This window comes from Amblyomma americanum, chromosome 2, assembly GCF_052857255.1.
Source record: "Amblyomma americanum isolate KBUSLIRL-KWMA chromosome 2, ASM5285725v1, whole genome shotgun sequence".
In the NCBI taxonomy this organism is placed as follows: Eukaryota; Metazoa; Arthropoda; class Arachnida; order Ixodida; family Ixodidae; genus Amblyomma; species Amblyomma americanum.
The window spans coordinates 93,047,043-93,119,131 of NC_135498.1; positions in this window are offsets into that span (position 1 = coordinate 93,047,043).

The following is a 72,089-nucleotide window of genomic DNA, read 5'->3' on the forward strand; positions in this document are numbered from 1 at the left end:
TTTGCGTCCATAATGGTGTTCATTCAGAGAGGTATAGACAAACGCGAGGTGTACCGCAAGGAGCTGTTCTTTCTCCTGTGCTCTTTAATATTCTGTTAAGCTCAATTCCTCTTCACCGCCATGTACGCACTTACGTCTATGCGGACGACATTGCGTTTTTTGCTGCTGCGCCGGATATACATTCTCTGTATGGTCTGTTGCAGTCATATTTGAATACACTTGAGCACTGGTTGAGCTCATTACACCTGAAGTTAAATGTTGGCAAGTGCGCTACTCTTGTTTTCCATCTATTCACTCCTGTAGTGGTCTCTCTCACTTGCCAGTTAAAACTAATACCGCAGGTTCAATCCCTAAAATACCTAGGGGTCATTTATGACAACAAACTCACCTGGCGACCTCACATTGACCATGTCGCGGCGAAAGGGGCTCGTGCCGTGGGCATGTTACGGAGATTATGTCATCACCGGTACGGCATGCGCAGAGATGCGCTATTAATGATCTACATAATGTATGTCAGGCCAATTTTAGAATTTGGATCAGTGCTGTTTTCAGGCTCGGCTACATATAAACTTCGCCCTCTCGTGCTTTTAGAGAGGGAAGCACTTCGCATGTGCCTCGGCCTTCCAAAATTTGTGGCTATCAATGTGCTGTACCTTGAAGCCCGCATTCCGTCTCTCTTAACATGACTTCAATTTTTAACTGTGCAAACTTACCTCAGGATCTATGAATCCCATTTCCACCGTTCCCAAAGCATTTTCTGTACTCAGCCGACCTCCTTTTTTGGTGTCCCCTGGTCTCGTTTCAATTCCCCTCAGGTAGTGTTTGTGCAAAGATTACTTCAGCATTTATGATATCCTTTCTGCGCTTCGGAATGGGCCCACTATCCACATTGTTTTCGACGACATATTCCCAAAGAATGCAAACCTTTTGCCACCGAGTATTCTAAATGGTCTTCTAGAAGATCATCTGAGGACCCTACCTACAGATATAGCAATAGCCACTGATGCATCGCAATGCAATGAAAAAGCAGGTGGGGGAATATTTTGCTCCCATTTAGACTGGTCCTTTTCTCTGCGCCTTCCAGATTTCACCCCTATGTTTCAAGCAGAGTTTCTAGCAGTTGTACTTGCTCTACGCAAGCTAGACCCCTCTATTACAGCAGTTGCAGTAGTTACTGATTCTTTATCTTTGTGTTCGTCCCTGGCTGCACAGGTTGACGGTCCCATTTTATCAACTTTCTTATCCCTACTTCCTCCGCATTTGAGCCTTGTTCATTTAGTATGGGTTCCCGGCCACAGCAGTGTGACAGTAAATGAGATTGCTGATAATCTCGCAAAGGCTTCCCTCAGCGGCCCCGTGTTGCCAATCATCCCGGCTACAGCCTACATTACAGCATCTAGATTTCGGCGACGTGCGTTTTTAAGCACGCAAGACACATCACTTTTAACATCGGCGTATTATGAGCACCTTAAATAATATTGGAACAGGAAAATTTGTTGCTCTCGGCAGCTTGAAGTATCACTGACGAGGCTACGCTGCCGCATCCCCCCTCTAAATTTCTATTTACACAAGTCGGGTTTGGCGCTCTCTCCCCTTTGTGCATTTTGCCGTGAGCCAGAATCTATTGAACATTTTTGGCTGTATTGTCGCCGATTCAACTCACTGAGAAAAAGGTTGCTGGAGGAGCCCTTGCAGCATCTTGGCCTTAGTTTGAGCAGCCCGCTCTTGCTATCATTTGGCGCCACCACGTTTGGGTTCAGCCACAGATCTGTTTGCACCGCTGTTCAAAATGTCCTGATAGAATCTCACCGACTGCCTTGCTAAGTGTTTCAACCTTTTCTTTTCTATCAATTATTACATTTTTGACTATATCATTAATATTTAATCACTCTATTATTATTCTTAAAATTTTAAAATCAAAACACTCATCCCTTTTCTGTTCATGACGAAAAATTCACCGGTGTAATGCTCCCACGTGCTTTTCCTTTTTGTTAACTGCGTTCAGGTGAATAGCCACCCGATTCTTGGCCGATCCCCCAGTGTGGGTATGTGCCATCTTTTGATAGGCTAATAATAATAATAATAATAATAATAATAATAATAATAATAATAATAATAATAATAATAATAATAATAATAATAATAATAATAATAATAATAAATCATCTCATTGCCATCGATCATCGTGTCTCTTTCTTCGGCTGGCCGCCACGTAACATTTGGTGGAGCTTGCGGGGTACCATCGACATCCTGGTCCGGGGAGCTTCGGCGTCCTGCGTCAGCCGTGGTCGTCAGCCGTGAGTTCTTGGCGTGCGTCGCTCGGCCGTGCCCCAGCCTTTCAGACCCGAACCGACCTCGCCGTTGTTCCCCCCGCCCCGCCCTCCGCCCCGACCACTCAACACGACGCACTGAACCCTACGCAAGGACCTGACCTATCGACCCCACCGACCCGAGATGGCGCTTACACCTGAAGACACCGATCCCCTGCCCAGGCCGTTCGGCGCGTCCTGGGAACTCGACCGTCAGCTTTTGGCGACCTGCGGCCCGGAAGCTTCAAGGCCAGGAATCATTCAGCCATCTTATTCATCGTGGCGGCCAGCACCTCACCCCTTTTTCGTTCCTGTCCAACCATCCTCTTAAGCCAGTAACCACTTCGCGCGTATCTTTGTCACCGATCGAGACGATCGCTCGGTGGCCCCGGGTAGTGTGGCGAAGAAGACGAACTGTGCAGTGGCGCGGGCAGGAACGCTCGCGCTAGGCTACCGGCCATTAAATCATCTCATTGCCATCGATCATCGTGTCTCTTTCTTCGGCTGGCCGCCACGTAACAATATATATATATATATATATATATATATATATATACGCTTCCACACAGTGGATTCTAGTCGTTATGAGGAGCATGAAAGAGAGGCAGCAATCAAAGAACGAAGCGATGAAGTGACAACGCGCTCAAGAGACGGCAGAAGAACGCGCCGCATGACTCGAGAAGCGTCGTAACGAAGATGCGGTTAGAGTTCGTGCCACGTCCCGGAGTGACTCAACTGCGGAAGAGACCGGTTTGAGCTCTCGCGCGCGTCGGAATAATACGCTGCGTAGACGACGTGCTGAGGAAACGAAGCTTTCGCAATTTAACTAGGGTTAACCATGCAGAGCTAAACCACAGTCATTTTTTTTACTGAACACCAACCCGACTACTCGCCGGCTGGAAGGCGCTTCGGCAAGATTAACAAGCCGTCCTGTAGTCGTTACAACTGGCCAAAATTTCTTGAGGATGTACTAGATGCACTGCGTATCAAGCACCAATCAACAGCTGACTCTCATGACCGTCTTCCTGTGCACTGCCGGAAAAGTGGATGTTCGCCAGACTTACCGAGCACCACTATTCTGTTCCGTCATAAGGACCAGGTGACTTGTGAAATAATGGAAGTATTTTAATAGGAAAAACTAGTGCCTCAGTTAGTCTTCGGAAGCCGTCAGATAAAGAACTCCGTTACTTAGGAAACCCACTACCATCTTCTCCTGGATAGTATGTTCTAACGCGACAGCGTTAAGGAGCTCGTGCCGCAGGAATACCGGTGTCGTCGGCGTCTGTGGTCATGAGCGAATAATGGCGCATCTGGGTGGACACCTGAACCGCGCCTGAAGGGAAGGGATCTTTCTTCTCTTAGGTTGCGGTACGTGTGCCCAGAGAGAATTGTGAGAAAGGCGTCATATCTCTTTTCCTTAAAACCAATTTTATTTCAATTTGCTTACCTTACGGCCCTGTTCTGGTGTCCACCTACATATGTGAGACAGGCGTCCTTTCCTTTCCCTACAAATTTTTTTTTTCATTTTCCTTGCCTTACGGCACGGTTCAGGTGTTCACCAAGATATGTTTCCTTCTCTTAAATTGTCTGGACAGCGGGTCGCACCGAAGGACGATGGCGTTCCGTGGATTCCTTGGCATCGCTGCAACACGCTGTCGCATCCTGCTCTAACAGGCGAAGCTTAAGCGTCCTCCATTTCTTTCCTTCGCTTTTTCATGCAACTTATAGACAGACAGACAGAAAAACTTTATTTTGCAAGTGAGTTTTAGACCCTGCTGGGTCCCTGGTCCACTGCGCGGTCCTGCACTGCATCAAGTAGGTCATGTCGGGAGATGACGTCGGCAGCCCGACTCAGCTGCAAAATGCAATGTCGGGTCTGCAGACGTGAGCAGCACTTGTGGTGCCTTCCTTCTCTTGTGCTTCCGTCTAGTTTTTGCTGTTTTTTTCGCCATCAACCTTCACTTTCATTCCGACATTGTGAACAAGGCCCTCGTAGCGGGGCCGAAACGTTCTCTCGTTTTAACCATTAGCCAGCGCTCGAAGAAGTCAAGAGGAACCAGCCCAGAACATCGGTGGCAGCGCCTCGGTACTTTCTTATTAGTGCGAAAGCGCTCGCACACTCACCAGCACCGACCTAGAATCTTGTCTCTCCGACCTTGCACCGACATTCCATTCCATTCCAAAAACCTTTATTTCCACCAGAGAAGAGGCTCCCCTACTCCCCATCTCTGGCACGCAGGCCTAGAGGTGGGGGCCGGGAGCCTCGCATCTAAAGGCAGGCATAGAGTTCTTGGTCTCTTGCGGCCTCCAGTGCCAGGTGAATGACTTTTTTCTGCACGGCGGGGTCCGCGCTTTGCAGAAGGGTTTCCCAGGCTTCCTTGCTATTTATTCCTTCTTTAATCCCTGGGGAGTGTGTACATTCCCAAATGATGTGATCTAGGGTCCCCCTATTCTCACATTTTTTGCATTTTTTCTCTATTTCCTTTTCCCTAAATACGTGTGATGCCCACACCGGGTTTATGAAGTTCCCAGCTTGTAGTCTACGCCATGTTGTAGCTTCTTTATTCCCTAGTGTTTTGTCCGGCGGAGGGAAAATCCTCCTTTGACTTCTATAGCTCTCTATTATTTCTGCATAGCTGATCAGTCGCTCATCCAGGTCCTTGCAGTCGGGCGGCTCTCCCCTGGCTCGGAAGTAGAGGTCTCGAGCCAGGGTGTTTGCCGCCTCGTTTCCAGGGATGGATGCGTGAGCTGGTACCCACACGAAATGTACGTCCCTCCCAATTTCCTTCTTTTTTAGAATTTGTGCTGCTTCTAAGGCAATCCTCCCTCTGCCATAATTGTAGACTGCAGTTTTGCTGTCACTAGCTATAATTTTGGCCTGCGTTCCTACGCATGCGAGCGCTATTGCGACTTCTTCCGCCGTTTCCGGGTTGCGGCTTCGAATGGATGCTGCTATCTCAGGTTCCCCCTTTCCGTTGACCACTGAGGCCACGGCTGCTCCTAGCTTCCCACTTGCTGCATCTGTGTATGCCACTGCTTTCTTATCTAGACTGTCCAGTCCTCTGGCCATGGCTTCTGCCCTCTTTTCCCTTCTTTCCTTGTTGAATTCTGGGTGCATATTTTTGGGCAATGGGTCTACTCTGATCTTTTCCCTAGCACATTTTGGAATGTCTTGTTTCTTTTGCATCCCCCTGTCGGTTTGCCTGTCGACCGCTTCTAGTATAGCTCTGCCGGTGCTCGTCCTGCTGAGCCTATCTAGCTGCGCTGATCTTACCGCTTCAGCTATCTCACTCCAGTTGTTGTGAAGCCCCATATTTAGTAGCCTTTCGTGTGAGGTGCTTATTGGCAAGCCCAGCGCCTTCTTATAGCTTTTCTTGATTATGGCATCAAGCTGCCTTTTTTCTGTTGCCCCTATCTTGAGGAAGGGGGTCGCGTAGCTGATCCTACTTAGTATATATGCCTGTACTAGTTTCATTAGGCTCTTCTCTTTGAGGCCTCTACCTCTAAGCGATATCCTTCTGAAAATTCCCGTGACTTGCGTCGCAAACTTGTCCAATCTTTTTAGGGTTTCATCATTGTAGCCGTTACTTTGTATGAATAGGCCCAGAATCCTGATCATATCTACCTTAGGCACCAGTTTTCCTTCCACAGTGATTTTAAAGTCCTCACCCTGCTTGAGCCAGCTGTTTCTTTTTGGGTTGTATACCAGAAGCTCAGATTTCTCTGGTGAACATGCCAGTCCTCTTTGTGCTGCATACTCTACCACAGTGTCTGCTGCCTTCTGGAGTTTCCTTTCTATTTGCCCGTCGTCTCCTTTGTTTATCCAGACATTGATGTCGTCTGCATACATACTGAACTTTAGACCCTCTATTCCTTGAAGTAATTTAGGTAACCCTCTTATTGGTATGTTGAAGAGGAGTGGGGATAGTACCGACCCTTGGGGGGTGCCCCTGCTGCCCAGTTCTATGTTCCCTGATTCTATGTCCTGATATTTGATCCTCGCTGTTCTCCCAGTTAGGAAGTCCTTGACATAATTATATGTTCTCGGACCTACCTCTAGACTATGTAGTTCCTCTAGTATAGCCTCGTGTTTGATGTTATCGAACGCCTTTTTGAGGTCGAGACCTAGGATTACTTTTGCATCTTTGGATTGGGATTCGATTATGTCGTGCTGCAGCCTCAGCATCACGTCTTGCGTACTCAGCCCCGGGCGGAAGCCAATCATCTCGCTTGGCCAGAGCTCGTTGTCTTCCATGTATCTGGTTAGCCTTGTCTGAATTACGTGTTCCATTAGCTTCCCTACGCAAGATGTGAGGGATATGGGTCTTAAGTTTTCGAGCTTCGGCGCTTTTCCCGGCTTTGGAATGAGTATGATGTTCGCCTCTTTCCATTGCGCGGGAAGCTTTCCGGTTTCCCACACCTTCTGCATATATGCAGTGATTGCTGTTATCGAGCCATCATCTAGGTTCCTCAGGGTTTTGTTGGTGATGCCGTCTGGGCCCGGGGCCGATTTTGACTTTAGCTTAATTATTTCCGCCCTTACCTCCGCTTCTGTTATTGGGCCGTCTAAAAGCTCCATCGGGGGACCCTGGTACTCTGGGAGTTCTACCCTCTTCGTGTCCCCTATATATGTTTGTATAATTTCTTTAACGAACTCCTCGTCCGTCCCCTCATAGATGTGCTTTGTCTTGGCTAGACTAATGCTCGCCTGCGTTTTAGAGTTGGTAGGGTCGAGTAGGTGCCTTAATAGGTTCCAGGTCTTTGTTAAGCTCATACCCCTTTCCATCTCGTCGCACCTGCTGCACCAGTTTTGCTCACACAACTGTCGTGCATATTTTTCTATGTCCCGATTTAGTCTTGCTATTCTTCTCCTGAGGTTCCTATTCCATCTCTGCTTCTTCCATCTGCGTTCGAGTCCATTTTTGGCCTCCCACATGTGCAGCAGTTTGTTGTCTGCTAGTTCTAGAACATATTGCCCCTTCAAAGTTACGGTCGCTTCCGACACGTGCTTCTTAAGGGTTTCTGTCCATTCCTCTATGTTTTGGATGGTTCCCCAATTTTGCTGGTCCCTTTGGGCCCTGAATTTGTCCCATTCCGTGATTTTGGGCAGTCTACCCGCTTTATCTTTGATGCCCGTGCGTACCGTCGTGGCGATAATGAGGTGGTCACTTCCTAGGTCCGTTCCTGTGTTCATCCAAGTGGCTGCCCTAACGTTTTTGGTTAGCGTGAGGTCAGGTGTGGTGTCCGCCATGACGCTATTCCCTCTCCTAGTTGGGCACCCCGGATCTGTTTGCAGGGTTAGGCCTAACTCCTGTATGTCCTCCCATAGGTGTCGTCCCTTCGTGTCCCTCGTACTGTATCCCCACTCCTCGTGATGGGCGTTGAAGTCCCCTACTATGATCAGTGGGCTAATGTTTGCCACTTTCATTGCTTTCCGAAATATTGCCCTGAACCTGACTTTTTGCTGCTTCGGTCTCGAGTACACGTTTAGTAGGAACAGGCTTGGTTCATTCTTTTTGCCCGTTATCATCTCTACTAGGACGACTTCTGCCTCTGCCGTGTTTAGCTCATGCTCAATTGTTGCTATGTTCCTTTTAACGTATGTGGTGACGTGAGATTTCTCCCCTCTATCACTGTGGAATGCTTGATACCCTGGTAGATTTAGCCGCTTACCAGTTTCTTGCAGGGCTATGGCCAGGGGCTTTTCCTCTAATGTATCGATGTAATGTTGCAATACCGCTCGCTTGCTTCGGAAGCCTCGGCAGTTCCACTGCCAAATGAGGGTCTTGTTTTTGGCCTTTCTATCCATGTTGGATTCGTGCTATTGCTTCCTCCGTTCGTTTATGTTGCTCCGCGTGGGCTATCAGCTCCGCTCTCTGGCTTTGTAATTCTGTTCTCTGAGCCTGGACTTCAGACTGCAGCAGTCCTATTGCCTGCGTTATCTGCATCATGAATTCCCTCATCTCGGCTTGTAGGGTGGAGATTGCTAGCCTATTCGCTTCGCTCTCTTTCCTGAGCGTTTCCCATATATCTACCTCCTCGTCCCCTTTGCGTTTGAGTGGGGGTCTCCTTGCTTTTTCCGCCTCCTCCGTTACCTGCCCTGTCGCCTGGGGTTTCTGCGTAAGAGGTCCGGTCTGCTTTGTACCTGTTTTGGGCTGTTCTGCTTGTTTCATCTCTAGTGGAGCTGCTTTTGCGCTCCCCTCTATGTGCTTTTTCAGGAGTCTCTGTAGCTCCTCTACCTGTTTTTTAAGTTTTTCTATCTCTCTGTCTTTATCATCTGTAGCCTGGGAGGCCCCTCTGTTAAGTTTTTCTATCTCCCTGTCGTTATCATCTTTAGCCTGGGAGGCCCCTCCTGCAAAGCTTACTGTTTTCGGCTCCTTGCTCGGCTCTCTGCTCCGGTCGCTGCGTCCTTTTCCCCAGGGGTCCTTTGGGTCCCTGGGCCTCGATCTCTCCGGGTCCCTGGACCGTGATCTGGATCTCGCCCTTCTTTGTTCCCCGAGTCCTCCCTGTCCTTTGGGGGCTCCCGGTTTTCCTGGGGGCGTCTGGTTCCTTGCCTCGCCTTCCCCCAATCTGGGGAAGCTGTCGTCTCGGCGATCCGTTCTTCCTGTAGGCTTCTGGTCCTTCCTGCGGGTCTCTTCTTCCTGCCTTTTTCCCAGATCTTCTTCTTGATCTCGTACGGTGTTCTGTATATTTCCTTGCATCTTCGGTCTCCTAGTGGGTGTTCCTTTGCGCATAGTTGGCATTTGGTCTTGCATTTGTGGCCTTCTGCCGGGTTCTCTTCTCCGCAGCTTCTGAACTTCTTGTTTTCTGGGTCCGGGCAGACGTCCTGTCGGTGTCCCATTCGTCCGCATGCGTAGCAGACTTCGTACCTTTTCTTGTAGAGGACGCACCTCGTCGGCGTTGGGGATAGGTACACGTGCCATGGCACCCTGTTGCTTTCGAACAGGATTAGGACGGCCTTGGATTCTTTCCCTAATCTTCTCACTCCCAGTATGGGTGGGTTCTTGGCTCCGTGTTGCTCTAGTCTTTCGAAAATTTCTTCCTCCGTCCAGAAGTCCGGGGCGTCGTAGATCACTCCCTTCCCGCAGTTTTCCGGCGGGGTCAGGTACGCGTTCAGCGTTGTCTCTACGTCGCCTATCTTCAGCTCTGTTAGCGACGCGTATTTCTCTCGTCTATTTCCATCTCCGGTGGCTATCATGATGGACTGCTGTTTCCTGTTGAAGGTGATTATGTCCTCTCTGCTGCCTTCGACCTCGGCCGCTTCGGCGATGGCGTTCGCCAGAAACGCTCCTCCGTGCACAAGTAGCTTCTCTATCCCACCTCTGGGACGCATGATTATTTTGTCGAAATCTTGCGGAATTCTCGTTATTTGTTTCTCCACCGATTTCGCAGCCAGTCTTCTTCCCTCCTGCCTTGCGGCCGTCCTGTCCTTAGCTTTTGTCTCGACCACGGGGTCGTCGGCTATTTCCTTTTCCGGAATTAGTCTTCCATTCTTTCTTGTCCTAAACCATTGCCCTGGGGCTTTTAGCTCCTCCGGGTCTATCTCTCTTCCCTCAACCACCTCCATGGCACTGGGAGGGCTCGGGCGTCGGCCGTTAGGCCTAGGCCTCTCCTTTGTCTTGGCTAAGCCTCGTTAGGCTTAGCCCGGTCTCCTTCCCGCTGGGGCCTTCTCGGCCCTATAATTCAGGAAAATCGGCCCACCTTGTTGGTTATTGGTGTTCCTAGCCTTCCGGTTCTCTTCCGACGCTGATTCCAGCCAGTTTGGGTCGTCCTCAGGCTCCTGAGCACGACTTCGTCCCCGATGTCGACGGAGCTCGCCGAACGTACGTCCGACCGCCTCGACAGCCGGCGGAAGAATCCACCTTGCACCGACAGGTAGCAACAGTGACGTCATGTTAAGTTAAAAAAAAGCATGAAACACAGATACCTCCAAGTTTGGTGTTGCCGAACCCGAATTTGACCGCGCCCAAAACTACCGGGACCTCCAAATTTGCTCTGAGCCACCCCAAAATTTGGCCCACCCACACTCGACTTGCCGCGGTGGCTTGGTGGTTAGAGCGCTTGGCTACTGAGCCGGATTACCGGCTCGAACACTACCGCGGCGGCCGCGTTTCGATCAAGGCGAAACACAAAAGGCGCCCGTGTGCTGTGCAATGTCAGTGCAAGTTAAATAACCCCAGGTGGTCGGAATTATTCTGGAGCCCTCCACCACGGCACCTCTGTCTTCCTTTATTCTTGCACATCCTTCTTTATCCCTTCCCTCACGGCCTGGTTCGGGTGTCAACCGTGATATGTGAGACTGTTACTACGCCATTTCCTTTCCTCAAAAACCAATTTTCAATTTTAACACCCCCGAAATTTGACCTCGGCCGCTTTGGACCGAAATCGATGTCAAGCTATAATTGATCGCGACGAACATGACGGTGACCTGCAACGTTGGTTCGGACCACCGCCAAAAATTCGTCCACACACACTCGAAATTCTACCTTGGTCGATTTGGACCAAAATCGATGTCTAGCCATAATTGACCGTTCCCAACACGATAGTAACCCCCAAATTTAGTCCGGGCCACCCCAAATATGACCCACCCAATCTCTAAATTTGACTTTAGCCGATTTGGAATAAATCAATGTCCAGCTGTAATTAACCCTGCCCAACACGATGGTGACCTCCAACATTCTCTCGGACAGCACCGAAAATTTCATCCACCCACCCCCGAAGTTTTACCTGGGCAAGTTTAGACCAATATCGATGTCCACCCGTAACTGATCATGCCCAACACTATGGTCACCTCCACACATGGCCCGAGCGATTTCCGAAACGGGCCCGCGATTGCAAAAAAGCCAGTGATTTCGCGCTGTAGTTTAACCAAGTTTAAACCCGAACAATTTTTTGGGCCCATTTGGCTCGACTCAGCCGCTGTTTTGAAAGGATACTGAGAGTCTGCGACCAGAGGCGCATGGCAGGGATGCTGTTCGCAAGGCGTCGTTTTGTATGCCACAAGCAGTGGCTTCACAACGCGACTGCAACGTTCCTTCATATTTGGCTGATAGCACGTGCTCTTCTGCTGTCGTGCACCCGCGCTGCTGCACATGTACCATAGAAAACTTTGGACTTGAAGTACTCTTCGCACAAGGCGTCGCCCGTCACCGCTCAGCAAAGACTGCATCCTGAACGATGGGACGTGCCGTATACACAGAAATCAATACAGCTGAGCCGTCCTCACATATTGCTTGGACGCAGGGGCCGCATCACCGCTCCCTCCTCGCCTCCATTAGATCGGTCCACTTTTTCTCCTTCATTTAAAACCCACCCACTCTTTTCTTTCTCTTTCCACCTTCGCGACTCCCCTTATGCCCCGAGGCAATAAATAACGTTAAAAAATCTCCAAATTCGGACCTGGATAGCCCCAGAATTTTACCTACCCATCCCCGAAAAATGACCTTCACAGATTTGGACCAAACCATAATTGAGCGTGTCCGCCACGGTGCCGAACTCTTGATTTGGCCCGGGCCATTGCCAGATTTTGACCTTGGGAATGATTTCATAGTATAATATGTTTAACCAAGATTGAACCCTGGCATTTCTTTTCTGCGCGTGGGAAGGTGGTGGTGGTGGTGGGGGTGGTGGTGGTGGTGGTAAACGTTTATTATGCACAAGGAGGTGTTTGGGCCAGGGCCCTATGGCCCAGGTCCTCACAAATCTAGGTGGAGCTCCTATTCCGGAGCCCCAATGGCGTCTAGCGCCGCTAGCGCCCTGGCGACCAAGGTCTGTTGGGACTGTACGTCATGGCAACTGAGCAGCGCCGCCTCCCAGGCCTCAATATAAGGGTGGGAGATGAAGGTATGGGAAGGGTGGGGATTGGAAAAGCCGGCCCAGACCATATGGAAAACGTCCGAGAACGTCGCTCCGCACAGCCAGCATGCAGCCACCATCCAATTTTGAATTGAAGTGTTTCAATACTGCCGGCCACAGCACTGTATATGCAAAAATTTTGAGAAGCCGTTCGTCTGCTCTCCATAGACCCTTACAGGGTCCCGGAAAGCGGCGCTTACGGTCTTTATAATATGTGTTGATGTCTTTGAATGTAATTAGAGATTAGGTAGGCTCGTAGTAGGCTTCCAGAGCAAGTGTGAGTCCCCGGGGAGAGCGCGCTCCGGCCGCCTGATCAGCTGATTGCCCTGAGTCCCTGGCGGCCGGGAGCCCAGATGAGGCTACAGTTTGGAGGGCGGCTGGACCGACAGCAAATTTGTAGGATGCGCCAGGCGAGAGGACTTATTTAACCCAGCTCATAGTTCCGCCAGGCCCCCTTCGAGTCGGTAATGATGTGTTTCACTTGTAGGAGGGAGAGTGCGAGCGCAATCCCCCCCCCCCCCGTGTGTTGTGCTGTAGGCGCGGAAAGTGAGCCCTGCCACAGTGGTGGTGTCGTGGACAACTTCTGCGGTGAACCACCCCCCACGGTGGGAACCGGCAATGTCCACGTAGTACACGTGTTGTTGTCGACCATAATGTCACTCCAGTGCTTCCGCACGCGCCTGGCGACGGCCATTCTGGTCAGAGTGTGACATGTTGCGGGGAATGGGTCGGACCCTGAGGGCTCGTCTCCAGGGTTCTGGCGCTCACACCCTTTCCTCAAGGGTGATGGTGTGTTGGATGTGGAGTCGGTCAAGAATGCGGCGACCGGATGGCGTTTGTGATAGGCGCGTATATTGGTTGACGGGACGGGCGTCTCGGAGTTCCCGATAGATGTTGACCTCCCCCAGGTCCAACAAACGCTGGTTGGATGTGATAATGGGAAGGTCAAGAGCCCGTTTGATGACTTTGTGGTGCCCGCCCTCGAGTTGGTCTCGTCGTGTGTGCACATGTGAATGTAGGGGCTGAGTAGAGCTTTCTACTCGTTACAAAGGCATGTGCCAGCAGCAAGGCATCTTTGCTTCGTAACCCTCCACGCTTATTGGAGACTCGACGGATCATACGGCCCACCTGATCACCATACATGCGGAGTTTTGCTAGTGTTGTGGGAAGGAGCGGTGCGGGTGGTCGGGCCTTTGACACGTGTATAGCTTCATTCACGCATTCAGCGGACAACGCGAATCATTTGCGGACATGTAATGCTGCTCATCGGGTGACTCTACCGGAGCACTGGAAGCGTCGTGAAGCGTCGGTTACACAATCGTGCTTCAGAACAGTTCCGGCCACGGCGCGCAGAAGTTTCCATCTCGACATCAAGATTTAGAGCCGAGAAATGGTTGGGCAGGTTCGAGGGCAAATGTTGCAGCACTGCGGATCGAATGGAATCTTAGCCGAAGACTGGAGAAACGTCAGATGACGAAAGGAACTCTGCTGGCATTGCGTAGGCATAGCTGGCATGGCTTATTTGCTGAGAATTTGAGAAGGAGGTATTCGTTCTGTTATGGACGTGGACAGGAACAATGATGATTTTCATGATTACTGCTGTGACCTGCAACCAATTTGTCCTACGCGATAGCGCAACACCTCTATATTGGCATGCAGAAAGGCAGCTAATTTGCTCTCACCGAGCACTACTGTGAAATTGGCTACCAAAAAAAACACCGCAGGCGTCAAACCATCACACCTAGGATGTTCAAACCCTCATCATCGCAGTTCATCCCCCAGCAGCCGTCAAGTGAGAGGCCGTGCGCTGAGAATTCCGAGAGCAAGCCACTCTTAGAGGAGAGTTGAGAGGACAACAGTAGTTTCCAATTCTCTCCACAGTGTTGACAGCGCCGCTGCCTCCTAGTTGCAAACGTCACAGAGGTGGAGTGGTAGCACAGGATCTTCTGTCCGTCCGCACAGGCAGCCTCGTCATAGAGGTGGAGTAGGGCACTACCAGCACCTTCCCGATTGGAGTCTTTCGGCTGGCGGAGCACCACACACACCACACGCATGATGCACCGCACGCGAACCGGACGCATTGTGCGCCATTGGTGAGCGGAACCCACTTCTTTCCCCCCCACTCCTTTCCTCCGCGGTGCGAGGAAGGAGAGCCCGAACTCTCACAACAGAAAGACCGACATGGGTCGCAATGGCGCCATGAAAGAACACCACGCGATAAAACTGTATAGTTTGTTTATTTGCAACATCATTATAGGCGGTCTGCGGTTTTTTTTCTGAAAATTGGGCGCAGGAGGGAACAATTGGAATAAAAAAGTAACTAGTAACGTGACACAGTGCTCCTACCATCACATCTTTGGCCCCCTGGTGACGGCTCTGGGACGGGTGTTTGCCGGTAGTGGAATTTTGTCCTCTGCGATGCTTCCTGCTGCATATGAACTCGATCAAGTACCAGCCAGCCCTTCGGCACGGTAGTGTTGTCGCGAAATGTTCCGGGCATGAAAGGTTTTGTACAATACAGGGTCTTCGTCATCACTCTCAGATCGTGTCGACTTGATGGACTCCGTTTCTTAGTCCCAATTTGAATATGGAGTGGAACACTGAGCCCGACGGTTGTCATCGCCCACAGAGATGAAAGGGCTATCTTGTTCGGTGAGGTTATTTCCCTGTTGGCTTTCTTCAATGCACGTAGCAGTGCGGGCACATTTAACACGATCAGTGAACTTCGGTTCAATATTACCCACGGTTATTTGGTAACTTCGGCACGTGGCAGTAATGAGCATACGTTAGTTTCTTTCAGCCAGTGTACTTGTCACGGATCTCCCCGGAGAACACTCGGGCTGAAAGAATGGACTAGGCTACAGGTGTACCCACACAGACGCACATCTAGTACACCCTACGTGTCACACACACTAGAACACAAAACTAACACAAAACACAAAGACTATAAATACTCACGACCCAGGCACACTGCTACCAGCGTCTACTACTAGCGTTCTACTATTAGCGGTAGGCGTTCGTGCTCGCGGTTGGTTCAGTGCGGCTGCGGCGTTGTATGGATCCAGTAGCCGGCGTCGAGGCGGCGTTCGATGTACTAGGCTGGCGTCGCTGGCGGCGTCGCTGGCTGCGTCGTATAAGCTCCCGGTCCAAGCGCCCGTGGAGGTGATGCCGGTGTTGGCGTTGGGGGCACCACCCGGATGGGTGGCAACAGCGCTGGAGACACCCCTGGCCGTAGCAGGTGGTAGCGTCCTCCGATGACTCCCCGCAACGGGCTCAGGCACGGCAGGAAGTCCACAATGCGAAGCCGTACAACGCAAGCTCACCGGAGCAGTAGCCGGCGTCGCTCTCTTCATGCCGATGCGTCCGTGACCCGCCGGAGCCTCCACTTCTCTGTTCTTCGCCCCTGTGCCTCGCCCTTTTATAGCCTCGGCGTTGCTCCACGTAAGCCTTGTCATCATCTTCTACTTCCTCTCTGCTCCACCAATCTCTCTCCACCTCACCGAATGCTTCTCCAACAATCATCTCTCTACACCACACCGAATGCTTCTTCTTTATCTTCTTTATTCTTCGATTAATCCACGTCGTCTTCTTCACCCGTCTTTCCTTTAAAATTTATTTTGGCTCCTTTGTGACAGTACTTGCGTTCTTAACAGTCTCTCTGAGATGACTTATCTTAAATTTCTCCACATGTGACCTTCTCCATTCAAATAGCGGTGGATCTTCAGGGATTTCATTGTAAGGAAGGATACTTACGGTTTAATCTTGCGTGGAACACTGCTCCTCGTTTTAGTTTCAACGGACTTGGTCCTAGCTGTCATATAGCTAGGAGTCTGCTTCTGCCTAGGGCAGATCCTGATTTTTTCCATCATTGCTAGCGCAACGCCTTGACGTGATGCGTGCTTGCCACTGGCCGTCTCGTTGAGGTCTGGATCACTAAAGTCTTTAAAAGATGCTCTGAAGGCTTCTGTATCTTCCGCCTTCAGCCGAATCGCGACCTGCAGAGGTGCGCGCTCACTTGCGTCCTAAATCATCGGTCTGCCCAACACTTTCCGGTGGCGTCGCTCCCCGAGTCTTTTGTGATGGCGAAGTAAAGCGGTTGAGCTCTCTTGACCTCCGGCAAAAAAGATCTCTGAGAAATCTCTGACCCACTGCGATTTTCTTGTGGGCTTCCGCCTGTGTTACCTTGCGCACGACGAAAGTCAAGCGGCCTGCCTCGGCGGCTGGAAAGCCGATGCCTGAGGTCCTCGCAGGAAGCTCGTTCATCCGGATACCCTGGCGGCGTAGGCGGCGTGAGCCAGCATCCACGAACACCCGGTGATGCGTTGGCGAACTGCGTCCCGGCCGCAAAGACCGGCCAGATGCCCTCCAAGTGGGTCCGTCACGGACAAGCGGCTGGCCGCATTCAGAGCTCATTCTTGGAGAAGGCGATCCCCTGGATACCTCAAAGAGCGTCTGCGGCGGTCCCCAGCAGGAGGATGCGTCAGTGCCGCGGTCGAATCTGAGGCCCGGGTTTACGCGGCCGCTGTCGATGCCGGTGTGGAGGTGCAGCTCACCCTGCAAACAAAAGGTGTATGTTCCAGGAGGCTGGCGGCCTTCGGAAACAGATTGAACGCATATGATGGGGTCCAGTCCAGTGTTCTCCGTCTTCGGCATCCTAAATTGTTGTTGTTGTTAGCCTATCAAAAGATGGCACCTACCCACACTCGCTTCTGAACGAACGCTTTCTCTTCTTCACCTCAGAACGCTTTCTCTTGTTCTATTCGTTTTCTTTTTCTTCACCTTACCTTGGTCTTCTTCGTCTTCTAGCACCGAATCGGAAGGAGTACACGGACACGGTTATTCTGTGCATTTTTTAATTATATGCGCAAGACATTAGTAAACATGGATCGTCACGAGTAATTAGCTTTCGCCCGGTAAATAATTTATAACCAAATACCCTCTCCAATGTTTTTGCTTCGGTTTAAGCCATTTAACGGCAGCTATGCCATCGTGAACGAAGCTGAAATCAGGTGAGGCGCGGGCAAAATGAACTATGACAGCTAATTGATTGTTTTAATTACAGAGAAACGCTCTTACTGTGAGAAGATCCTGGTTAGGGTTGCGTCACGCTTCCGAGGGCCTACTGAGCACCTAGCAGTCAACTGGGCGGCTATTACCGAGCTGTCTCGGTAAGATAAGATGCTTTATATACGTCTCAGCCAGCCCGAAGACAGTAATGTTTCTAAGTTGTCTTAACAAATTATCTTGCAGTCCGTTTCAAGAACATTTCGAAGCAATTGGACAGATCTTGTAGATCAGCTCAGCTAATGTGCCAGTTTTTTAAATCTACAAGACATCTTGCATGACACATTCTAGAAATCTCAAAAACAGAATCCCTTCCTCTACAAAAAGCCTTTTTCGACTGAACACCAACACGCCTACTCGACGGCTGGAAGGCGACTCGGCAACATTAACAAGCCGTCTTGTACTCGTTACAACTGGCCAAAACTTCTTGATGATGTACAAGATGCATTGCGTAGCAACTACCACCCCACAGCTGTCTCTCTTGACCGTCTTCCAGTGCACTGCCGGAAAAGTGGATGCTTGCCACATTTACCCAACACGGCTATTCTCTTCCGTCATAAGGACCAGGTGACTTGAGATAATGGAAGTATATTTTAGCACGAAAAACTAGTGCCTCAGTCAGCCTTCGGAGGCCGTCAGAGAAAGAACTCCGTTACTTAGAATACCCGCTACCATCTGCTCCTGGCTAGTACGTTTTTTGTGCAACCTTGTATACGTTTCGAGTTGTCTTCACGCGGTCGTGATGCACGCAGTTTCCGGTGGTTTCTCTGAATATATTCCTCCGCCTTTTCATACAACCTTTAGCACGTGTGGTGCCTTCCTTTTCTTGTGCGCCCGTCTAGTTTGTGCTCTCTTTTCGCCATCAATCTTCACTTTCATTCCTACCTTGTGGACAAGGCCATTGTAGAGGGGCCGAAATGCTTTAACCATTAGCCAGCGCTCGAAGAAGACAAGAGGAGCCAGTCCAGAACAAAAGTGGCAGCGCCTCGCTTACTTTCTTATTGGCGCGAAAGCGCTCGCACGCTCACCAACACCGACCTAGAATCCTGTCCGTCCGACGTTTCTTACGCCGACACCTAGTAACTGTGACGTCATGTTAAGTTAAAAAGACCTTGAAACACAGATACCTCCAAATTTGGTCATAATAATAATAACTGGATTTTGGGAAAGGAAATGGCGCTGTATCTGTCTCATATATCGTTGGACATCTGAACCGCGCCGTAAGCGAAGGGATAAAGGAGGGAATGAAAGAATTAAGGAAGAGGTGCCGTAGTGGAGGGCTCCGGAATAATTTCGACCACCTGGGTATCTTTAATGTGCACTGATCCCCAGGTGGTCAAATTGTGCACTGATCCCCAGGTGGTCGAAATTGGCCGCCCCCAAATTTTACCACGCCCAACACTATTGTGACCTCCAAATTTGCTCTGGGACACCCCAAAATTTGGCCCACCCACCCCCGACTCGCCCCAGTGGCTCACTGGTTAGAAAGCTCGGCTACTGAGCCGGATTACCGGGTTCGAACACGACCGCGGCGGCCGCATTTCCATGGCGACGAAACGCTAAAGGCGCCCATGTGCTGTGCGATGTCAATGCACGTTAAACAACCCCAGGTGGTCGGAATTTTCTTGAGGCCTCCACTACGGCACCTCTTTCTTGCTTTCTTCTTGCACTCCCTCCTTATTCCTTCCCTTAATGCTTGGTTCGGGTGTCCACTTTGATATGTGAGACTGTTACTGCGCCATTTCCATTCCTCAAAAACCAATTTTCAATTTTTCCGCCTCCGAAATTTAACTTGGCCGAATAGCACCAAAATCGATGTCCGGCCATGATTAACAGCGCCCATGACAATAGCGACCTTCACATTTGGCCGGGGCCGGCACCAAAATTTCGCCAACCCGCCCCCGAAAATTGACCTCGGCCGATTTCTACCAAAATCTATGTCCAGCCATAATTTACCACGCCCAACACTATGGCAACCTCCAAATTTGGCCCGGACCAACAAGAAAATTTGGTCCACCCACCCGCGAAATTTGACCTCGGCCGCTTTGGAACCAAATCGATGTCCATCCATAATTGACCACGACGACCACGATGGTGGCCTGCAACTTTGGTTCGGACCACGCCCAAATTTTCGTCCACCCACACTCGAAATTTGACCTTGGCCGATTTGCACGAAAATCGATGTCCAGCCATAATTGACCGTGCCCAACACGATAGTGACCCCCAAATTTGGTCCGGGCCACCCCCAAATATGGCCCATCCAACCTCGAAATTTGACTTCAGCCGATTTGGACTAAATCGATGTCCAGCTGTAATTAACCGTGCCCAACACGATGGTGACCTCCAAATTTCTTTCGGACAACCCCAAAAATTTCATCCACCCACCTGCGAAGTTTGACCTGGGCAATTTTTAGACCAATATCGATGTCCAACCGTAACTGATCATGCCCAACACTATGGTCACCTCCACACTTGGCCCGAGCCATTTCCAAAACTTGGCCCAGCGATTGCAAAAAAGCCATTGCTTTCGCGCTGTAGTTTAACCAAGTTAAAGCCCGAACAATTTTTGGGCCGATTTGGCTCGACTCAGCGGCTGTTTTGAAATGATACTGAGAATCTGCGACAAGAGGCGCATGGCAGGGATGCTGTTCGCAAGGAGTCGTTTAGTATGCCACGAGCAGTGGCTTTACAACGCGACCGAAACGTTCCGTCATATTTGACTGATAACACGCGGTCTTCTGCTGCCATGCACCCGCGCTGCTGCACATGTATCAGGGAAAATTTTGGACTTGAAGTACTCTTCGCACAAGGCGTCACCCGTCACCGCTCAGCAAAGACTGCATCCTGAATAATGCGGCGTACTGTATACACAGAAATCAATACAGCTGAGCGCTCTATTTCTATAACCAGCCGACATATGCCTTACAGTCGACAGCAACTGTCGATCGCCTAATCGACCGGCCCAACGGCGTACTGTCACTGAACGACAGGCTCACAAGACGAGTACGCCCCAGGAAATTGATTGGCTTGTTGATCTCTCGATGCGTGTGCTGCTGGTATTCTTTTCTAGCCGAGGCAAAATCGGGCAGCGACGCTAAAACGGGTGCCAGAACTTCGTGCAAAGAGTCCGCGTTGCTGTGCTGCTTTTTTATGATTAGTCGACCTACAGCAATCTTCGGACCATAACGATCGAATGTGGCCTGATGGTTATTTTCGTCACGGAGTTCAACGGACCCGTAAACTTTGAAACGGTGTACAAAGCCGCCTAATTCTAGAGCAATAAATTTCAAGCAGTTCGGCGCAGTATTTACGATTTCCTATCAGGATTATGCAGCTAATCTGGTTTGGCGCAGTTTTGCGCGAGGGTGAAATCCCTGTGCGTGTTTCCAGCTAAAGCCCGTATTATATCGAAACACAAAAGCAAAGAGAGAGGTTAACAGGTGCGATTTCAGAGGCTTTTGCCAGTCTGAAGGAAGCCGCACGGTATCATCTCTGCTTCGTTGACCTCGACTAGTGCTTAAAGTCAAGGGTGTGTGGCTCCCCGCCAATTTTGGCAACGTATCTGAGACCCCGGGCCCGTGCCAGAATGTGGGGACTGATTCCGAAACAAGCAACCATTTTTTAGCCTTGTCAGTAAGAGTGTAAGAGTCAGTTTTAAGTAAGTAAGAGTCATTAACATATTTTCTAAAACCCGACACGTAGAAAAATACAAGTTTGGCAGCACTACGCAATGGGTAGAATAAAAGAGGAAACCCGTGCCCTCACCCCACGCTCGGGTCAGTCCCGAGCTGGCCGCTCAGCTGAAAGGATACAATACAACGAACACACTGGGAGAGCGTGCGGATCGTTTGTTACAGGACCTGTGCTCAATTCACTTGAGACACGTACCCCTTCGATGCAGCAAGACTTTAAAGGGGACCCTGAAATGAATCAGATGGGCACATTCTAGTGCAGCAGATCTGTAGAGGTTGTCTTTGTGGGCATTCGAGTCAATTTTGAAAGCTCTGCGTAGACTCCATAATTTAGAAATACTTTTTTAAAGATAGCTGCTCGCAGTAGCCCGCAGGCGATTAGTGCGACACACCTCATCGCGCCCCTTTCCTCGATGACGTCAGTGCGCAGACGGGGCGAGCTGGCAGACTGGCCCTTCTGCCCACTGACGTCATCGGGGTGGGGGACGCACGCAATTAGGTTTGTCGCCCTAATAGGTTACGAGCTAGTCAGAGTTCCAGTGTCTTTATTGCGAGCTGCTGCGAGTGGCGATTTTCTCAAAATTATTTCTGAATGATACGCTACGCCCACTGCTTTAAATTTGACTCGAATACCCACAAGAACCACTTATGCACAACTGTTGCACTGAAATGTGCCCATCGAAATGATTTCAGGGTCTCTGGCTTTGACGAATAAAGAGAATTGGCACCTTTCTGGCATGTGCTTTTTCTTTAGGACATCAACTGTACTGTGCGGAATATACCTCCATGTCGTAGTGCACTTGCAGCGTTTTTTGTCTTTTTACGGCGACCAGCTGCAGCGGGTCGTTCGGCTAAATCTTGCAGTCGTCCTCGTCGGCGCCCCTGTACGTCGCACACTGCACACCCTCCCTACCTTCACAACGCCCAACACGAAATCACATGGGCTCCGGGGCACTCGGGGCTCGAGGGAAATGAGGTCGCGGACCTGTCAACTCGAGGGCACATCAACCGAGCGACAGACACCCCCGACCCGGACACCGCCCCCGAAATACCTACTGTCTACAGTGGATCCACGTCTCCAATACTTTAGACTCTCACGTTACCGAAAAATGTTAACGTAAGTACGTCCCCCGTTGCAGTTCCGAAATGGTAACGAATACGTCACTAAGTTACCAAAAAAACAGTGGCTTAGCTCGGCCATGCCAGGATATACTTAGCGAAAGCTAAGGCGCAGCTTGATTAGCCTTGGTTAACCTTGATTGCAAGTCCAGGATAGTCTGGTTATCTGGCTAGTTGTTTTCACGTGGTTCTTCACGCGGTTGGTCACGTGACCAGTCACGTGGTTTGTCACGTGCTACGGTGCGACCATGGTGGCAATGCGAGCATGGAGAAACTGCGAGTCCGTGAAAAATGTAGCTTTCGCTACAAAAGTAACGCGTTACGGGTAGCGCCGTTACATGTAACACGTTGCTGCCAACACTGGTTGGTGTTAGCAGCACTCTGGTATCAGAAGGTTTACTATCTGCTGGACATGCCCCCGTTCTCGCCCGCTTCCCTTCTTCGAACCGGGCAGCACGCGTGGATTTTCCGGCTGCTCTCACGGTTTGAAAAGCCTTCGCCATCATCCGCCTGTCTTATTTGGGCTGCGCACTTTCTTCCCTTTGCCACTTTCGGCGCCTGACGTGCCACCGCGTTCAGCCCCTCCTCTTTTTCGTTGTGGGCGGGGCGCTCTGCGCGTACCTCTCATTTCGCTATTCGATGTGCCATAGGGTTTCCCCTGCATTCTTCGGCCTTAGCTACGCGTCTGGCCGCCTTGTCTCCCGCACCTGTGGCTGCACAAGGCCGCGATTGGCGACACGTGTAAATCCGACTACTTTTGTCACTTGGCTCAACGGGCTCAGTAATGACTCCAGTGAATCCCCTCCACTTCTGCCCCTTGCCAATTCTTTGGACATTGTTCTTGTTGGAACCCTGTCTCTTGTTGTGTCTTGTTGGTTGTCTGCTTGTCAGGCCGCTCGGCTGCCTAGCCGGAGCACCCGGATTCGAACCAGGCCGCAGCGGCCGCCTTTTCATAGTGGCGAATCGGAAACGGCACCCGTGTTGCTGTGCGATATCAGCAGCGCGCACATTAAAGATCCCCAGGTGGTGTATATCATTTCATGCCCCTCTTCTACGGCACTTCTCTCTCTTTTCTCTTTCAATCCCAGCTTCCTTCCTTCCTTCACGGCGTCCTCACATCAACCAGGAATTGAAGGAGTTACTGCACCCTTTCATCCCCCCCCCCCCCCAAGAAAACACTAATTACTGAGCATGTGCCGGCCAGCCCCGATACATAGCGGCGAAGTACTACAGCGTAGACGCCTACGGTTTAAAACTTTTCCGCAACTCTAGAAGTCTCTGTTATGATGGACCCCTCCCGAAACAAAATCCTGGCTTCGTGCCTGACTCGAGGCTTCCGGGTATTTCCACTAAGGGAGCGACAAAGAAAAGAAAAGAAATGTGTTCTGCACAGCGGCCGACGCAAGCTTGATTCATAGCGTCGTTGCGCATCTTAACCTGCCCCGTCCACCCAGCTTGTGATTTCCGCAGAGCGAAGACGCCCGGACCTCGAGCTACGCAGTCTTGCCTCGTTAATATGGACACTTTGGTTGCCGAGCGAAACTGTCCAGAAAGCGAGTCGTCCCGTAATAACGAATCACGGAGAAAAATAATTTAGAAAGAAACACGCTATGACTAGGGTCTGCTTCCGTGCCCAGTGGTGGTCAGAGAAGTTGGAATTAGACACAATTTTGGGAGCCCGAAGGCCATTATCCTGGTCGCCATTAAGTTTGAATTTGAAAAAATATGGTGCACCTTCGTGCGGCTAATGATCTAAGTGTGATACGTTTCATGCCGTATCATGGCCGGATTACCTAACTCCTAATACAATTGTTTACTTCCAACGAACCACGACTCAGTCGGCTGGCAGCTGATGAACAGGCTTTCTATGTAGCACAAACTGCAGGGAGCTTTCTTCGCACTCATTCCTGCAATATGACAATTGGTAAGGGGCGTCAACTCGGCAACGTTGTACTGTATATCATAAAAACCTTGAAAGGGAAGGACCTGAAGCAGAGAATTTGATATTTTCCACGGCATTACTCTTGTGTGTAAAAAAAGTAAAAGCAGCGCTAAATTTTGCAACCCACCGCGGTGGCTCAGTGGTTAGCGCGCTCGGCTTCTGATCCGGAGTTCCCGGGTTCGGACCAAACCGCGGCGGCTGCGTTTATATGGAGCAAAAGACTAAGGCGCCCATGTATAAATATAATTGGTATTGGGGGAAAGGAACTGGCGCAGTATGTCTCATATATCGTTGGACACCTGAACCGCGCCGTAAGGGAAGGAATAAGGGAGGGAGTGAAAGACGAAAGGAAGAAAGGGGTACCGTAGTGGAGGGCTCCGGAATAATTTGGACCACCTGGGGATCTTTAACGTGCACTGACATCGCACAGCACACGGGCGCCTTAGCGTTTTTCCTCCATAAAAACGCAGCCGCCGCGGTCGGGTTCGAACCCGGGAACTCCGGATCAGTAGTCGAGCGCCCTAACCACTGAGCCACCGCGGCGGGTAAGGCGCCCGTGTGCTGTGCGAGATCAGTGCACGTTAAAGATCCCCAGGTGGTCGAAATTATTCCGGAGCCCTCCACTATGGCACCTCTTTCTTCCTTTCTTCTTTCACTCCCTCCTTTATCCCTTCTCTTACGGCCTGGCTCGTGTGTCCAAAGATATATGGGACAGTTTCTGCGCCATTTCCTTTTCCCAAAAAACAATTATCATCATTATTATTATTTTACACAAACCATACAGAAAGACGGACAGGACGGGCGCTGACTCCAATTGTGTTTTAAAGCGAAAGCTTTACTGGCAGCGAACTTGCGATTTCACTGTGGCGGTGCTCCGAGGAGGCACATGACGTCACAACTCGCGTCTCGCCGCGGATATTTCTTTTTTTCTCGCTCCCTAGTCACTACTGCGCATGCGCCAATACTATAGCGCCGAGCCAGAGGTGTTCCGCCGCTGCGCACCGCCGCGCCTTTCCTCAAAATACAACTTTCAATTTCAGTTTTCTCTTCTTTCCCTCCCTTCATTAACCCTTCCTTTACGGTGCGGTTCGGGTGTCCACAACGATATGAGACTGTTACTGTGCCATTTCCTTTCCTCAAAAACCAAACAAAACAAGTGAGCCGACTGCGTTAGTGTTCTTTGGTGTTGACAACTTTGCAGTAATAATAATAACAATAATTGGTTTTGGGGGAAAGGAAATGGCGCAGGATCTGTCTCATATATCGTTGGAGACCCCAACCGCGCCATAAGAGAATGGATGAAGGGAGAGTGAAAGAAGAAAGGAAGAAAGGTGCTGAAGTGGAGGGCTCTGGAATAATTTCGACCACCTGGGGATCTTTAACGTGCACTGACATCGCACAGCACAGGGGCGCCTTAGCGTTTTGCCTCCAAAAAAAAAAACCGCCGCCGTGGTTGAGTTCAAACCCGGGAACTCCGGATCAGTAGCCGCGCGCTAACCACTGAGCCACCGCGGTGGGAACTTTGCAAAGGCCGTTCATTTTCATGAAAGGAAAGGCGCACAGCCGGCTCCGTGGGTCAGTGGAGACCTCAATCTCGCTTTCATGTACCTGGCGTTGGTGTCCAAATACAAAGCCTGCTTTGATTGTGCTCCGCACACTGGATAGGCAGCGCGCCCTCCTTGCCACCCTGGGAGGTGGCATGCAGTTTATGGTTGATCGCGAGAGAATGATCACCAAAAGAACGCTTCGGCCTAGCTATTGCTGCAGTGCCGCATGGCAGCCACAACGCTGTCAGCTTTAATGCCTTCAAACGACATCTCTCACTCACCACCGCCACATTTATCAAAGCACGAATGAGGCGTCCGCATATCCAGGGAGCCAGCTATGCGCCCTTCCTTTGCTCAAAGCCATCGCCTCCTAGAACATTGTCAACGCCAATGAACACAGTAAACTCTGACATCTTTCGCTTTGTATATCCTGGATTAGCTGAGCTATTCCACATTAATTTTATTGAAAGCCACATGTTGCATATATATAGCCCGAAGAAGGTGAACGCATGCGCATTTCTTACATGGTAAGAAAAAACGCCAACAAAAAATACACACTAAGACGAAAACTATTCATAATCGCGTATTTTTTAGTATTTATGCTCCCTTTCTCATAGGGAGATAGAAGGGGTGCTAACGCACATGCCACCTCTCAGATAAAAAAGGCTTCTGCCAGTTCGTGAGCTAATCTATCTTTGCTTATAGCTAGAATTTTAATCAGGCCAAGTCGTGGTTCAGTTTTTTTTCATTTTTATAAATGCATTGAAAAAAATGAAAGAAAAAATTGTGAACCATCTTGGGGCTATGCAACATGTGGCCTTCAATGAACATAGTTGGAGTCAGCACTGCCCTGTTCGTCTTTCTGTGTTGTTTGTGTAAAATTTATAAGCACTGTTTTTACTTTTGTTACACAATGTTCCACCAACTAGCCCAGCAAGAGGTACTGTTATTACTCTGGTGCTCTACACTCCAAACTTAGAAATTCAGACATCCGTTTGGGGCTGCGAAATATTTTTCTCATCGCTGTCTGTATTAACGCGGCAAAAATACATGAGCCCAGTGCGCTCTGTGCATATTCCCTTGTGCCAAAGTATAGTGCGCCAACCTGAAGATATTCCCTCTGTGCGTTGTGCGGACAGCGAGTTTCCACTTTAACGAGGCGTAAATACATTGGAAAAGTTTGGTCCCCAGAAAAATTGTCCATAATTCGAGTCGTCCATATTAACAGGGGTCGTATTAATGAGGCACGAGTGTATACCATGGCTGCTGGCGTCCTAACAGCGCTTTGGGCCGCCTCAGAGTTCCTTCGTCCGGTCGCTGGGCTACGTGTCATTGCGCTGAGGCCTGATTTGGGACTTCGAGCAGAGAGTCCTGCGAGATTGCTCTGACCTGATAGGTGGGCCGGTCTGGAGAAGTTCGCTGGTGGCTGAAAAAATCACGTCACAGCCTCGCGAAGTGCGTGGCTCGTGCCACGGGATCAGCGTAGCGTCACTTACTTAGTCGCTCGCCACCAGGGAAAAGAAGAGTCGTTCGTCAGGAGCAGTGTTCAGAAGAACCTTGCCAACGTCGATAGTCGCGAACGCGAGTGCTGGCGAATACTGCGCTGAATTCCGGAATTGCTTCCCCGTGAGGCGAAGTGCTCAAATCACCCTACTTGGTGACAATCTCAGAGGACAGTTGAGAAAATTGTTAGTCCGTATGACTATGAAGGTGTCAGCGTGCGATGCCCAAGGTTGGTTGCCTATGCACGAGACGATCCACCCTGAATTCCTACACTCTGAATCTGTATAAATCAGTCGATTTCCACCACAGTCTCTGTCAACAGTTCCGGGAGTTCATTCCAGCCTGTCTTCGCCGTTTCAATTTACCCTTCTAGCTAACTAGGACTGGGATCACGGATGCCCTGGACCAGTTCATCGGGACTCTATACTGGAGGACCTGGATGGAGCTTCCATGCTGAAGGACAATATCATTGTGTTTAGTAGCGACAATGGCGGGGCTCCGACGGGGCCCATCTCCAATGGGGGCATCAACTGACCGCTGCGGCGATCCAAGGGCACCCTCTGGGGCGGCGCCATCCGCACGGCTGGTTTCATCCGGACGCCCCAGCTGCTGCCGTGTGCACCGGAGAGAGTCCCAGCAGCTCATGCACATTGCCGACTGGCTTCCCACGCTTTATTCCGCTGCTGATACATGCGTACCCACACCTCTAGAGGGACTGACTTGCCGAAGCGGCTTGTCACATGTTTTCATGAACTCTTCGTCTTTCTTGCTCCGCCCTGATCCTTCCAGAGATCAGCGTTTACTAGTGTAGCGAGAAAGAGACAGGGGTCTAGTAAAACCTGCTGACGTGCTAGCTTGTGCATTTGTTGGGATGAACTTAGTGGTTTGCCTTATGTTCCGTTCTATACGATGTCTGTCCTGGGTGGCACAATAACTTCATCCCAAGACATCAAGAAGACCTAGTTGGACAGGAGAAGCACTGCATTTTCATGAGGCAATCTACATGGTCGCAGAATGTTTTCGCTCGTTAATTTATTGCAACCTGTTTGCGGTAGTGAAAAGCTGTCAGTTTTGGGCAGCTGTCGTTGGCGCACAAAACGCTCAATGACGGTAAAGCTGCTGAGCTTCTGTCATTACCAAAAAGGCGTGATTGCCCGCCGCGGAGGCTCAGTGGTTAGGTCGCTCGGCTACTCATCCGCAGATCCCGGGTTCGAACCCGACCTCGGCGGCTGCGTTTCGATAGAGGCGAAATGCTTAGGCGCCCGTGTGCTGTGCGATGTCACTACATGTTAAAGATAAGATCCCCATGTGATCGAAATTATTCCGGAGTCCTCCACTACGGCACTTCTTTCTTCCTTTCTTCTCTCACTCCCTCCTTTATTCCTTCCCTTACGGCGCGGTTCGGGTGTCCGTGGATATGTGAGACAGATACTGCGTCATTTCGAGAAGCGTTTTGATTCCTCCAACATGAACTAATCACACGCACAAGCTGGACACATTTCTTATTGTGTAAATAGTTTGTATATATTACTTCTCCCCCTATCGTCTCTTCCTGTCCCCTCACATCTTTCATTAGATTTCTACATTCTGCCTGCTATCCTTTATTTCCGCTGCCCCAGCTCAGGTGCTTCAATATCGATGGCAGATGCCGGGGCTAGCAAAAATCTTTTAATTTCGTTTTACTATTATTTTAACTAAAAGAACACTACCACCACCACTGATAATATTCTTTTAGCATAGCGGCTGCGCATGCGGTGTGTCGGAGCAGGTGCCAGGCGGGGCCACTGCGCGTGCGAGGCCGGCGTCCGGTAAGCCGGCAAACGTCTACGCTAGCACGTCTCCGCTAACATTGAAGAGTTTAATGCTAACGCCAATGTCACTCAACGTCCGCGGACACACAGTTGTAACACAGGTAAATAAGGGTGGAACGCGATGAAAGCATTAAATTTCTTGCGCCAGAACGCAGCTGTACAACCCTTAATTCTCGAGCTTACGCGTTAAAAAAAAGTGGTAAACCGGGTTCAAGACTGTGCTATAAAAGTATATAGTGCATTCCACAAGCACGCTATTAAGCGTATTATTCAGTTTTGTGAAAAGCAAACTCACTTGAAATGCCTTGGAAACACTAGAAGCGGTGATTATCGACCAAAAAATCTCGGAAGTTTACGTTTACGAAATGGGTAAGCGATTATTTACATTTATCAGCCCTTTCAAATAGTGTTCGGCTGCTGACACGAAAGACGCGGGTTCGATCCCGGCAGCAGCGGTCTCATTTCGATGGAGGCGAATTGCTAGACGCTCGTGTACTGTGCGATGTCAGTGCAAGACCGCAGGTGGTCGAAATTTCTGCAGGTCTCCATTATGGCGTCCCTCACAGCCTGAGTCGCTTAGGGACGTTAAGCCCCCTTAAACCGAGATGAGTGATAGAAGTAAAGAGCACCATTTTTTTAACTTCACTGGTACACACGCTACGTACTCTCGATAGTGGTAGCCTTGCTGATCGGGTTGACTTGTGTCAGCATCCTTATTTCGGCAGCACCGAAAAATAATAATAATAATTGGTTTTTGGGGAATGGAAATGGCGCAGTATCTGTCTCACATATCGGCGACACCTGAACTACGCCTTAAGAGAAGGGATATAGGAGGGAGTGAAAGAAAGGAATAGGTGCCGTAGTGGAGGGCTCCGGAAAAATTTCGACCACCTGGGGATCTTGAACGTGTACTGACATATCGCACAGCACACGGCCGCTTTATTAACGTTTCCCCTCCATAAAAACGTGGCCGCCGCGATCGAGTTCGAACCCGGGAGCTCCGGATCAGTAGCCGAGCGCCCCGACCACCGAGCCACCGCGACGGGTGCCGCTGCGGCACAAAAATTGGGCAGTAGTAGCAGCGGTTTATTAAAATAATAATCAAAAAGGAAGGATAGGTTTTAAGCTAGCCCCGGCATCTACCATCAATACTGAAGCACCTGAGCTGGGGCAGCGAAAATAAAGGATAGCAGGCAGAATGGAGAAATGAAATGAAAGAGGTGAGGGGGACTCGAGGAGAGGATAGGGGAAAGGTAATATACACAAACTATTTATACTATAAGAAATGTGTACAAGATTCGCGCGTGATTAGTTTATGATGGAGCAAAAAATTAATGTGGATTAGCCCAGCTAATCCAGGATACGCAAAGCGAAAGCGAGATTGAGGTCTCCACTGACCCACGGAGCCGGTTGTTCGCCTTTCCTTTCATGAAAATGAACGGTCTTTGCTAAGTTGTCAACACCAATAAACTCTATAAACGCCGCGGGTCACTTGTTTTGTGTGGTTTTTCAGGAAAGGAAATGGCATAGTAACCATCTCACATGTCTGGGTGGACACCCCAACCGCGCCATAAAGGAAGAGATAAAGGAGTGAGATAAAGAGGAAAGAGAAGACTGAAAATTGAAAGTTGGATTTTGAGGAAAGGCGGGGCGCTGCGCAGCGGCGGAACACCTGCGGCTCGGTGCTACTAGTGGTGAATGCGCAGTAGTGACTAAAGAGCGAGAGAGAGAGAGAGAGATCAAATTGGCAGTGGCTTCGCTCGGCTATGCCAGGATGTACGTAGCGAAAGCTAGGGCGTAGCATGGTTAGCGTTGGTTAATCTTCATTGCAAGTCCAGGTTAGTCTGGTTGTGTAGTTATTTGTTGGTGCATTAAAGACGACACAACTGTGTTATAATAACATTCAGATTATAACATTCATGTGGCCCACGTCCCGTCGTGCAAACTTCGGCAACGACTCTTGCGAGTCAAGGACCCTCTTGACATCGATATCTTTCCAGGCGTGATCTACAAGATCCCCTGTCATGATTGCGACGCTTCCTATATCGGAGAAACAGGCAAATTCAAGACAAGGCTCAAACAGCACCAAAATGACGTCGCCAAAGGAAAATCTATCTCAAACGTTTTGGCGCAACATCATCAAGAAACTGGCGATACATTCGACTGGGACGCAGCACGTGTAATTGCAAAGGAAAAATCATTACCAAAACGCCTTCTCATAGAATCATTGTGCATTCAATCCACGCCAAACACGATTAACCGGACCCGTGGCAATCTCCCAGAGATATACCTGCGCACCCTTCAAAAAACTGCCCATATATAGCTCACCTGCCCGTCCTTCGCTTCTTTGTGATCAAGGCACCCGTACGGGCGCCGAAACGTCAATTCATTCTTATTTTCTTTGAACCTTGGCGAGTGTATGTTTTCTTCATCACCGAGATACCAAGATACCCGGCGCATTTATGCACCGCCGGCTTCCTCCCTAACCTTAACCCAGGCCTCCCACTGGCGCCGAACCCAGACCCCAACTGCTCCCTAACCCTATTCTCCTTCATGCCCGCTACCCCGATCAATTCCTTTCTTCTTGTAAGCTCTGCGGGAAACCGGGAGACTTCCTTCACGTCCTCCTCACAGGTCCTACCTCCCCACACCCTCAATCCCCAACCAGGGCGGAGTCATACTGGCTCTCCTGGCCAGCTCCGCTGCTGCTGACCAGCGCCGGATAATTACCGACGCTCTGAAGCGGATAGCCCTCCAAGGGCTGTCCTTTGCCCTGTAAGGACCGCCCCCTAAGGATTGCCTCGTGCCATGTTCGGGGGTTTGCCCCCCTCTGTATTTGGCAATAAATGTTTCCACCACCAACACCACCTTCCTAGTGCTTATCGGCACTGTTTTAGAAGATAATTAAGTGATGTGCACGCGGTGTTATATAACGATGCTACGAAAATAGGAGTTCATTGCAGGGATCGTTCGCGCCTTGCACACTTGACGCGGGCACACGTGTACGCGTTTGTTGCTCAACACACGCGATTATTCCGTGCTCGTGGCACGCGAAGGCACACTTGTCACGCGAAAATTCCGCGTCCTCACGTGCACCAGGTACTCGCATGATTTCTCCGCGCACGTGAGCGCGCTCTCACCTCGAGTCACTGGATCCATGGCACTTGTTTTTCGCCCACCGTGACGATCGCAGTGAACAAAACATGGTCATTGTATGTCATGCGTCCACATAACGGCCGCTTTCTGTGCGGTTGTGTTGGCACTGGTAGGAAAATAGAAATGGGTAAAATGTTAGCGTTCCTTGAAGCTGCGTGTTTGCGGCCACATGCGCGTTTACATCCCAAATTAGCTATTTTAATTGTCTCAGTGCGTAAACTTCTAAACCTTTATAACGTATTCTTCGTCTCTTCAGTTGGGTCTTTCAACTTATAATTACAGCTATCTTCCATATTTTTCTTGTTTCACATGTCTGAAATATGGCTTCATTAAAAAAAAAAAGCCCTAGGAGCCTCCTTGGGCAGCCCAGCGTTAGGGTGATAGCATCCCACTGCTAACCATACAACAAACATTTGCAGGACCACTTTTGTGCTGAAGACATTGAGAAGCCTACAATGGATTGGAAGAAGAGGCTAAAGTACAAAGCTGTGCCAAACGTTTTTGCTGACTGTGCGCCAAAAAAAAAATCAGAAAGCCACCATTCGCCCGCCTTCCTAATTCACCAGCAAACAACTTGGCTGAAGAAGAGGCTGAACCTGAAGAGGAAAACTTGTTAATAGGTAATTTTCCCCCAAATCAAAATTTGTTTTTCATACATACACTGCAGCAGTGCTTTGTCGGTCGGTTATCATGCAGCCACATTTAATGCAAAATGGAGAATTTCGTACCTGAATGTATACTGGCATTGATCTTGTAACTTTTTTACGATTTTATTCATGGCCTGATACAGTGACTAAACAGAAAAACATCAATTATTTTATTGGCACTGCCCTATTAAGTGTAGCACTTACAAGTAATGTGGTTGCATATGTGGGTACAAAAAGTGTTGGAAACCAAAAATCGCTATGAAAACTTTCTCAGCTGCTGACAGCACAGCAGATAGTCTGAACTCTTTGAAAGAGCCACAGGATCATGCTGAATCTGCTGATGTGGCAACAGAAGTGCCTAAGACCTCTGATGTTCAAGAGGATGCGCCTCCCAATATGTTCAGTGAAGTTGACGTACTGAGGCGCCAACTTAACTTGGAAAGAAAAAAGCGTGCAAGGGCGGAAATTTGGAGTGTGACGCCCTGAGTTCATTTAGCTGACTGCTTGCAGAAGATCAGCTCCGTGTCCTGCAAAAGGGAACAATGAAAGGGTCATCATGGGCTCAGAAGACAATCAGGAGTCTCTGAAGGTCTGACTTGCCTGTGGGGGAAGAGGGTATGAGTACCTGAGAGGTAATGGCTGGCCGCTTCCTGCTGAACGCACACTTCAGAAACATATTGAAGACATCAAGTTCCCCAGGTAAGCAGCAATACTTGCAGCTGCGTAATAACGTTTTCCAAATTGCAGGTGCGACACGGGACTAGCTATTGACTTCACAGATAATCACATAGCAAGCATAGCTACAAATATTGGGCAGCCGCAGAAAGCTTGCACTGACCTTTTTAGAAAAGATTTTATAAAGGCTCTGATAGTGATAAGGGAGGTTGCTTGAAACATCTGGGATGAAGCTTGTACTTTTGAATTTTAAATAAAAGTAGCAGTGATCATTCCAGCATGAATGTTTTCTAGCAAAGATACACTGTAACTATGCTTTCTACAATACCCTTGGGCTAATGTTAAAGCTATCAAACATAATAAAAGGTTCTTTTCTTGCCATTCTAGGTATTCTTGAGGAAAATGTTTCTAGCTTTGGCATCAAAAGTGGCAACATTCAACTGAAGAGCTTTATGCAGTAATAATGTTGGACGAAATCCAACTGATACCTTGTTTGGACTATGGTATTACAACACGCGCTGTCGTCGGTAAGGTTTCATCAAAAACAAATGCGGCCCGCTATTTACATATCAGACAGTGTAGTTCTCTTGCAGCTATAACCAGCGCAGTAATGAGCACTGGCATGTGATACTTGACTTGGCAGTGTACAAATAAAAATGAAATGCAACAAATTTTCTAACTGCGCAAATTTCAATATCTAATGGTTAATGACTAAATGTGTGTGCATAGGAACACACAGAAAGCCATTCAAGCATCCTTGAGACACCTTATATTTGTGTAGTTTTCGATGAAACCTGTTATGCCGCCCTGGAATTTTTATTTTTACCGCAGATTTTTTTCTCTCTCATTTTCTTCACTTGGAAGGTAAGAATGACATGCTCACAAAATATAAAGCTTGTGTGTGCAGTAATTACCGATTTGGCTTCATGTCCTCAAAAAAGGACGTCAGGGCTCAGTGGGTGTAGTTATGAAAAAATTTTCACTTTATTTCATGCCGCTCTTACAACAAAAACTAAGTACAAATTTGATTATTTCTTTGTGTGAAAGTCCTTGAAGCAATTCCTCGACTTCGTCAAGCACAGATGGACCTTGCATTTTTCACAAAAAACTCGAACTTTCCCTGTGCAACCGTCCATTTTACACCGCTGCGCCCCAGCGTCGGTGTGAATTCGCCAATGTCCAACTTGGTCGAACCTCACATATTCTATAGGCCTATGCTCCGTGAAGCGAGCTTGCTTCCTGGGCTCTAGTGGAGACAAGGGTGGACTACCAGGCTTCATTATCTGGCATTTTTTGTCTTTCTTTGCAAGAGCATCAATTATTCTGAGGGTGAAGTCCAGGAGGTCAAGCTGTTCATTCGATGAGACTCCTCGCACATCAGCATCATGTCTGTACTCTAAACAAGAGTTCACAACAGCAAGATTCACAAAATGAAAAATCATTCTGGGGGTCCACTTTCTTGAACGAATCGTGGTCCTGTACAAGGCTACAAGGAAGTCCGTTTTGTCTACGCCTCCCATGCTTCGGTTGTATGCTTCGACTACAGCTGGGAGTTTCACATCAATGAAACATTTGTCCACCTTGCTCCAGCGCTGTGCTGTATCCTCTTCTACACCGATAAAATTCGAGGCCATACTTACGGCTCGATTGTCCAGCCACCGCGTCACAGCAATCTTGCCGTCATTGCTGACCAAACTGTCAGATGAGCCTCGACCATTTTTCTTTAGTTGATTTTCACTCATGAGCGGGCACTTTTCACACCTGTTCATGCGTACAGTACCAGCTGCAAATATATCTCGTTCACGCAGGGCGCGCAGCATGGGCAACGAAGTAAAGTAATTATCAAAAAAAGTTTGTGGCCAAGAAACGGCGGGATTCGCTCGGCCAGGTGCGAAACGATTGCACCTGTCACACCATACTGCTGTTTTTCACTCTCGTTCAGCTTTGTTGTAGAGCCCTGGTATACCAAGAAATCATAAATCAGGCCGGACTCCCCGCATAGCATGAATACCTTCACGCCCCAAGGGTGAGGCTTGCCCTTCACATATTGCTTTATGTCCAAACGGCCTTTGAAAGGAACAATCTGCTCATCAATGCACAGATGCTCCTCTACCTCGGGATCGTGGCACTTTGCTTGAAAATTCTTGAGCAAAGGTCTCACCTTCCAGAGTCTGTCATTGGTGTCTGGCTTGTTCGCATCAACGAAGTGAAGAGTGTTGCGAAGCTTCTCGAAGCGGTTGCGCGAGATCTCGCATGATGCGATGAGAGCAGTTCTCATTGCAGGCTTCCAATCTAGGCGCAACCTTGGATATTTCAGGACACTCATTATCAGATGGAGAGCCACCAGTCGGCTGATTTCATCTTCATCGGTGTTTACACACGTGCCATACTGAAAAACAGAGTACTGATTTGTTTTCTCAGCAAGCTCAGTAAAGACGCTCTTCGGGACATTATGATACATCGTTCTGGCGCACGAAAAACACGGACGAAGGAAGAACAGACACACAATCGCCGGACATCAACAGAAACCAGTCCTATATGTACACATGTGACCACCAGGTAACTGATATCAAAAGCACAAAATCGGGAAAACCAAAAGGCAATCAACCAGAGCCACAGGTTCCATATCGCACACGTGCCTTCATGCAAATCGACCACAATTTCTGTGCCTAGCTGACACGATCAACACCGTTAGCCTTCAGATAATCTAGTTCCTTTCTTCTAAGCACAATTGATATCAGTTACCTGGTGGTCACATGTGTACATATAGGACTGGTTTCTGTGAATAAACTTCAGTTGATGTCCGGCGATTGTGTGTCTGTTCTTCCTTCGTCCGTGTTTTTCGTGCGCCAGAACGATGTATCATAATGCGACTGTGAACCAACTAGCCCAGCTGTCTACGCTTAGCGATATACTTCGGGACATAATGGCTGAAATAACCAAATGGTGAGGGTATGTCCCCTTCGATGTGAAGGTCTTCGCGAGCTGCCCCTTTGAATACAGTCTCTGGCACCTTGAAACGTTTTCTCGCCCATCCGCTTGCCGTTGCTGGTGTGCTATCATATTCCGAATCAGCTTCTGAACTATCACTCTCGCTCTCCGCCGGGGCTCCAAGCGCGTCGTCCCCCTCGTCACCGCTGCCGCCAGACTCGCCGCACTCGTCTTCCACGTCTGATAAATTACCGTTGTCCAGTTGTTCAAAGAGATTATCCGTGCATTCTTGCAAGCGTCGTGAGCGTTCACCATGGCTCGAATAAAATAAGGCTGCCGGTATCGATGCACCTAAAAAATTTGAAAGAGAACGCGGATAAAACGACAAACGCACGACTTGCAACCACTAAGCCCTGATGTCGTAAAAATTGGACATGTAAACAAAAGATCACTACAGAAAAAGTATGCAGGTTAGGCCTACAATTTTTCGCATGCCGCAAACGCTCACAGTACGAAATAAACATAAAAAATATCAGCCGCAAAAACTCCAGACTTCAAAAGGTATATATTGTGAAAATCGATACTTACCCGAAGCCTGCTCAGCCGTAGTATGAGGGAAAACTTCGTCGTCGCCTTCGCGTGAGCGTGTACAAAATGCTCTGCTGCTGATGGCAGTGGCGATAGGGCTCTCGGAGGAACAAACCACAAAAAAATTATTGGTTTCAGTTTCGGTTTTACAAGTGAGAATTACGTTTTACTTTGTGTGATCAATTGATGACGCCAGGGCCGAAAGGGATAAGCAAAGTTATCAAAGTGGTGTCCAACTTAACTCACTTAAGGTTGGCGCATGACAGGCTTAGATGCGTATGTGCTACTAAACCCAACACAGCAACATTTGTCTTGATTCAATTTTTCATGCTTTCCTGTGTCTATAAAGCACACCGCATGCTTGCTTTAAAATGTATACTGGACAGCTCTGCACTGCTATGCCCCAAATAAGCATTGGCCGCCCCACTCTCCCCTCCTCAGACCCAAGTGCTGAGCCTGTAACGGCAACACATGCTTTGGTTTCCATGCTTGGTGGAATTGCATCAAGATGGAAGCAGACCGTCGCGTATCATTTCACAGGTAAGTAGCAGTTGGAAGTTAAAGTGTTAAGTGAATTTTTGCATGTAAAGTTGGGAACAACACAATATTTTCATTTTTCGTATGTGAATAACTGCAGAGACTGTTTGGCCAATTCCTAAAGAATTGCGTGCCGGTGATGTGTAACATGGAGTGGCAGCGTTCCTCCCAGAATCTTTACTGAACTGCCCACTTTTTCTTGGATGAAAGCGAGCTAATGCACAGGGGAGGCTTACAGGAAGTGCAGTTGGTGTTGGTTAAGACCACCTAGTGTCACAGGCAATGTCAACCCACAGAATAAAGCCGAAATGAGTTGTCCGTACTGTAAATAGGTATATGAAGTGATGTCTCGCACAACTAAAGCAGCATCCTTGGCATGACTACTAGTGACATGCTGTCGTCGCTGCTACTTAGTTTCCTTGCATGCTAAACCTCTTAAACGGCTGATGAGTGAAATATGGTAGCATGAAAAATGAAGCAAGGCTTCAAGAAAGGGGTTATCAACTTGGCCTTGTGCCCTGTCATGTTGCCAGTGTGCCAGCCAAGTGTGGAGCGGGTGAGAGGCACAACTAATAGCAGCATAATGTCATAAATGCAGCATCAGTATGCATATCCCTATGAGTGAGATGTGCAAAAGGAAATTAATGGTTTCAGCATTTTATTTTCATTTCATCTGAATCCTTTGATGCAGCCAAGATACTGGACTTACTATTTGAAATCATTAGGCGCTGTGAAATATCTGTCTATCGGTGGACTACATTACATCAGACATGGGTGGAGGAAATCAAGCCATTTGGAGGCAGCGTGGAATCATGGCCACATAGTATGGTCGCCCAAGGACCACCTGCCCCCATCCATGTGGAAACGACCGTAGCCTTCATTTCCTTGCGGACGCACACCACCTGCTGAAGAACTTGCGCGGGCACCTGATTCGGCAACAAAGAATACTTCTAGACGACGACACGGTGCGGAGAACAAGTTGCCATCCAATGAGGTAAGTTGCTGTATAACAGTCTCACACCGTCTTATATTGCTTTTCACTACATAGCGTGCACAATAGATTTTTTAATTATTTGAAAAATGTGACTTTTGCACCTGCAATGAAGATTGTTTACTTCAATGTGATGCATGTGTAGGATTCAGCTCAAATAAATGCAAACATGGTTTTACAGTTTTATTTATTCATATAACTGAAGAATCCCTTTGTGAAGGCATTGCATGAGAGGCAGGCACCTGCAAACATACAATATGCTACATCAGCCTACACATGTAAAATGACAATGATCATTTGCTTCTTCTGCAGGTTTCCATGAAGTACCTAAAGCAGCTATGCGAGATCGACGAGAAGCATAGCCTGAAGCTTGCTCCACGACTGAAGTTAAAGCAATTAAATCCCAGCCATTATAAAAAAATCAATGTACGCACAGCATATGCTCTATTTTACCATGCAGTAGCATCTGCCCTACGGCTCCTGGTCGAGCAGGGCAAAATGGATGAAGAGGCCCTCACGACAGCATGGTTCGTGGACCAGGTGTTCAAGTGGTTTTCCCTCATGACTTCTCGAATGACAACCATGGCGTTGAGTGACCTCTGCCCTGAAAAGGAAAAGGAAGCTTCGACCTTCCTGACTGACTTCATGGAAATCTTCAGGATCCTCGGCATCATTGACAAAAGACGAATGCAGCATGGAAGCCTGTCCAGGACGGCATAATAATAACGACTACAACTGCACTGAACTTGCGCGAACTGTATGTGCAAAGCAAGACTGAAGTTTCTGCTGTTGAGCCGCCTGTGTCAAGACGCACTCGAGAAGCTATTTAGCACCATAAGAGTTAAGTCGCCCGTGCCCAGGGCACGGGAATTCAAGTATACCTTAAGTCATTGTCCTGGCACAATTTTTCAAGCCAAGCAGGCATGGTGGCTCTTACTACATTGATGACTCTGTTCAGCTAACAGATTTTCTTTCCTCCCGACCTGACTTGGCTGAAGAACTAGATAATATAAATATGCCATAGGAAGTAGGAGACCTTGCGCCTGAAGAACGGCAGTCTCTACAGTATGTCGCTGCTTATGTGGCACTCAACATCACGAAAAAGCACAAGCTCTGTGAGAGCTGCAGAGCTTTATTGGCTCAGCCGGCAAAGAATGAAAAATGCGGATCAAAAAGTGTTGGCATGCGTGCAGCTGTTTCAACTGTGAAGTGAGCTGTAACTTTGAGAATGGTCTAGCTCTTCAAGCGTAAATTCTGTGTCCATATCAGTATGCTTTCGCACTGTACTAAGAACTGATAGTGGGGTACCATTATTCCACGCTTTGTATGTCTCAGGCTGAAAAGGCTGACGTGTTTTTTGTAATATGGGCTTGGTACACTGTCTTTAGTACCCTTAAAGGACTATAGACGCCACATTTTTGCTTGCATGTTTTCTTGTTTCAAACGATGCGTTAGACATTCGTATATATGGAGTAGCCTGGGGTATTTGTCTACAACCGCTAAATAATATATAATTGAATTTCTTCTTGACGCTGCTCCGGTTTCACCAAACGACGACTGTGACGTCAAGTTAATTTTTTGGTCACGTGATCCACTAGAAAAACTAATATAATCGCTGACAGATCATTTTTGGTCATTCCAGGTCTTGGCAGAGGCTGGATTAAATGTCGTAGTGAATTAAAACTACACATCAGCGATTCTATTATTTTTAGTGGATCACTTGGCCAAAGCATTAACTTGACATCACAGTCATTGTTCGGTCGATGAAACCGAAACAGCATGAGAGAAGAAATTCAATTATAAATCATTTTTCGGTTGTAGGCAAATACATCCCGCTAACCCATGTATTCTAATGTCTAAAGCATCGTTTGACAAAACATGCAATAAAATTAGGTGTTTATAGTCCTCTAACAAAAACGGCTATGTTTGTTTGATGCGAAATGTGTTTTGAATTTGGTAACATATGATGTTCCATGCTGAGTTCAGCCTCCAGAGTTCGTCAAAGAAGAAATTATTCCAGTTTGCAATATTTGTTTAGTTATTTCCGGATTATTTATTTTTGACTCCTGGCTCATCACTGCAAGCTGGTTCTGCTTTTTTTTTTAAACCTGACCAAGTCTTTGTTAGGGAAGTCGGATGGCACAGATATTGAATGCCTGTGGCTCTCTGTCTAGTCTCTGTTGCTGCACTATGTGGGAAAAAATGCCTGCAGGAGTTTTGTGACCTTAACCCAGTTTGTGCTGTAATTGTTACTGTTATTTTTTTAATAGAAGCTGTATGCATATTACACAATTTTTAAAATTTATTCAAGCAGTTTGGTGCGCTTGAAATGTTCTTAGATTGCATTGTTTAGGCGGGTTGTAAGCACGCATTCATATTTGTGTGGCAGTTGATGCTGCACATAAGGCCATCTTGGCAAAATGCCTAGTGTATTTGAGCAGCAGTTCTGGTCCGTGCTTAGGACCAGACTACTGGCTCGCTCTGCTTATTATGGCTTGTATGTAAGGCTTATAGCTTCAAAAGCTATTTTCTGTATTCTGCAGAAGGATGAAATCAGACTTTGCTGTGGTTTTGTGGTGATACTGGGCAATCGGTGTTTTCTGATGTTAATGCTCTTGCAGTTTCATTGTCATATGCACAAAATTGATTTTGTTTTTCTTCGTCTATGCCAAGGGTGTTGCTGTTTGAGAGTTGGTACTTTTAAATGGTGTTTTCAGTACTAGGTGGCTGTTTTCTTTATGCTATACAGCAAACTGCACTTGCTGTTCAAGATGACTGCAGGGGTGATAGGTGCTTCTAGTCTTGTATATGCCGTTTGCAGTGCTTCTACTCTGTTTATTTACACTTATTGGTGTCAGAATCCAGTGTGTTCCGTAGGTGAAACAAACGTGTTTGCTTCTGGAGGTGAGGTCAGTGATGTGTACTTTTTGAATGAGTGTTTGCTTGGAACATGCGGATGAAGAGAAACTGGCTCACCTGCATACTTGCTAGGAAACCAGGCTTGTGGGGAAGGTCCCGGCACAAGTCACCAGCGCCCGCTCTTGTGAGTTGTAAGAGGGTTCCTTTTTTGTGTAATGCTGTGTCTTCCCAGTGGCGCCAGATGAGGACGTCCGTGTGCTCCGTTGGCTACCTATGTCTCTGTCGGTGCCATTCAGCTGCAGAGTAATGAAGTGTATTTGATTTATGACAAGGTAAACGATTTCATAGCTAAAATTGTATCTGCTGATCCCATGAGCTTTTTGAAAGCTTTTCACAGATAGCAAAGCATCCTCTGCAGTGCCATCAAAATTTAATGTATGAAAGAAATGCAGTTGCTGCCACCATTACTACTCTTTATTCTTTAGTCAATGAGTACCCCACTTAGCCTGATGGCGCTACAGCAGGGGCATTCGCTTCACCTCACTGCCTTTGTAATGACTGGCGCTGCAACTGAAACTAGCTTTCTAGCAGAGTAATTATACAGATCATGATACGTTCGAAGCAACACACGCATTGAAGCTTAGTAAAAGCTATATTTATAAATCTGAGAAAAAAAATCATAAATTTCATTAGGCTTCAGAACTAGTAGCTTCCATGCATGATGGATGTTGCAGGCAGTTTGTTCGTCGGAAGGAGCAAGTTTGTTCGTCGGAAGGAGCAAAACTAAGCCATTCTTAATTTCTACTTCAGGTGTACCTCCACTTCCAAGTTTCTTCAGCATACGCACGTTTGGCTTATATACCATAAGGAGAAAAAAAGTATTATCGCTAACTTACGTGCACATTGTTTTTAGGTGACAAAGTGTCTTAGTCGGCCCATTTTTGAAGTTTGCATGGTGTGCCTACTTCATGATCACATTTGACAGAGAGGCTTTACTCAGATGCACAGGATGATGAAGGAAGGACGGGATGAGCTCTAATTGACAACAGCATCAAGGAAGGCAATGTATGCGCCCAGTCACAACACTTAAACAGGAATGGTGAAAGTTTTGTGATTACATGAAAAAATGTGTATCACAGCAAAAAACATCAAAAGCAAAGAAGGTGAAAGCTTCATACCTATAGCGAAATTAGAAACAAGAATAAAGCCTCACCTTAAAACGTCAAAGAAAACCTATATTTTCAAGAATTAAGCAACTTAAGTGCTCTTTGAAGAAAATCGACACAAGATCTATCATTGACATGCGTCCTTCCCAACCTGTGAATGAGGGGCGCCTCAAGAATCTCCCTAGCTAACTTGTCTTTTAATCGTCCTAAGACTTCTATGTTTCTGTACGGCAGATAAATACCACAGGCTTTACAGTGTATACTCATATACTGAGCATTATTTTATTAAGTGGAGCACTATGTTCTCTTGGTCAGTTCTTTAGGAAATGACCAGTCTACCCTATATAAACAGACCTACAGCTCAGAGCGATCTTGGAAACCACGGCTGCTGCACATTCAACGAGCTTGGTGGCATGCTTCCTATTTCAAACCACTTTCTTCACCTTACTTCAGCTGAAAAGTGTGTAGAGGCTTGACAACTTGTGAGGAGAGTGGGACCCCGTGAAGACTACGTCTGTGTTGAGCGTTTCTGCTATCATTTCTGAACAGAGAGATACGATGGAAGCAGGGCTGAATCTGAAATTTCTTTTTCTACTGTTATTTTGTGGCACTGAAGACAGTGGGTCATCCATATTTTTTGAACAATTTCTGAAACAGGCTTTCTGCAACAGCGGTGAGCACCGACGTGTTGGCCTCCTTGAGTATGTCTGGAATAAAAGTTTTCTTTGTCTGTTTGCACTTCTCCCATCCTTCTTTCCCCGTCCTCTGTTTCTTCGGCAAGTCTCTCTGTAAAAAAGTATTGCCAACTAGCTTAAAGTTCCACTTTGTTCAAGACTAAAGCCGTAGGCTTTTGGTCGGCAAAATGAAAGAGCAATGTATATCTTATATATGCGGTCAATAAATGTATGCAAGGTGGCTATCGCTTACCGTACAAAGAGCGTTCCTATTGTTTACTGCCTTGCTTTCATGAAATGTACGTGTAATTTATACCTGGATCTATATTACAAATGAAACTTACCTATGAAAATAACATTTAAGAAAATATTACCAAACACTGCATGCATGTAATATTCAAGTAACTCATCTTTTGATTTATTTCCCTTTGGTCACCTATACACACCTTGCAGTCCTTCTTTAAAATTTGGTCAATACGTGGCCCATATACTCATTTTTCCACTTATTCGTTGCTCATTTATACATACACATTGAGCTTGAAACCAACGGCCAGGTGATATTCACTACACATGCTTCAAATTTTGAGCTTGTAAGCCGAGCAGATGCAATGAACTGACGTCAGCATACATACTATGTATTATGTTGAAATGCTACGGTGCATACCCAGATAATGTTGTGCTTGATGCATAACAAAATGAACTGAAGTCAGCATACATATTATGTTTTATGTTGGAATGATACGGTGCATACCCAAATAATGTGCTTGATGCATAACAAGAAATACGAACAAACAGAACACACATTAGCTTTATCTTTAATTTCACTCTGTCACTATGTGGTCACATACAAATCAAATGCAGGGCATGTTACATAAACCGCTCTAAAAGCACAAGAATTTTAATCATCGCCCATGGAACTTAGAAAAAAAAGTGCTGCGTCACAAGCGGGCGTTCGTGCCTTTTATTTTTTTTTCAGGCAGTAAATCTTTCATAATCGAGACAAGTTCCCCAGCATGAATAAAACGCACAAAGAAGACAAGGAACAAACAAGACAGGACTGTGCTGCACTTCCAACTGATTTTATTTGAAAAAGCTCGACATTTAAATACATTCAGTTATCATGAGGTGAAACCTAATCACAATCATCCAAAAAAGCCATTTCATTATCCAGCAATGACAGTGAAGGCGTGCTGACGCAATTGTCACCGGCTTTCCTAAAAAGAAAGGCTTCGATAATTTCACGCTCAAGCTTCTCCTTGGCGTGACTCAGAAACTGCGCCTTCTTAAACATAGGTTTGCATTTGCACGACCGGCAATGTACGGCAATATGGCCGTATGTATTTAAACTGAATGTATTTAAATGTCGAGCTTTTTTCAAATAAAATCAGTTGGAAGTGCAGCACAGTCCTGTCTTGTTTGTTCATTCGGTTCAGATGGCATTCGAGTCGAGGGATCTCCGCGGAGACATTCCAGAATTTGGAAAGCCTTCGAAACGCGAACATAGCCCGAACCGACCAATAGGCGTCGCCGCCGTCATCGCTTCGCCCCGCCCACAGCCGCGCGACTGCTTTCGGATATGTGGCTGCTCATCTCGATACCCGCTGGTCGCTTTTTCCTGCTCTTTGTTTAGCAAATTGTCCCTTTTCTGTCTAAGTAAGTGCTTGCAGATAATAGTACACCGATGAACATTTACCGCGTGAGCATGAAATTTCCCCAAGAGTGCGCCGACGGGGATGGTTGGTTGCACTCATACTATTTTTTACATCGCTGCGTACGAACAGCTAGCGCTCGTTTGCTTGACTTAAAACACATTCTGCGCTTTAGTTCTATTAAATAATCTCTTTTCATTTGTACCGGTTGTGCCCGTGCTTGTTAACGCAGTGCGACAATCTGTGGGAGGAAGCGCCGATCCGATCGCTCGCCTGAGAAACACTCGACAGCCGGGCTGCTGACATCGCGTACGACCGGCGCTTGTCGATAATTGTCCCGACTTCTTCCGGCGTGACCAGTACTTTATTTTAACCTACATTATCCAGAAGTTTGATTGGGTACCATTCGTGCTATTTGAAACGCAAAACTTGTTATCCACAAAATAGCAATGGCGACTTCTGCTGGCCGTAAAGCAGTGCTTGGTGGTCTGGGTAACACCGGCGCTTCCCGTTCATCGTATGCGCCCTGCGATGTGAACAATAGTTGATTTCTGGTCGCTGTTGTCAAAACTGCACTCGCTGATCATTCGCATTCGCGTAAAATTGTGCATTCGCTGTTCACAACCGCCGAATTCACAGGCGTAACCCTGCAGACTCGCTAGGCCTAGTCGTCGCAGAAGGGAAGGAAGTCGCCATCGATTAAAATTAATTCGGCAAGCGCTTATCGCTGGTAAGTGTTCAAGTGTGCGCATGTGAAATATACCCGCTCGTTTCGCTTATTTTCAATACGGATAAGTAGAAGCGCGAATCTATTCACACCGTCTGCTCATCAGCGCCTCGAATCCGATCAGCCGCCGGCCTGCCGAGGACATGAAGGCTGACCGTCCACCGATCGGATTCGTCGGTGTCGTTGGCCTAGAAATCTTGTCCCACTACAATCATATGCTGCGGTTTACTATGACAGTGTCGTTGTCGCACCAGTGTGACCGCAGTGACCACCACCATCGTCATCGTCGTTGTACACTGAAAATGAGCTGAGCAAATTTAAGTGCGTTCGGAATGTGTCGTACAGCACAGCACCGCGCGAATGCCATTGGACTCTGATCCCATTCGTACGTACCCGTGTCGCACAGGTAAGGTTAAACCCCTCCAGCAGGGTGTGTGTCGGGTCGCATCTCATTGTACATGTTCTTGCGGCCAAGCGGACGCACGTGCGGGGCGACGAGCCATCATGATCCTCGTCGCGTGTCTTTTGTCCCATGTCTGGGGCTCAGCCCCTCAAAGCGTAGTGTGTCTACGACGGCACTCGTTGACAGCTTGACGCACGGTCAAGAAGACATTGCCAAACTAGCTGCACGCATGAAGAATGATCAGCCACTGACACGCGTCAACATCAGCTCACATGCGCAGGAAAGAGACACGCGAGAGACGCTCTTTGTACCATAGTTGGTATCCTTCCGACTGCTGTGCTTGAAGACAGTTTGTGAGTGAGAGTACTGAATAGATGGGCCTCGGAGATGGCAGGTCCGTTCGATTCGCCTGCACTCCCTGCACCAGTTCTGTAAAGTTCCGCGGCGGTGCCATGGCGGTTCCGCGAGCATGCAGCGCCTGTTCCAGCAGTTCAAGTGCTGCAATTGGCACTCCATGGCTACTTCCTAAACGAATCGTCGAGTGCAAGCCTGGTCGTCTGCTAGCCTTGGTGTCGCCACCACATTGCGGCGAGCAGCGTGGCGCCTAAATAAACGGCCGCGAACATCCCGAGCCGCGTGAAGAATTTTCAAACAGCACATCGCAGCGAAGTGTTGCCATGACTCAGCCTCGATGCAACCTCGCGGCAGCTAAGCGAAAGGCACGTGTGTTCTTTTACTGAACACCACTGAGATGTGCGCGTGCCGACTTGCATGCTAAGCGGTTGTTGCAACAACGTGCATCATGCGCTGCATGCACGTCTTACTTTTTAGTTCACATAACCGGCTTCGAGTACTAATATAACTTTAACAGTAGAAAGGAAAGACGCCGGTTACGGGTCCGTCGAGAGCACGATGGTCGAGAGATGCAAGGTGCCGGCGAGGGCCACCGTCCCCACCTCCGTCGCCGCCTTCTCGGGTGGCCACTCTCGTTCCATAAGAGTCGGTGGGCCCGTGTGAGGCACTGTTATCATCGACGAGTGGAATAATTTGAGTATATCCGCCGTTTATCAAAAAGCGCAAGCCATCGTCGCGCGAGCCGTCGTCTGCTTCCATGGTGGCTGCAGCTGCACCATTTCGGCACCGACCATTGAGGAGGTGCACAGTTTTCCTGCACTTTCCTGAACTAGACCTGCACAACGTCTGCACTTTTTTGAAACGAATGACGTCGTGCAGACGGCGCCATCTTGCACCGCTGAAACGAATGGCGCAGTGCAGCACCGCGAGAACCAGTTCACGTAGTGCAGGCGGATCGAACGAACCTGGCACTTCTTCGAAACGGTGTTTTCCGGAGGTTCAAACGACCCGCACTTTGGGAAAGCGAGAATTGTCGAGGAGATCGAGGGAGGAAGGGACAATCCTCTGAAATCTCGATGGTGGAAAGGGCACATATTTGTGCACAGTTTGTCGAGATGCGTTTTCTTTCCGCAATCACTGATTGGCTCTTTTTTCTTTTCCTAATGGTTAATTGGCGATGTTTTTCTTCCCCCATTGATTTATTGGGTGGACGTTTGTGGAGTTGCCTTATTTTTTACTTTTCCTCCTTAATTGTATCTTATTTTATTATTTGTTAATAACAAGTTGACCTCTCCATAAGTGTCCCTGAGCAACGTTATTGAGCAGTATCGAGTCTACAAGAGGGCAAGCATCCTTTTTAACCATCATCATCAACGTTATTTCCATCTACAAGATCGAGAGGGAAAATCAACTGGCGCAGTCAATGCAGGATTTGCTGCGTCTTTCTATCCAAGGCATCTGACGGAGAGCGGGAAGATCAAGTCGGTGGACACGCCACAAAGCTGTACGTCCTGTTAGGGCATTGTGTGTGGCCCCTTCAAAAGGGGAGCCCATGGAGGTTGAAGGCGCGTTTATACTCCGACGTATCGCCCGCGCTGCACGGCGACGCCACGTTGGCCAAAGCAAGACCCTGTACGCTGTTGTGAACTAGAATACTGCACTGGACACTCCAACGGCACTTGACCGTCGACGCTTTCGGCGGCTTCAGCGCACCTCGGACACACTGGCGGCGACTTGGCGCAAGTGTCTAATTCCACGGCTGGGCTCGACTAACGGCGGTGGCCCGCGCTTCAAACGGCCTGCGCACTGGGTGTGTTTCCTGTCTGCCTCCGCGGCGCGATCGTGGCGCTGCGAACATGCATCCTATAGAGTCACTGGAAAAAAATTCAGAGTACCGCAGTTGTTTTCCCCGCGCCGCCGACGCGTTCATTGGCCCAACCGTACCGCTTGAATTTGGGGTGCCATATACCTTCCAAGCGCCGGGCTTGGCCAGCTGAGTTAGAGCGCAGGCAGCGCAGATTCCCTACGTTTCTTGTTTCGATTGCCGCACTCGCGTTTGACTGCAAGGAAGTCATGCCTGGCTTCTGCTGCGCCTTCGGATGCAGCAACCGATCCTAGTTTGGAAAGACTTTTTTCTCGATTCCGACCGGGAAAAATGACCGAGAGCGTCGTTCTGCGTGGTTACACAGAATCGGGCGGGAGAATTTCTAGCCTACAAAAAACACCCGCGTGTGCGAGGTAAGTACACCTTGACATACATTTCAGCCTCTATGCTGACGACATCACTATCTGGGCTAATCGAGGCAGTGATGCCGACATGGAACACAATCTACAGTCGGCCCTCAACATCATCGACTCATACGCTCACGCGCGCAGCCTAGCCTGCTCCCCTTCTAAATCAGTACTGTTCTTCTACCGCTCCAAGCCGCACGACCCCGGCAACCCACCCATCTAACTCACTCTAGGAAACCACCCCATTCCCCTGGTCTCCAAGATTCGCATCCTGGGCCTCGTCCTTCACTCCCACGGCGCGCATGGCAACGCCATCCAAACTCTCCCGACCCAAGCCCAGCAAGCCACCCATCGCTTGGCGAACCGGCGCGTGGGTCTGCCAGAGCAGAACACTCTCCGCCTCACCCAAGCTTACATCACGAGCCACACGATGCACTCATTCCCTTACCTCCCCATAAAGTAGAAGGAGCGGGACCGCATCATTGCGCTCCTCAGGAGCTGCACGAAGGTTGCCCTCCGCTTGCCCCCCAGCCTCTCTACTACCCGGCTCCTCAACCTCGGTACCCACAACACGTTTGAGGAGCTGGCAGGAGCCACCCTAACAGCGCAGCTGACTCACCTGTCGACTACCGCGGCAGGACGCACTATACTCTGTCAGCTAGGCACCACCCCATCAGCCATCCTACCGAGGGGGTTCCCGAGATACCGAGATACCCGGCGCGTTTATGCCCCGCCGGCTTCCTCCCTAACCTTAACCCAGGCCTCCCACTGGCGCCGACCCCAGACCCCAACTGCTTCCTACCCTATTCTCCTTCATGCCCGCTACCCCGATCAATTCCTTTCTTCTTGTAAGCTCTGCGGGAAACCGGGAGACTTCCTTCACGTGCTCCTCACAGGTCCTACCTCCCCACACCCTCAATCCCCAACCAGGGCGGAGTCATACTGGGAGACTCTCCTGGCCAGCTCCGCTGCTGCTGACCAGCGCCGGATAATTACCGACGCTTTGAAGCGGATAGCCCTCCAAGGGCTGTCCTTTGCCCTGTAAGGACCGCCCCCTAAGGGTTGCCTCGTGCCATGTTCGGGGGTTTGCCCCCCTCTGTATTTGGCAATAAATGTTTCCACCACCACCACCTCCTTCCTAGTGCTTATCGGCACTGTTTTAGAAGATAATTAAGTGATGTGTACGCGGTGTTATATAACGATGCTACGAAAATAGGAGTTCATTGCAGGGATCGTTCGCGCCTTGCACACTTGACGCGGGCACACGTGTACGCGTTTGTTGCTCAACACACGCGATTATTCCGTGCTCTTGGCACGTGAAGGCACACTTGTCACGCAAAAATTCCGCGTCCTGACGTGCACCAGGTACTCGCATGATTTCTCCGCGCTCTCACCTCGAGTCACTGGATCCATGGCACTTGTTTTTCGCACACCGTGACGATCGCAGTCAACAAAACATGGTCATTGTATGTCATGCGTGCACATAACGGCCGCTTTCTGTGCAGTTGTGTTGGCACTGGTAAAAAAATAGAAATGGGTAAAATGTTAGCGTTCCTTGAAACTGCGTGTTTGCGGCCACATGCGCTTTTACATCCCAAATTAGCTATTTTAATTGTCTCAGTGCGTACACTTCTAAACCTTTATAACGTATTCTTCGTCTCTTCAGTTGGGTCTTTCAACTTATAATTACAGCTATCTTCCATGTTTTTCTTGTTTCACATGTCTGAAATATGGCTTCATTCAAAAAAACCCTAGGAGCCTCCTTGGGCAGCCCAGCGTTAGGGTGATAGCATCCCACTGCTAACCATACAACAAACATTTGCAGGACCACTTTTGTGCTGAAGACTTTGAGAAGCCTAAAATGGATTGGAAGAAGAGGCTAAAGTACAAAGCTGTGCCAAACGTTTTTGCTGACTGTGCGCAAAAAAAAAATCAGAAAGCCACCATTCGCCCGCCTTCCTAATTCACCAGCAAACAACTTGGCTGAAGAAGAGGCTGAACCTGAAGAGGAAAACTTGTTAATAGGTAATTTTCCCCCAAATCAAAGTTTGTTTTTCATACATACACTGCAGGAGTGCTTTCTCGGTCGGTTATCATGCAGCCACATTTAATGTAAAATGGACAATTTCGTACCTGAATGTATACTGGCATTGATCTTGTAACTTTTTTACGATTTTATTCATGACCTGATACAGTGACCAAACAGAAAAACATCAATTATTTTATTGACACTGCCTTATTAAGTGTAGCACTTACAAGTAATGTGGTTGCATATGTGGGTACAAAAAGTGTTGGAAACCAAAAATCGCTATGAAAACTTTCTCAGCTGCTGACAGCACAGCAGATAGTCTGAACTCTTTGAAAGAGCCACAGGATCATGCTGAATCTGCTGATGTGGCAACAGAAGTGCCTAAGACCTCTGATGTTCAAGAGGATGCGCCTCCCAATATGTTCAGTGAAGTTGACGTACTGAGGCGCCAACTTAACTTGGAAAGAAAAAAGCGTGCAAGGGCGGAAATTTGGAGTGTGACGCCCTGAGTTCATTTAGCTGACTGCTTGCCGAAGATCAGCTCCGTGTCCTGCAAAAGGGAACAATGAAAGGGTCATCATGGGCTCAGAAGACAATCAGGAGTCTCTGAAGGTCTGACTTGCCTGTGGGGGAAGAGGGTATGAGTACCTGAGAGGTAATGGCTGGCCGCTTCCTGCTGAACGCACACTTCAGAAACATATTGAAGACATCAAGTTTACCCCAGGTAAGCAGCAATATTTGCAGCTGCGTAATAACGTTTTCCAAATTGCAGGTGCGACACGGGACTAGCTATTGACTTCACAGACAATCACATAGCAAGCATAGCTACAAATATTGGGCGGCCGCAGAAAGTTTGCACTGACCTTTTTAGAAAAGATTTTATAAAGGCTCTGATAGTGACAAGGGAGGTTGCTTGAAACAACTGGGATGAAGCTTGTACTTTTGAATTTTAAATAAAAGCAGCAGTGATCATTCCAGCATGAATGTTTGCTAGCAAAGATACACTGTAACTATGCTTTCTACAATACCCTTGGGCTAATGTTAAAGCTATCAAACATAATAAAAGGTTCTTTTCTTGCCATTCTAGGTATTCTTGAGGAAATGTTTCTAGCTTTGGCATCAAAAGCGGCAACATTCAACTGAAGAGCTTTATGCAGTCCTAATGTTGCACGAAATCCAACTGATACCTCGTTTGGACTATGGTATTACAACACGCGCTGTCGTCGGTAAGGTTTCATCCAAAACAAATGCGGCCCGCTATTTACATATCAGACAGTGTAGTTCTCTTGCAGCTATAACCAGCGCTGTAATGAGCACTGGCATGTGATACTTAACTTGGCAGTGTACAAATAAAAATGAAATGCAACAAATTTTTTAACTGCGCAAATTTCAATATCTAATGGTTAATGACTAAATGTGTGTGCATAGGGACACACAGAAAGCCATTCAAGCATCCTTGAGACACCTTATATTTGTGTAGTTTTCGATGAAACCTGTTATGCCGCCCTGGAATTTTTATTTTCACCGCAGATTTTTTTCTATCTCATTTTCTTCACTTGGAAGGCAAGAATGACATGCTCACAAAATATAAAGCTTGAGTGTGCAGTAATTACCGATTTGGCTTCATGTCCTCAAAAAAGGACGTCAGGGCTCAGTGGGTGTAGTTATGAAAAAATGTTCACTTTATGTCATGCCGCTCTTACAACAAAAACTAAGCGCAAATTTGATTATTTCTTTGTGTGAAAGTCCTTGAAGCAATTCCTCGACTTCGTCAAGCACAGATGGACCTTGCATTTTTCACAAAAGCTCGAACTTTCCCTGTGCAACCGTCCATTTTACACCGCTGCGCCCCAGCGTCGGTGTGAATTGGCCAATGTCCAACTTGGTCGAACCTCACATATTCTATAGGCCTATTCTCCGTGAAGCGAGCTTGCTTCCTGGGCTCTAGTGGAGACAAGGATAGCCTACCAGGCTTCATTATCTTGCATTTTTTGTCTTTCTTTGCAAGAGCATCAATGATTCTGAGGGTGATGTCCATGAGGTCAAGCTGTTCATTCGATGAGACTCCTCGCACATCACCATCATGTCTGTACTCTAACCAAGAGTTCACAACAGCAAGATTCACAAAATGAAAAATCATTCTGAGGGTCCACTTTCTTGAACAAATTATGGTCCTGTACAAGGCTACAAGGAAGTCCGTTTTGTCTACGCCTCCCATGCTTCGGTTGTATGCTTCGACTACAGCTGGGCGTTTCACATCAATGAAACATTTGTCCACCTTGCTCCAGCGCTGTGCTGTATCCTCCTCTTCTACACCGATAAAATTGGAGGCCATACTTACGGCTCGATTGTCCAGCCACCGCGTCACAACAATCTTGCCGTCATTGCTGACCAAACTGTCAGATGAGCCTCGACCATTTTTCTTTAGTTGATTTTCACTCATGAGCGGGCACTTTTCACACCTGTTCATGCGTACAGTACCAGCTGCAAATATATCTCGTTCACGCAGAGCGCGCAGCATGGGCAACGAAGTAAAGTAATTATCAAAAAAGTTTGTGGCCAACAAACGGCGGGATTCGCTCGGCCAGGTGTGAAACGATTGCACCTGTCACACCATATAGCTGTTTCTCACTCTCGTTCAGCTTTGTTGTAGAGCCCTGGTATACCAAGAAATCATAAATCAGGCCGGACTCCCCGCATAGCATGAATACCTTCACGCCCCAAGGGTGAGGCTTGCCCTTCACATATTGCTTTATGTCCAAACGGCCATTTGAAAGGAACAATCTGCTCATCAATGCACAGATGCTCCTCTACCTCGAGAAAGTGGCACTTTGCTTGAAAATTCTTGAGCAGAGGTCTCACCTTCCAGAGTCTGTCATTGGTGTCTGGCTTGTTGGCATCAATGATGTGAAGAGTGTTGCGAAGCTTCTCGAAGCGGTTGCGCGAGATCTCGCATGATGCGATGAGAGCAGTTCTCATTGCAGGCTTCCAATATAGGCGCAACCTTGGATATTTCAGGACACTCATTATCAGATGGACAGCCACCAGTAGGCTGATTTCATCTTCATCGGTGTTTACACACGTGCCATACTGAAAAACAGAGTACTGATTTGTTTTCTCAGCAAGCTCAGTAAAGACGCTCTTCGGGACATAAAGGCTGAAATAACCAAATGGTGAGGGTATGTCCCCTTCGATGTGAAGGTCTTCGCGAGCTGCCCCTTTGAATACAGTCTCTGGCACCTTGAAACGTTTTTTCGCCCATCCGCTTGCCATTGCTGGTGTGCTATCATCCTCCGAATCAGCTTCTGAACTATCACTCTCGCTATCCGCCGGGGCTCCAAGCGCGTCGTCCCCCTCGTCACCGCTGCCGCCAGACTCGCCGCACTCGTCTTCCACGTCTGATAAATTACCGTTGTCCAGTTGTTCAAAGAGATTATCCGTGCATTCTTGCAAGCGTCGTGAGCGTTCACCATGGCTCGAATAAAATAAGGCTGCCGGTATCGATGCACCTAAAAAATTTGAAAGAGAACGCGGATAAAACGACAAACGCACGACTTGCAACCACTAAGCCCTGATGTCGTAAAAATTGGACATGTAAACAAAAGATCACAACAGAAAAAGTATGCAGGTTAGGCCTACAATTTTTCGCATGCCGCATACGCTCACAGTACGAAATAAACATAAAAAATATCAGCCGCAAAAACTCCAGACTTCAAAAGGTATATATTGTGAAAATCGATACTTACCCGAAGCCTGCTCAGCCGTAGTACGAGGGAAAACTTCGTCGTCGCCTTCGCGTGAGCGTGTACAAAATGCTCTGCTGCTGATGGCAGTGGCGATAGGGCTCTCGGAGGAACACACCACAAAAAAATTATTGGTTTCAGTTTCGGTTTTACAAGTGAGAATTACGTTTTACTTTGTGTGATCAATTGACGACGCCAGGGCCGAAAGGGATAAGCAAAGTTATCAAAGTGGTGTCCAACTTAACTCACTTAAGGTTGGCGCATGAGAGGCTTAGATGCGTATGTGCTACTAAACCCAACACAGCAACATTTGTCTTGATTTAATATTTGATGCTTTCCTGTGTCTATAAAGCACACCGCATGCTTACTTTAAAATGTATACTGGACAGCTCTGCACTGCTATGCCCCAAATAAGCATTGGCCGCCACACTCTCCCCTCCTCAGACCCAAGTGCTGAGCCTGTAACGGCAACACATGCTTTGCTTTTCATGCTTGGTGGAATGGCATCAAGATGGAAGCAGACTGTCGCGTATCATTTCACAGGTAAGTAGCAGTTGGAAGTTAAAGTGTTAAGTGAATTTTTGCATGTAAAGTTGGGAACAACACAATCTTTTCATTTTTCGTATGTGAATAACTGCAGAGACTGTTTGGCCAATTCCTAAAGAATTGCGTGCCGGTGATGTGTAACATGGAGTGGCAGCGTTCCTCCCAGAATCTTTACTGAACTGCCCACTATTTCTTGGATGATAGCGAGCTAATGCACAGGGGAGGCTTACAGGAAGTGCAGTTGGTGTTGGTTAAGACCACCTAGTGTCACAGGCAATGTCAACCCACAGAATAAAGCCGAAATGAGTTGTCCGTACTGTATAGAGTTGTCCGTACTGCATACTGGTGTCCGTACTGTACATAGGTATATGAAGTGATGTCTCGCACAACTAAAGCAGCATCCTTGGCATGACTACTTGTGACATGCTGTCGTCGCTGCTACTTAGTTTCCTTGCTTGCTAAACCTCTTAAACGGCTGATGAGTGAAATATGGTAGCATGAAAATTGAAGCAAGGCTTCAAGAAAAGGGTTATCAACTTGGCCTTGTGCCCTGTCATGTTGCCAGTGTGCCAGCCAAGTGTGGAGCGGGTGAGAGGCACAACTAATAGCAGCATAATGTCATAAATGCAGCATCAGTATGCATATCCCCGTGAGTGAGATGTGCAAAAGGAAATTAATGGTTTCAGCGTTTTATTTTCATTTCATCTGAATCCTTTGGTGCAGCCAAGATACTGGACTTACTATTTGAAATCATTAAGCGCTGTGAAAGTATCTGTCTATCGGTGGACTGCATTACATCAGACATGGGTGGAGGAAATCAAGCCATTTGGAGGCAGCGTGGAATGAATGAATGAATGAATGAAAAACTTTATTGTATAAGGGTTATTTCTCGCAGCGTAGGTGGAGCGTGGAATCATGGCCACATAGTATGGTCGTCCAAGGACCACCTGCCCCCATCCACGTGGAAACGACCGTAGCCTTAATTGATTTCCTTGTGGACGCACACCACCTGCTGAAGAACTTGCGCGGGCACCTGATTCGGCAACAAAGAATACTTCTAGACGACGACACGGTGCGGAGAACAAGTTGCCATCCAATGAGGTAAGTTGCTGTATAACAGTCTCACACCGTCTTATATTGCTTTTCACTACATAGCGTGCACAATAGATTTTTTAATTATTTGAAAAATGTGACTTTTGCACCTGCAATGAAGATTGTTTACTTCAATGTGATGCATGTGTAGGATTCAGCTCAAATAAATGCAAACATGGTTTTACAGTTTTATTTATTCATATAACTGAAGAATCCCTTTGTGAAGGCATTGCATGAGAGGCAGGCACCTGCAAACATACAATATGTTATGTCAGCCTACACATGTAAAATGACAATGATCATTTGCTTCTTCTGCAGGTTTCCATGAAGTACCTAGAGCAGCTATGCGAGATTGACGAGAAGCATAGCCTGAAGCTTGCTCCACGACTGAAGTTAAAGCCATTAAATCCCAGCCATTATAAAAAAATCAATGTACGCACAGCATATGCTCTATTTTACCATGCAGTAGCATCTGCCCTACGGCTCCTGAACGAGCAGGGCAAAATGGATGAAGAGGCCCTCACGACAGCATGGTTCGTGGACCAGGTGTTCAAGTGGTTTTCCCTCATGACTTCTCCCCGCCGCGGTGGCTCAGTAGTTAGGGCGCTCGACTACTGATCCGGAGTTCCCGGGTTCGAACCCGACCGCGGCGGCTGCGTTTTTATGGAGGAAAAACGCTAAGGCGCCCGTGTGCTGTGCGATGTCAGTGCACGTTAAAGATCCCCAGGTGGTCGAAATTATTCCGGAGCCCTCCACTACGGCACCTAATCTTCCTTTCTTCTTTCACTCTCTCCTTTATCCCTTCCCTTACGGCGCGGTTCAGGTGTCCAAAGATATATGAGACAGATACTGCGCCATTTCCTTTCCCCAAAAAAACAATTATTATTATTCATGACTTCTCGAATGACAACCATGGCGTTGAGTGACCTCTGCCCTGAAAAGGAAAAGGAAGCTGTGACCTTCCTGACTGACTTCATGGAGGTCTTCAGGATCCTCGGCATCATTAACAAAAGAAAGACGAATGCAGCATGGAAGCCTGTCCAGGACGGCATAATAATAACGACTACAACTGCACTGAACTTGCGCGAACTGTATGTGCAAAGCAAGACTGAAGTTTCTGCGGTTGAGCCGCCTGTGTCAAGACGCACTCGAGAACCTATTTAGCACCATAAGAGTTAAGTCGCCCGTGCCCAGGGCACGGGAATTCAAGTATACCTTAAGAGTCATTGTCCTGGCACAATTTTTCAAGCCAAGCAGGCATGGTGGCTCTTACGACAATGATGACTCTGTTCAGCTAACAGATTTTCTTTCCTCCCGACCTGACTTGGCTGAAGAACTAGATAATATAAATATGCCATAGGAAGTAGGAGACCTTGCGCCTGAAGAACTGCAGTCTCTACAGTATGTCGCTGCTTATGTGGCACTCAACATCACGAAAAAGCACAAGCTCTGTGAGAGCTGCAGAGCTTTATTGGCTCAGCCGGCAAAGAATGAAAAGTGTGGATCAAAAAGTGTTGGCATGCGTGCAGCTCTTTCAACTGTGAAGTGAGCTGTAACTTTGAGAATGGTCTAGCTCTTCAAGCATAAATTCTGTGTCCATATCAGTATGTTTTTGCACTGTACTAAGAACTGATAGTGGGGTACCATTATTCCACGCTTTGTATGTCTCAGGCTGAAAAGGCTGACGTGTTTTTTGTAATATGGGCTTGGTACACTGTCTTTAGTACCCTTAAAGGACTATAGACACCATATTTTTGCTTGCATGTTTTCTTGTTTCAAACGATGCGTAAGACATTCGTATATATGGAGTAGCCTGTGGTATTTGTCTACAACCGCTAAATAATATATAATTGAATTTCTTCTTGACGCTGTTCCGGTTTCACCAAACGACGACTGTGACGTCAAGTTGATTTTTTGGTCACGTGATCCACTAGAAAAACTAATATAATCGCTGCCAGGTCATTTTTTGTCATTCCAGGTCGTGGAAGAGGCTGGATTAAATGTCGTAGTGAATTAAAACTACACATCAGCGATTCTATTAATTTTTATTGGATCACGTGGCCAAAACATTAACTTGACATCACAGTCATTGTTCGGTCGGTGAAACCGAAGCAGCATGAGAGAAGAAATTCAATTATAAATTATTTCTCGGTTGTAGGCAAATACCTCCCGCTAACCCATGTATTCTAATGTCTAATGCATCGTTTGACAAAACATGCAATAAAATTAGGTGTTTATAGTCCTCTAACAAAAACGGCGATGTTTGTTTGATGTGAAATGTGTTTTGAATTTGGTAACATATGATGTTCCATGCTGAGTTCAGCCTCCAGAGTTCGTCTAAGAAGAAATTATTCCAGTTTGCAATATTTGTTTAGTTATTTCTGGATTATTTATTTTTGACTCCTGGCTCATCACTGCAAGCTGGTTCTGCTTTTTTTTTTAAACCTGACCAAATCTTTTTTAGGGAAGTCGGATGGCACAGATATTGCATGCCTGTGGCTCTCTGTCTAGTCTCTGTTGCTGCTCTATGTGGCAAAAAATGCCTGCAGGAGTTTTGTGACCTTAACCCAGTTTGTGCTGTTGATTATTACTGTTATTTTTTTAATAGAAGCTGTATGCATATTACACAATTTTTAAAATTTATTCAAGCACTTTTGTGCGCTTGAAATGTTCTTAGATTGCATAGTTTAGACGGGTTGTAAGCACGCATTCATATTTGTGTGGTAGTTGATGCTGCATATAAGGCCATCTTGGCAAAATGCCTAGTGTATTTGAGCAGCAGTTCTTGTCCGTGCTTAGGACCAGAGTACTGGCTCACTCTGCTTATTATGGCTTGTATGTAAGGCGTATAGCTTCAAAAGCTATTTTCTGTATTCTGCAGAAGGATGAAATCAGACTTTGCTGTGGTTTTGAGGTGATACTGTGCAATCGGTGTTTTCTGATGTTAATGCTCTTGCAGTTTCATTGTCATATGCACAAAATTCATTTTGTTTTTCTTCGTATATGCCAAGGGTGTTGCTGTTTGAGAGTTGGTACTTTTAAATGGTGTTTTCTGTACTAGGTAGCTGTTATCTTTATGCTGTACAGCAAACTGCACTTGCTGTTCAAGATGACTGCAGGGGTGATAGGTGCTTCTAGTCTTGTATATGCTGTTTGCAGTGCTTCTACTCTGTTTATTTACTCTTGGTGGTGTCAGAATCCAGTGTGTTCCGTAGGTGAAACAAACGTGTTTGCTTCTGGAGGTGAGGTCATTGATGTGTACTTTTTGAATGAGTGTTTGCTTGGAACATGCGGATGAAGAGAAACTGGCTCACCTGCATACTTGCTAGGAAACCAGGCTTGTGGGGAAGGTCCCGGCACAAGTCACCAGCGCCCGCTCTTGTGAGTTGTAAGAGGGTTCCTTTTTTGTGTAATGCTGTGTCTTCCCAGTGGCGCCAGATGAGGACGTCCGTGTGCTCCGTTGGCTGCCTATGTCTCTGTCGGTGCTGTGACATTCCTTGTGTGTGCTACGAGGTACATTCCTTGTGTGTGCTACGAGGTACATTCCTTGTGTGTGCTGCGAGGTTCTGCGTTCGACGGCGCGGCGTAGACGGAGACCCAGATGACAGCGGCATCATCAATTACCCAGCCATGCTCTTTGAGTGACGACCAGAACGGAGGGACCCGCCGCCGTCGCCGCGGGGAAACGGGCTTATCCTACCAAATTGGCGTGGCGGTTCCAGGGGCGGCCCTCGCGAGCACATTCCAGGACAAGGGAACTGTCAGCGGGCCAGAGCGCGCCTTACCTTGAGGAGCGAGTGTCAGTTGATGGATGGAGAATGGAGGCTGGTGACCCGCGGGAACTGTCAGCGGGCCAGAGCGCGCCTTACCACAGCCGACGCTATGCGCTACCTCGAAGACAACATTCTTTCCCTCGGACTCAACACGTGAGGGGTGCGAGACAATAAGTGCGGTGGTATGTTTGTGCGCCCAAGTGAAAGCCCTAGCCCCCCCCCTCCTTCCCCTCCGGCGTGGGCGTCCTCACCCTAGGGAGTGTGGAGAAGAGGATATAAAAATCGAGAAGCAGTACGGAAGGGGGACGCTCAGGACGACATCGTTCGCCAAGAGGGCCTTCAGCGCCGAAGCCCGACGGCGTGCAGCTTCTGCCAGCAACCGCTCGAGCCCAACTCCGGAGCCACTCCATCGCCCCCATGAAGTCGTCGGCACGTAAGCTCGGACGCCCCAGCCTCTGATGTATAATCTTAATCATGTGTAATTATTGAATATACCTGTTTGTTTAAACTGAGCCATACGGTGTCTCTTTGCCTCTCCGTCCCGTGTGGACCTGCGCATTATGGGGGTCATCACACTGGTGTCAGAAGTGGGGTCTCAAAAGCAAATGTCCTCTGAATGCTGCGACATTCATGACTTCAAAATTGTAATCAAAAGAGAATCACGGGACTGATTGTGGGACTTTTACCCCCATTTGAGAGGCTTGAGGCACCGGAGGGCTTGAAAAAAAATATGTCTTTATCTGAGGGAGCTCCCACTCCACAGCCGTCGCTCGGAGCAAGCATGCTGGCATTAGGAAGCGTCATTCCGACGTTTACGGGAGATAAGACAGGGGTTCCAATCTGCGATTTCTTTTCCATGCTAGAAGAGATTGGGAAAATGGGGGGATGGTCCGATGCTCAAATGCTGGGAATGGCGAGGTGTAAGATGGCAGGAGCTGCTCATGATTTTGCATGGCGAGACGAAAAAGTAAAATCCACAAAATCATTTGCGGAATTTAAGAAGCTCGCGTTTGAGCATTTTGACACTGAACCACGTCACGTGCGAGTACAGAGGTTCCGTGACGCCGGACAGATGGTAGGGGAGGACGTGCGAACGTTTGCGTCGCGGCTTCAGCGCTTAGCGCGCGATACGTTAAGCAGGGAGGAGGAAGGAGACCAGCTTAAGAAGAAATACGCGGAGGATATACTTAAAGAGGAAATGACCGCTTTGTTCGTGGCTGGTCTGCAAGACCCCGTGCGCCGGTTCGTGCTCTCGCGCAAGCCGAGCAATTTCGACCAAGCCGTGGAGGCCGCATTGGATGAGGAACAAAATGAGGCGTTAACGACAGCCGCAGCGAGAGTACGCGTCATAGAGAGAGCGGCGCTCAACCCTGAGGTTGCTCTCTTGACAGAGCGGTTAGATCGCTTAGAACAGCTGCTATCTCAGCAGGTAGAACGCCAGGTTGAAGCGCGCGCTCAACAGCGCCCATTCGCTGGAAACCGGAGACCGCCACAAAGCTACAGGCGCGGTATGCGAGAGTTTGAAGAAATCGTATGCTTCGCTTGCCAGGGTCGCGGACACATCGCCAGGTTCTGCCAAAACGTGCGCCGTGGGGAGCCACAAAGAGAAGCAGGCGAGACACGCCCTAAGCAAGCCTACAGCGGGGCTCCAGATACCGAGACAAAAAACTAGTTAGTCCTCCCCAGCCTGAGGAGCGTGGGGAGGGAGCAGTGGATGATGAGGTGGTGGTAGTTTGTGTGGCCGACGAGGCATGCCCTGTTGTGCGTTGCAAGTTAAATGGTTGTTGCATGGAATTGTTGATAGATACGGGGTCAAAGGTGACATTGCTTAAGGAGAGCAGTTTCAACACGCTTCGAAGGAAGGGGGACCGCGAGGTGTTGGAAGCGTCTGGTGGTATGGCAACCAAATTTGTAGGCATAACGGGGGATCCTCTTGGCATAAGTGGACTCTACCGGTTACACTTCTCTCTCGGCGGATTTGCATTGGAGCACCCCTGCTACGTATGCTCGGATACGGTGTCTCTGCCAAACGGAGTGTCAGGTATATTAGGGCAGGATTTTTTGAGAAAAGGGAAGGTAGTAGTCTCATTCTCTGAGGAAGAGGTTAATGCGGGCGGATCAAAAGTTCCGTTTTTGAACAGGAGAGGGGCTGAGATTCGCGTTACCGATATTGACACCCGTCAAACAGTGGGATCATTGGAGAAGGTATATTCGCGGGTTGCCGTCAGGCTGATCGATGAGGCGGTCGTCCTTCCTTGGTCGGAGCACATTTTGTACGCGTTTGTGCCTTCAGATGTAGAGAGCGGCGCCGTGGGAGTGCTTGAGCCGGTCGACTCTCTCAGCAATGGCCTGAAGACAGCCGCGTGCCTCGTGACAGTTAATGACGCCCACAGAGTGCCCCTACGGGTGGTTAACTGTAGCCAGCAGCCACTGAGCCTTCCCAAGAACAAAACATTGGCTTTCTTCACCTCTGCGATAGAGAAACGTGAGCCCACCGATACGGTACTCGCAACTGTAGAGCATGCTAGTCCTTCGGCTGCTCCAAAGGTGTCGTTCGATCTTTCTCACGTAAAATCCAGAGAGAGGGAGGCTCTGGCTGGTTTGCTGAACGACTACTCGGAGGTATTCGCCGCGTCCAACCTGGATTTGGGCTGCTGTGCCGTTATAAAGCACAGGATAGAAACCGGCACTTCATCGCCCGTTTACCAGCGTGCGTACAGGATTCCTTACTCCCAACGTGAGGAGATAGAGCGGCAGGTGCAGGACCTGATTGATCGCAGCATTGTCGAACACTCAAAGTCACCCTGGGGAGCACCAGCACTATTGGTGGAAAAGCCAGATGGCTCGTATCGATTGGTAGTGGACTACCGCAAACTAAATGCCGTAACTCGCATCGATCCATACCCCATCCCCAATATACAGGAGACGATTTCTCAGCTGGGCTCTGCCAGGTACTTCACGGTAGTGGACATGGCGGCGGGATTCTGGCAGATAGCAATGGATCCGGCAGATGCCGAGAAAACGGCATTCAACACGCCCTCAGGGCACTATGAATGGAAAAGAATGCCGATGGGTCTGGCCAACAGCCCTGCTGTCTGGCAGAGAACCGCTGATGTTATCCTGGCAGGTCTTCTGAAGAGGCTGTGCTTCGTGTATATGGATGACATTATCATATACAGTGACAGTTTTGATAACCATTTGCGCGATATTGAGCAGGTTTTGGTGCGACTAAGAGCAGCGGGTCTCAAGCTGAAGCCCTCTAAGTGCCAATTCCTCAAAAACGAGGTGAAATACCTCGGGCACGTTGTTTCAGCTGACGGCGTGCGACCGGACCCTGAGAAACTAAGGTGTGTCTCGGATTTTCCATCCCCGACTAGCGTCCGCCAGGTCCGGCAGTTTCTCGGCCTGATCGGTTACTACCGAAGGCACATAGAGGAGTTCGCCAAGCTCGCTAAGCCGCTCACCGCCTTAACAGCCAAAAATGTCGCCTTTCGCTGGGACGAAAACGCGGAGAATGCTTTTGGGGCCCTGAAAAGGAAGCTAATGAGTGCACCGCTGTTGCGCCACCCGGATTTTAATTTGCCCTTCGTTATGGCCACAGATGCGTCAAAGTTCGCAGTTGGTGCAGTGCTATCTCAGGTTATCGAGGGCAAAGAACATCCCGTTGCTTTTGCTAGCCGACAGCTGAGCCCCACAGAGCAAAAGTACGGAGCTACGGAAAGGGAGTGCCTCGCCGTTGTCTGGTCAGTAAAGCACTTCAGATGCTACCTTTACGGCCGCAAATTCAAGCTAGTCACAGACTGCCATCCTCTGAAATGGGTGATGAGTGTCAGGGACCCTAGCTCGCGACTCGCTAGATGGAATCTACACCTGCAGGAATACTGCTTTGAAGTTGAGCACAAGTCAGGAAAGACACATCTGAATGCTGATGCACTCAGCCGCACAGCTGCCGTGGCAGCTATAGATGAGTTTGTCCCCGTAGTCGACCCCGCCGAATTACGCACAGAGCAGTGCAAAGATCCTGACCTGAAGCGAATAATCGAAAGCTTAGAGGGCGCACCGTCTCACCCCGAACAGCTAGATTATTTCATTGACAAAGACGGCACCCTGTGTCGGCGCACGAGGCCAACCAGGAAAGGGAGACCAGAGAAAACCGCTTGGGAGAGAGTCGTCATACCTCGGTCGTGGACAGAAAGGGTTCTTCGCGCGTTTCACGATGCGCCATGCGCCGGTCATTTTGGCGTAGCGAAGACACGCAGGCGTGTGGAGCGTTTGTACTTTTGGAGTGGCATGCGACAGGATGTTAGAGACTACTGTGCGAAGTGTCATTCCTGTCTCGAAAGAAAAACACCCAAGCTTTAATTCAGCCGTTCTCTGAGGTTTCGGCTCCCTTCGAGCGGACAGGTATGGACATAATGGGCCCATTGCCCACGACCGCTTCCGGAAACAGGTACATTTTAGTATTTGTCGATCACCTTTAAAAAAAAGGGAAGCGGTAGCACTCCCAGATCAGAAGGCAGACACGGTTGCAAGAGCATTTGTCGAACAGATCGTGCTCCGACATGGACCCCCGAGGCAACTCTTGACAGATCGGGGAACGAACTTCGTGTCGCAGCTAATGAGGAGAGTTTGCGAGCTGCTTAAGATCGCTAAGAAGCAGACAACACCGTACCATCCGGCTTGCAACGGCGCGGTGGAGCGACTGAACCAAACCGTGGCCGGGTTCCTGTCGCATTTTGTTTCGCGCGACCAGCGGGACTGGGACTTGTGGCTCCCGTATGCAATGTTTGCCTACAATTCCGCAGCACACGAGAGCACGGGCGAATCGCCATTCTTTCTACTCTACGGCCGAGACCCGGACCAGCCTAGTGAAGTGCCAGAGGGCCCCCGTCGTGTCCCATACGCTTCACTGGACGACTATAAGGTTGAGCTAGAATCGCGCTTGCAAGTGGCGAGGGACATCGCAAAGGAGGCCTTAAAGAAAGCGGCGAAGCGCAGGAAGGAGGTGCACGATCGCAGTGCTAGAGACGCGCCGTTTAATGTGGGGGACAGCGTGTACATTGAAAACTGCCAAAGGCAGATTGGGCTAGCTCGTAAGTTCCAGACGAAGTGGAGAGGACCGTGCGAGGTTGTCGAGAAGCTTTCTCCGGTAAACTTCAGAGTCCGAGACGTAAACCGGCGCTTGATAAGGATACACGCAAATCGCCTCAAGTCGGCACCGGTTCAGTATTCACGAAATGAGGAAAGGGAAAGCGCGGATTTTGATGGGGACAGAAGTGAAGCGGAGCGCGCAGATAGTTCGCAAGAAACGCCCTCTCCTGCATTTGTTCGGCAGGCGCCAGAGGTGACGGCCGGAATGCCACCGGATTTACTTCATGCATTGCTAGAAGAAGAAGCGCGCGAGGTTGCCGCGCAGATAACGCCAGGAGAGGCTCCTGCCACGAGCCCTCGCGAGTCCCAAAGCAGACAAAGGGTCACAGACTTACTTAGTATGACTCATGAAGGCCGATATCCGCTGCGAAATCGGAAAGCTAAGTCGGACTAATGGCGTAAACAGAGCGGAGTTTTGAACTGGTTAGAATTGTGTAATGCCACAGCTCATAACATTGCTATGTGCTTATGTGTTAAGTTATCGGAGTTGGTAGTTAAACCTTTCTGTCATTAAGTAACACCTTCACAGGAGAGCATGCGGAGCGCATGCAGAACCTGCCCTACTTCCTTTCGTTATCTATATTTTTGTCTGTGCCGTGATCGTGCTAGAAGTGGGAGCTCCTTTGTAACTGTGGTAAATTTATTTCGTCCAGTTTGGACTAGAAAGGAGAGGCTTGGGTGCTGAGTTTCATGTTTATCTGTAAAAGAAGATCAGTGCTGCCCCTGGAGACGCCAGTTATGACAGCGGAGGCATATGGTGTTGTGCAGTGGTGTTGAGTGCAGCGAAAAGTGTTTTGTCGGACGCACTGTGCGAGGCGATTCAGAAAGACAAGGGGAGCTGCAGGGACTCAAATGTTCGGAGAACATTCTTCTGGAGGGTGAGCGAGTGTGACATTCCTTGTGTGCTGCGAGGTTCCACGTTCCACGGCGCGGCGTAGACGGAGACCCAGATGACAGCGGCATCATCAATTACCCAGCCATGCACTTTGAGTGACGACCAGAACGAAGGGACCCGCCGCCGTGACAGCGGCATCATCAATTACCCAGCCATGCTCTTTGAGTGACGACCAGAACAACCGGACCCGCCGCCGCCGCCGCGGGGAAACAGGCTTTATCCTCCCCAATTTCCGGGCACATTCCAGGACAAGGGAGCTGTCAGCGGGCCAGAGCGCGCCGTACCACAGCCGACGCTATGCGCTACCGCGAAGACAACATTCTTTCCCTCCTTCCCCTTTCGACGTGGGCTATCGCCGGGAAGGCACCCACAGCTTCCCGCCGTGCCTCGTGAACAAAAGCGCATTCCCAGAAGGGCCGTGACGGACACCTGTCATGGCGGACAGGCAGTACTCGCCAAGAATGTGGAAAGACAGGCGCTAGTGAATTAGCTCCGAAGAGAGAGCCTGTGTATACTTTCACTTGAGAGAGAGTGGTGGCGTTTTTGTTGTTTATTTAGTTTGTATTGTTAACAGACTCTGGGTTCGAGGCTAAGCCCAACCCAGGGGGTGGTCCCCATCTCGCATGTTATTTTGGATTGGAGAATTGATGCTTTGGGCGGGCCACTGGAAATGACCGCCCTTAGTCCTTTGTTAATCAAGTGCTTAAAAGCACATGTAAACGGATGCGGTCCAGTCTGAGCTGGGGCTCCATGCTTAGCATGTAGTGTGATGCTACTTAGGCACTAACCTGCCCGGTCGAGGAGTAAAGTAGTGCAAAGTTTGTTCTTTTGTAAATTCAGTTCTGCTTTTTCCAGTTTAACTCTCTGTATATGTATGTTGTAAAATTATGCTCTGCTGTCATCATCTACAAGCTCGCCTCCTGTTCATCTTCCAAGCCGAACGACACTAGAGGAAGGGTTTGTGAACCATCCTCGAAGAAAAGGACGACTATTGAAATTCTACTGCATACACGCTCAGGACGACATCGTTCGCCAAGAGGGCCTTCAGCGCCGAAGCCCGACGGCGTGCAGCTTCTGCCAGCAACCGCTCGAGCCCAACTCCGGAGCCACTCCATCGCCCCCATGAAGTCGTCGGCACGTAAGCTCGGACGCCCCAGCCTCTGATGTATAACCTTAATCATGTGTAATTATTGAATATACCTGTTTGTTTAAACTGAGCCATACGGTGTCTCTTTGCCTCTCCGTCCCGTGTGGACCTGCGCATTATGGGGGTCATAACAACAAGGTAAACGATTTCATAGCTAAAACTGTATCTGCTGATCCCATGAGCTTTTTGAAAGCTTTTCGCAGATAGCAAAGCATCCTCTGCAGTGCCATCAAAATTTAATGTATGAAAGAAATGCAGTTGCTGCCACCATTACTACTCTTTATTCTTTAGTCAATGGTTACCCCACTTAGCCTGATGGCGCTACAGCAGGGGCATTAGCTTCACCTCACTGCCTTTGTAATGACTGGCGCTGCAACTAAAACTTGCTTTCTAGCAGAGTAATTATACAGATCATGATACGTTCGAAGCAACACACGCATTGAAGCTTAGTAAAAGCTATCTTTATAAATCTGAGAAAAGAAATCATAAAATTCATTAGGCTTCAGAACTAGTAGCTTCCATAGATGATGGATGTTGCAGGCAGTTTGTTCGTCGGAAGGAGCAAAACTATGCCATTCTTAATTTCTACTTCAGGTGTACCTCCACTTCCAAGTTTCTTCAGCATACGCACGTTTGGCTTATATACCATAAAGAGAAAAAAAGCATTATCGCTCACTTACGTGCACTTTGTTTTTAGGTGACAAAGTGTCTTAGTCGGCCCATTTTTGAAGTTTGCATGGTGTGCCTACTTCATGATCACATTTGACAGAGAGGCTTTACTCAGATGCACAGGATGATGAAGGAAGGACGGGATGAGCTCTAATTCACAACAGCATTAAGGAAGGCAATGTATGCGCCCAGTCAGAACACTTAAACAAGAATGGTGAAAGTATTGTGATTACATGAAAACATTTGTATCACAGCAAAAACCATCAAAAGCAAAGAATGTGAAAGCTTCATACCTGTAGCGAAATTGGAAACAAGAATAAAGCCTCACCTTAAAACGTCAAAGAAAACCTATATTTTCTAGAATTAAGCAACTTAAGTGCTCTGTGAAGAAAATCGACACAAGATCTATCATTGACATGCGTCGTTTCCCAACTTGTGAATGAGGGGCGCCTCAAGAATCTTCCTAGCTAACTTGTCTTTTAATTGTCCTAAGACTTCTGTGTTTCTGTGCAGCAGATAAAAACCACAGGCTTTACAGTCTATATGCCGACACTGAGCATTATTTTTATTAAGCGAAGCACCATGTTTTTTTGGTCAGTTGTTTAGGAAATGACCGGTCTGCCCTATATAAACAGACCTACAGCTCAGAGCGATCTTGGAAACCATGGCTGCTGCACATTCAACGAGCTTGGTGGCATGCTTCCTATTTCAAACCACTTTCTTCACCATACTTCAGCTGAAAGTGTGTAGAGGCTTGACAACTTGTGAGGAGAGTGGGACCCCGTGAAGACTACGTCTGTGATTAACTTTTATGCTATCATTTCTGAACAGAGAGATACGATGGAAGCAGGGCAAAATCTGAAATTTCTTTTTCTACTGTTCTTTTGTGGCACTGAAGACAGTGGGTCATCCATATTTTTTGAACAATTTCTGAAACAGGCTTTCTGCAACAGCGGTGAGCACCGACGGGTTGGCCTCCTTGAGTATGTCTGGAATAAAAGTTTTATTTGTCTGTTTGCACTTCTCCCATCCTTCTTTCCCCGTCCTCTGTTTCTTCGGCAAGTCTCTCTGTAAAAAAGTATTGCCAACTAGCTTAAAGTTCCACTTTGTTCAAGACTAAAGCCGTAGGCTTGTGGTCGACAAAATGAAAGAGCAATGTATATCTTATATATGAGGTCAATAAATGTATGCAAGGTGGCTATCGCTTACCGTACAAAGAGCGTTCCTATTGTTTACTGCCTTGCTTTCATGAAAGGTACGTGTAATTTATACCTGGATCTATATTACAAATGAAACTTACCTATGAAAATAACATTTAAGAAAATATTACCAAGCACTGCATGCATGTAATCTTCAAGTAACTCATCTTTTGATTTATTTCCCTTTGGTCACCTATACACACCATGCAGTCCTTCCTTAAAATTTGATCAATACGTGGTCCATATACATCTTTTTCCACTTATTCTTTGCTCATTTATACATACATATTTTGAGCTTGAAACCAACGGCCAGGTGATATTCACAACACATGCTTCAAATTTTGAGCTTGTAAGCCGAGCACATGCAATGAACTGACGTCAGCATACATATTATGTTTTATGTTGAAATGCTACGATGCATACCCAAATAATGTTGTGCTTGATGCATAACAAAATGAACTGAAGTCAGCATACATATTATGTTTTATGTTGGAATGATACGGTGCATACCCAAATAATGTCCTTGATGCATAACAAGAAATACGAACCAACAGAACACCCAGTAGCTTTAGCTTTAGTTTCACTCTGTCACTATGTGGTCACATACAAATCAAATGCTGGGCATGTTACATAAACCGCTCTAAAAGCACAAGAATTTTAATCATCGCCCATGGAACTTAGAAAAAAAAGTGCTGCGTCACAAGCGGGCGTTCGTGCCTTTTATTTTATTTTTCAGGCAGCAAATCTTTCATAACCGAGACAAGTTCCCCAGCATGAATAAAACGCACAAAGAAGACAAGGAACAAACAAGACAGGACTGTGCTGCACTTCCAACTGATTTTATTTGAAAAAGCTCGACATTTAAATACATTCAGTTATGAGGTGAAACCTAATCACAATCATCCAAAAAAGCCATTTCATTATCCAGCAATGCCAGTGAAGGCGTGCTGACGCAATTGTCACCGGCTTTACTAATAAAAAAGACTTCGATAATTTCACGCTCAAGCTTGTCCTTGGGGTGACCCACAAACTGCGCCTTCTTAAACATAGGTTTGCATTTGCACGACCGGCAGTGTACGGCAAGATGGCCGTATGTATTTAAACTGAATGTATTTAAATGTCGAGCTTCTTTCAAATAAAATCAGTTGGAAGTGCAGCACAGTCCTGTCTTGTTTGTTCCTTGTCTTCTGTGTGCGTTTTATTCATGCTGCGGAACTTGTCTCCATTATGAATAGCAACCAACTAGCCCAAACCACTGTGTTACAGCAAATCTTTGCAGTCTAAGAAAAAAGTCATAAATAAGTTGGGAAAAGTAGCCGCACATGAACGCACTAGACAGCCACGTTCATAAATCGCAATGTAGCAAACTCTCGCTCATTATCAATGTGCAGAAGTACATATACGTTGCTTTAATCACGCAAAAGGCTCATATTGGCCTTCCACATGATTTAGTGCGCCAAATGGCCATCGAAGTTGGTTTTTACGCCTGCTGTGCACAGATCGTCTTACGATCACGGCCAAACACCAGTGCGCACACGGCAGTCTTGATGTGTCGTGCGTATACGGCGGACGAAGTCGCCCGGTAGAGTCGAGAACGCGCGGTATGCGATTATAAAGTAAACTAAATGTATCCGATTTAGCTTGTGAAATTATACAATGAACGTACGTACCTGTGACACTGTGAGGTGTTAGTTTCGTCCTGCTTGAAAACATTCAATACAAGCCGACAGCGGCCCACGATGTCCATGCCCAAAAGCACAAGCTTGCTTGATTGTGGCTCGAAGTGACGAAATGTTTCCTTCGTAGCTCGCTCCGCGCAAAGGGAAAAAACGCGTGCACAAGCTCCCGATAGCAGCGCTAAGCTGCTGCCCACAATCGTAGCAGAATTCCAGCAGTTAACACGATCGGCGTGCAAAACAACCACCGGCTGCATTACTTCGCACAAAATAACATTTCCTTTTCGCTCTTAGCAACCGTTATCTCCGGACACAAAGTATATGTACTTCAGTAAACACTCAACCCGATGTGTCACCGAATATCAACATCTTCCAACACGGCGGCCTTCCTGCGACGCAGTCAGCTTGGAAGGTACATGGCGGTGGCCGCTCAATGTTGCCAGTCAAATCCCGACCTTTGCGGCACTCTGAATTTTTTTCCAGTGACTCTATGAACGGTTAGTGTTCCTATATATGCGGGAGCATATAGAGGAACACTATGAACGGAAGGTTCACCGCGCCCCTAGCGGCGACGGAGAGCACGACTCCCATAGAGGAACCCCCATTGTCCGCGCGCTCGCCGTACGAGAGGGCGCGCTCCCCTGAGACTGAGGCCTTATGGTTTAGAGATAACAATAGTCATGTAAATAAATCTGCGGTGGAAATTAGCAAAAATCGATTGGAGGATTGGTGGTACAAAAGCAGAGAGGTGACGTAAGTTTTAAAGTGTAGGAAGACGTTTTTTTAAAGGGAATGGCGAATTGTATTAACAACTTAGAGCAAAGTAAACAAATATAAAGAGAAAAAACTGAGCATAGTGGCGACAACCACTGCCCCGTTTCAAAGAAGATGCTCCTACCTTCCATCCATCCATCCATCGGCAGTGTTATTTCGCGCCGAGTAGGGTGCCTCGATGGGCGCGGGCATTCAGGCACCCTAGCTCCGAGCGCTTCAGCCTCCGCCGGCCCGGCCAGACCGGTTCAGCCTCTCGTTGGGCGCCGCGCTGCTTCGCAAATCTACGACAGATGGCGCGTCGAACGTTCTGCTCATCGTCTGCGCATGCGCTTCTCCTAGCACAGCCTCTTAGCCGCGTCGGATTGGTTGGACTGCACGAGGGCCGAATTCTCGCCTGGCGTGGTCTCGCCAGTTTGACGGCACTGATCACACACGCCGCTCGCCCGTGCGCCTAAGAGGCCGGAGTACAAACGCGCCTTAGCCCGCAGTGACATGACGACCGCCGGCGGTGAAAATCCTTCCAGCATCACGATTAACAAGTTTCTACGGCTCTCGATAAGGAAGTGGACCGATGTCAAGGAAAAGAAAGGGCCGCGTCCGAGTGATTTTTACCTTCGGAAAGTTCTCCTCACAGGTATCAGCAAGAAGGGGATGAAGCTGTCGAAGAGACATCCGTACTGCCGCATACAAGAAGACGGCACCGTCGTGACCAAATCGCGGCAGAACCCCGGAACAGGCAAGAAAAAATCGCCTTAGCCAACCCAAGGTGACTGATCGCTGCGGAAGACCTTCCTTCACCAATCGGGAGCCGCGACCGAGGGAGAATGGTGGTACTCGAACTTGCTTGCCGCCTGGCATGTTGAGCCAGCCGCGGTGACATGACGACCGCCAGCGGTGAAACTCCTTCCAGCACCACAATTAGCAAGTTTCTGTGGCTCTCGATAAGCAAGTGGACCGATAACAA